This window comes from Homo sapiens, chromosome 2, assembly GCF_000001405.40.
Source record: "Homo sapiens chromosome 2, GRCh38.p14 Primary Assembly".
Classification (NCBI taxonomy): Eukaryota; Metazoa; Chordata; class Mammalia; order Primates; family Hominidae; genus Homo; species Homo sapiens.
In genome coordinates this window covers 119,076,588-119,147,954 of record NC_000002.12, presented here as the reverse complement: position 1 = coordinate 119,147,954, position 71,367 = coordinate 119,076,588, and the positions used below count along the sequence as shown (strand labels likewise).

The following is a 71,367-nucleotide window of genomic DNA, read 5'->3' as shown; positions in this document are numbered from 1 at the left end:
TCAAGGGCATGGAGTCCAGTGGGAGCTGTCTGGTGGCCTGCAGATTGTGAAAGCCAGCTTTGCCACATGTTTCACATAAAACCTGATTACTGGGTGTCCACTGTGTGCCCAGCACCGTGGTGGGGGGAATGGTTGTCACTCTCTTTCAGTCTGGTTGGTAACAAGAATAGTAATTGTCAATGATAACAACAATAGTACTCACTCCTGTTTGTCAGGTACCTACTGAGAGGTGCCTGTGACTTGCATGCCCTCATTTAAAACTCCCTGAAGTCCTGCAAAATGGGTGTTATTCTTCCCATCTCACAGGCGAGGGCCCCGAGACTTGAGAAGTTAACTCAGCTGTGCTCCAGCTCCACAGCTAAGAGGTGGTGGAGGCTGAGTTGCAGCCCAGGTTTGTGTGGCCATAAAGCCCTTCCTTTTTGCACGACAGAGGTGCTGCAGTGTGTCTTGATCCACTCTACGGATACTTGGGGAAGGGCTGACCCGATGGCTGATCTGGGCACAGGGAACCTCTATGTGGAAATGAGAGGTCCTGAGAAGGGCTGGGGTGGTCAGGAGGGCTTCCAGGAGGTGGTGGCCCATCAGTTGGGGTTTGTCATGTAAGTGTGGTCATTAAGCTCCTTAGGGAGCTGGCAATGAGGCTGAGCAGAAAAAACTCACACACTTTGGAAATCCCTTGGTTCCATATTCATTCTCCAAACAATTATTAAGTGCCTACATCTACACTGAACGCAGTGCCGGGCCCTGGGGTACAAAATGTCCTGAGATAAGGCCCAGTCCCACATGAACTCTGTAAAAGACAGGAGCCAGACCAGGGCCCAGGGCAGGGGATATCCCACCCAGAACAGGGAGCCGACATCACTCCAGAGAGCCACTGAGCCCAGGGTAAAGCCAGGAGAGGAGAAACAAAGCGGTGCAGATGCCTCCAGCTCTTTGGAGGGGACCAGGAGGAGGCCATTCTGGCAGGGAGGGAAACACAATCACAGTCCTGGAGGTGAGCTTGCCTCGGGGAAGGGTTTTCTGGAGCCTTTCTCTCTACACGTGTGTTGGGCTGTGTGCATTGGTGTGCATATGGCATGCACATACATGGAGGGAGATGTGACTTATGTGTGTGACAGGAGGGATGTATTGTGGGAGGGATGTTTGTGTGTGGGATGGAGTGTGTGTGTGTGTGTGTGGTGTGCTGTACCTATGGGGACACAACAGTGTCAATTGCAATGGTTGTGTATCTGGCTCAGAACACTCTTGGGGGTGTTTGAGCCCTTCTTGCCTCTCAGTAGAAAGATAGAAGAGCTTTATGCCATTGATTGGTTCCGCTTTTCCCAACTCCCTGCCTCCAACACACATAATAAACTTCATTGCTGACTCTCTTTGAAGTGTGTTTGGAGTTTGTATTTGGGGTGGGGTCACATGGGGATAGGAGGTGTCCAGGGCTGAGTGTTGAATGATGGGGGAGGGAGGGACTGGGGAGAAGAAACATCTCAGGGCAGGAGCTGGAAGTTAGAAGGGTCCCTGAGTTGCCTAAAAGACCCCAAATAATGGTGTTCTGGAATCACAGATGCAGATAACTGCACATGCAGCAGCAACAACTTAACATTGTAATACCACTCGATTCTTTCTGAAGGGCATTGGCAGCCATTCATTCCCTCATTTGTAGTGACATGCCAGCCCCCACACTCACCAGCATGTGGAATTACAGATAGCTCCTGTGCTCCTTCCCAGTGGATTTCTGCAAGGACTGTGGTCACTGGACATACAATTATAACATCCCCATCTCCCCTCAGTAGAGGAGACTGAGGCTAAGACAAATGAAGTGACCAGTCCAGGGTCTCATGGCTGGTTAACAACTCTACTGAGAATAGCCTCCCAGTCAGTCTTCTCTGCTTCTCAGGGCTTCTGATAGTTCAAAGTGAGGGGTCTGAACATGGTAAACATGATGGGAGACAGAGCAAGCATATAGATTCCCACCTCTCTGTCAGGCAGTTAGAGCAGATCACTTTCCAGGGCTGTATCCCAGCCCTGGAAATGCTATCTCCCATAGCATCCTGGATACATTAGCTAGAGCATCTACTCATCCATCCATCTATCCATCTATTCATCTATCTATCCATCCATCTATCTATCCATCCATCCATCCATCCATCCATACATACATACATACATACATACATACACCTACTCATCCATCATCCATGTAGTCAGTGCACAGCTGTATGCTAACCCTATGTAGGTGCTGGGAATGAGATGCTCTCTATCCAAAAAATCTCCCAGTCCGGCGGCAGAGCTTCTAGAAGCCACTGCCCATCCCTTCTTCGCTTTCTCCAAACAGCCACTTTCTAAGAGAGGCAGGCATAGGGCTCTCGCCTGGCTCCCCGTGAGTGAGCTAGCCCAGCAGCTAGCATGACAGCCTCTGACAGGCCCAGGTGACTGGCATCAGAGAACAAGAAGCTCCCTAGTGGTGTGGCAGAAATCCCGAGTCAAGCTCAAGAGCTTTCCTACAAATACATGAGGGGCCTGGCTTCTCTCTCGAGGTGCTTCCTGCAACTCCTGCAGGATGGCAGGTCTGGCACTGCGCATGCCTCATGTCCTCATGCCTTGAGTTGGTGGCACCATGTGCCATGTGTGGTGTTTGCCTGAGCCCTTGCTTGGCCCCTGGCCACAAGTTGCACCCTTTGCTTGGCTGGCCACCCTGTGGGCTGTACCTTGCCTATGTACCCCCATTTTTCGAGGGACACTTCACAGCTTCTGCACTATAGTCATCACCCATGTTGGGAGGTCTGGATGTAGAAGGAGGAACTTGCATCACAGCAGAGGGCCTGTGTCTTACTCTGTTTCTGCTGCTCAGTAACTCATGATGGGGGCTTCTTGCGGAAATGAACAAGCAAGGCCACTGCCCAGCCTGGTGCATGTGAGGAGGCTGGCAGAGAGGAGTAGGTGCTTTCCACGCCGAGCTGCAGGACCGGAGGGCCAGCCGTGGGAGGTTGCCTGTGGGATTTGTGTTTGTGAAGCTGGCTAACTAGTCATTACTGCCAGCTACCTTCTTTCATATCCCTGGACTAATGGGGCTGCCAAGTTAGGGACCCCATGGTCCAAACCCTCAAACAGCAAGTAATTGTTTCCACTGTGTGAGAAGCCAGTGGTTAATGGGGGTTTGCCAGCAGCTGCAGGGGACCAGGGGCTCAGTTAGGGTTTTCCTGATTAACTCTCCCGTGTTCCCATTCCGGGAGGGATGGGGCAAAGGAAGTCCGATTGCCATCAAATCATAGTCATCACTCTTAGCTGCTTGCTTAGTAAACCTCCATGTCTCCCGGCACTTACACAATCACCTCCAAGTCCCAAACCTGGTGGACTGGCCTTTCATGATCTGGCCTTGTTTCTTCCCTGCCCACTGTCTCCCTCCATCCACTTCCGCAGGTAAATGGAGATTCTTTTCTTCCCACAAGGAGGTTCCTTCTAGTCTCTATGCAGAGCCTGGACTAGGGTAAGATGCAGAATTTAAGAGAGTGCAAAAAAACTCTCCAATTAAGAGAAATAATTTTAATGCAATATTTAAAACATCAAGATTATTGTAACCCATGACAGAACAAAATATCAATATTTAATATATTTTTAAAATTTCAGTAGCTTTGGGGGTACAAGTGGATTTTGGTTGCACAGATGAATTGTATAGGAGTGGAGTCTGAGATTTGCATGCACCCATCACCCTAGTAGTATACATTGTACCCCATATGTAGATTTTTTATCCTCTCTCCATCCCTCGCTCCCCCTTCTGAGTCTCCAATGTCAGTTATACGTATGTCTGTATGCCTTTGCGCACCCATAGCTTAGCTCCCACTTATAGGTGAGAACAGGAGGCATTTAGTTTTCCATTCCTGGGTTACTTCAGGGAATATCAATGTTTAAATAACAATGGCATCAGTCAGGATCCTTTAGAGAGGATTCTTTTTCTTTTTCTGATTTTTTTAAACCACTTTATTGAGTTGTGATTCTTCTCATTTTATCACAGACGATCACCAGGTTTTGAGAGAAAAAGGAAGAAAGAGGGACTAGGAAGCACTAAGAATGTGTTCAAGGAATGGAATAATTGACTGTATTAATCTTGATAAGAGTAACTCTCCTGTTACTAAACATCCATTGTGTATTGATCATTTACTCAGTGCCGGGCACCATGTTACAGAGCTTACGCTCATGATCTCATTTTCTCCTGCAGTGGTAGGTGTGATTATGCTTGTCTCATTGATTTGGAATCTGAAGAACAGAAAGGTTGAGTAGTTTGCCCAGAGACACACAGCTCTGCCAGGTGGAGCTGGAATGGAACCTAGGTCTGACTGTAAGGCCCATGCTCCTCCAAGATATTTTATGGCTGCCCCTGAGGGACACTTCTGTTCTTACCTTTCTCCCTATCCCAATAACGATGCAGACTAGAACAATAAGAAACACACACTGGGTTCTTGCTATGTGGCAGGAACTTTTCCAGGTGCTTTATATGTGTTATGTATCTCATTTAATCCTCCCAACCACCACAAAATGATAGAAATTATCCCCATTTTGTATATGAGAAAACTGAGACACGAAAAGGTTAAGTAACTCGGTCAAGGTCCCAGCAATAGTAAGTGGGAGAACGAAGACACCCGGGTTTCAGTTGAGCTTGTGTCCTCTGCGCTGAGCGTGGGATGTTCCAGGCAGTGAGCTGGACCAGGCCTATCCATTGCCCTCGTGCCTGGGGTGGGTGAGACATTACCAATCCCCCCGCCCTGGCCCAGGCCCCGGGGCCTCACACAGTTCCCAGGTGGGAACCCAAGCCAGCGCCTCTCCACTCACTCTTGGACTGGCACTTCAAACAGTGGCCCTTTCCGCCGTGCCCACTGTCAACGTCGTGGAAACCTGCCAGGCGGACAATGAAGGCATTCAGGGGCTGTTATTTATTTATTTCTCAATAAAGAAACTTCATGAATAGATGGATATTTATTCACCTAATTCGCTTTTGCAAATGCAGTGTCCTTCAAAGAATGATTTGTTTGCTGAGTGGGGCTGAGGTGGGAGGTTAAAAATAGCTCCCGGCAGTACCGTATTTCTCAGTAAATCAGTGTTGATAATTTAATAATAAAATTAGTCTTACATCAGGTACCAGATAACGCTCCTTTGACATGCAAATCAAATTAACTTCCTACCTAATGTGGGCCATTTGTGAGGCTGCAAAATCACTAGTCTCCGTTTTTGGGGCATACATTTAGAGCCTTTCTTAGGTGGGTCAATAAAAGTGCCTCCAAAATGCTTATCTCACTAATGTGATCATTTGTAATATTCACTAAGTTCAAAATGTAGGCAACTGGAAGTTCTCTCACTTCAAAGCTGTCACATATAGCAGGTTGGAGAAGACACCAAACACACACCTGTCCAGTTTAGGGAGATGGCTGTAAATCGCTTTGAGTTTGGGGGCAGAAAGGCTGTCTCCTCCAGTATGTCTTTTATTTCTTCTTAATAAAACTTTCATGGCCATCTACAGTGTGCCAGGCCCTGTAGTAAGTTCTGGGGAAGCAGAGATGATTTAGATACTGCGTTTAAGGAGCTCATGCATGGTCTGGTGGAGGGACAGTCGCATCAAGGGGCATCATGGTGTGAAGACAAAGGGACATGCACATACAAGATCTAGGGAAGCATAGCAGAAGAAAGGGCCAACATCATTGTGAAGGAGAGAACACACAATCCAGGAAGGCTTGTTCCCAAAAGTGAAATCTATACTGGGTTTTGTAGGATAAATAGGAGTCCTCTGGGTAATTGAGTAGCAGTTAGGGGCACAGGACAGGGCATTTCAGGCAAAAGAAATGGTATATACAAAGGTGTGGAGGCATAAGACTTAGTACCATGCAGAGAAGTTACATTTTTTTTTTTGTAGCCAAAGACTAGCAAGTGGGAGACTGGAAAGTCCAGTGGGGGCCATATGACCTTGTGTGACCTGTGAGAGAGCTGAGATGTTCATCTGAAGGGATGGGGAACCACCGAAGGGCTGGAAGCAGGGGAGAGGCGAGGCTGGATGTCCTTGCTGAAAGATCTTCAGGACATGGTATGGAGCATCCGTGGAGGAGGGCAGGATGGTTCCCTTCCCCGCTAAGGAATGAGCACCACGTTTCCTACAGGGCAAGTGGGATTCTGTGTGAGTGCTGCAGGACACAGGGGCCAAGAAACAAACAGGAACCAAAACACACTGAGGGGAGGAACTGGGGAGGAGGAGCTGCCCCAGAAAGAGCTGACAGGGAAGTGGGAGCCTCCTACCTGGGCCCACTGGGTGGGAACTTCAGGCCTCACTCACCCATAGGTATTCAACAAGCCCCAGTATATGTTTGACATATGCAGGTTACGAGCCTTTCCCACAGGGACCATGTGATTTTAACCAGCCCTCTGAGATTGGCAGGGTGGGCCCCATAATTCCCATTTTATAGATGAGAAAACAGAGGCTCAGAGAGGTGATGTGAGCTGCTCAAGCCAGCAAATGGCAGAATAGGTTCTCCAAATCAAGTCTTGATTTCTAGTCTAGACTCTTTGGGGGCATAATTCTCATTTCAATGAGTTCAGTACCTATGATGATTCCCATTTTACACACGAGGAATGGGAGACAGAAGGTTAGAGTGACTTGCTCAAGATCATGTAGCTGGCGAAGCCTGAGTTCAATTCCATTGTCCTGAGTCCTACTCGTTCATTCATTCATGGCATTATCTCTGCTGTCCAGCACTACCCACCAGTATAGCCTCTTTTCTCCACTGCTCTGGGGGCACTGGCCTTCCTGATATTTCACAGCTAAGCAAGTGCTCTCCTGCTCAGGGCCTGCTCTTGCTGCTGCTCTCTCTGGAATACTCTTTCCCCAAGTATTGCCACCGCTCCCCGCATACGCTGCTTATTTTACTCAGGTCTCTGCTGACATGGCATCCCCTCAAAGAGGCCTGCTCTCACCTTCTCATCTCTCATAGCACATTCTATTGCTCCATCCCCTTCCCTAGCTTCAGTTTTCTTTACAGCTCTTACTCCTGCACTGCTGTTTCTTCATTTGCTTAATGTCCATCTTCCTCACTTGAGAGTAAGTTCCTGGAGGGCAGGGAGTTTGCATCTACATTTGGCATTTTATTTCCTGCCCACTTGTAGAGGAGACACTTTATAAACGCTTGTGGAGGGAATGCATGTGGAGTGCCCTTAGAGGCATGACACTGTTCTGGGATATAAGAGGAGCTGTAGACACCAGGAGCTGGTTTCCAATATGCTGGAGACTCAGGCTTGTTGGCCCTCCCCCCCATGCCAATATGACAAAAGTCAGATCATCGTATAGTACGTAAGGGCTTTACTCAGAGATTGTGAACACTCTGGAGTGATTTCAATGCCACAGTAGCTGGAAGTAAAGGAAGAGAAATTTATGGAGAATTAACTATGACAGCTTGACTCACACGTGGTATGCTCAGATATGTTTTAGCGTGAATGCATGGCCTAAACAAACGCAGACAGGATTCACAGATTGCACCTAAGAGACCAGAAGATCAACCTTCATTGCAAACACTGTAAAATCGGTTCAAGTGTACAGTTCTGGGTCTCAGTTTAGCCAGCAACAAAGTGGGTGGGAACTTCCCAGTTTGGTTTAGATCAGGAAGCTTGTTTCTGTCATCACTTTGAAAGGAAGTCAAATTGTCTGGAATTTCAATTTCTTTCTTTTTCCTGTATCATTATCTGCACGGAGAGCTCTAGTTCTCTGTTGGAATGAGTGATACTGGAATCCCCCTCCATGCTTCCAGAGTAGCTAAGACCTGGGGCTTGAGGCCCCCTTCTGGCCCCAGAGTCACAGTAGAGGGGCAAATGAGCCAGCCCAGGCACAGGCAGATTTGCAGTCCTGAGAGCTGGCTCCAGTAAATGCAGTTACATGACGGTTGCATTCTATTCTCTAATAAAAGGGCTTTTAAGAAAAATACAGAAATGCTTAGGAGAAAGTTAAGGAGAAAGAAAGGAAGGCGACAGAATTGTTCACACTCCATCAATGCCTCAGAAGAAGAGCCGGTTTCAATGACGCACTCTTCCAGGTATTCGGATGGCGGGTTTGGAGGGGGGATGCCAGCCTCTCCACCATACACACTGCGCCCACCCTCATGCTAGAAACCTCTGTTCCCAGTCCTCTGCGCAGCTCCATTCAGCATTTCAACTGCCACTCCACTGTCAACAAGCTCAAAACAAACGCCTGGATCCCCCTCACCCAGCGATGATAGTCAGTTGGCCATATTGTTCAGTTAAGATATTTATGTATTTTATTTAAATACTTCCATACTGATTAGTGAATTGCCACTGCCCTGAGTCACCCCAAAGCTGCCTTGGCCTCTCCCCCAGGACTCCTGGACCTCCCTGTGCTGCAGCAGCTAAAGGGTTAACCACTGGCACAATCGGGGTCCTTGAGATCCATGCTCCTGCTCTGAGTCTCTTCTGATTGGCCAGTGCAATGGCCTCAGTTTTCTAAGTACGTTGACTATCCCTCTTCTCCTAATTCCTCACTCACACCCACAACCTGCTCCTCCTCTCCAGTGCACATGATGGCATGCCACCCAGGTGCCCAGGGGAACGGCATGATCATGTCCCTCCTTCCTCACTCATGACAGACCCAGTCCCCCACGTCAGCTCCAAGACTCCACAAAGGCAAACACCATGCTTGCTTTTTTACCCGCCCATGGCAGAATCCACAGCCCACAGCCTGGCACTCAGTGGGTGCCTAATAAATGACACACTCTAGTAGGTGAATAATTCTCCCAAAGATGTCCATGTTCTCATTCCTGGAAAACCAGAGCCTGTAAATGTCACTTTATCGGAAAAAAAGGACTTTGTAGGTGTAACTAAGCTAAGAATTTGAGTTGAGGAGATTATCTTGGGCATCCAAGTGGGTACAATACCATCACTAGAATCCTTATAAGAAGGAGGCAGCGGGAGATTTGGCACAGAAGAGAAAGCCATGTGACCATGGAAGCAGAGATGAGAGTGAGGCAGCTACGAGCTGGGACATTCAGAGCAGATGCTCCTGTGAAGAAAGCAGCACTGCCCACACCTGGATTTTAGCTCCATAAAACTCAGTTCAGACTTCTGGCCTCCAGAACTATAAGAATAAATGTCTATTCTTTTAAGCCACCAAGTTAGTGAGCACAGCAATAGAAAATAAGCACACACACACACACACACACACACACACACACACACACACACACACACACCTCATCTCAATCATCCAGTAGGTCCTGGCAGTTCCTGACACTGTGGCTAAGAAAACGGCTCAGGACAGCAGCCCATGGCCTCTGGGTAGTGCAGAACTAGCTGTGTTATTTCCACCCCCTCACTGTCCTTTAAGAGTCACCAAGAACTCCCTATCACCTCCAAGGTGAAGGTCCAAGTCTTTTAGCTGGCACATAGGTCCTTGTGACCTGCCCCTACTGACCCTTCCATCCTTTTTTAAACTTTTTTCTACAAAATTTTTGAGATAGGATCTTGTTTTGTCACCCAGGCTAAAGCGCAGTGGTGTGATTACAGCTCACTGCAGCCTTGAACTCCTGGGCTCAATAGATCCTTTGGCCTCAGCCTGCAAGTAGCTGGGACTACAGGTGCATGCCACCACACCTGGCTAATTTTTGTATTTTTTGTAGAGAGAGGGTTTCGCTATGTTGCCCAGGCTGGCCTTGAACTCCTGGGCTCAAGCAATCCTCTAACCTCGGCCTCCCAAAGTGCTAGGATTATAGGCATGAGCCACTGCACTAGGGCCCTTCCATCCTTTTCCCCATCCCCTGATACTCCCATGTGCCAGTCAGGCCAAACCAATGACATTTCCATTTTCCTGACTTTCATGCCACACCGTAACTCCTCAGTGCTTTTGTCCCAAGCCAGCCACTACTGCTTGGAAAGCCTCACCCTACTCACTTGCTCACCTTCTACTTTTCCTTCAAACTGGCCCCTCTACTTGTCCTTCAAACTTCCCCTCCTCCAGGAAACCCTCCCTGCTAGCCACAGGGCTGGATTCCATTCTAGCTCCCACAGACCCTCAACGTCAGTGCTGATCACACTGCGTCCACTCAGTCTGTGTCTCCCACCTTCTGGAGGCCAGAGCTCCCCAGTGTTGAGGAAGACTGAGGCCTGCGTGGGTGGTGGCGGCCTTCCACCTGCCCTCTCTGGCCACTGTGGCTGACCTGAGCAGCTCTGACCCGAGGAGGAGGAGATGCTTACACCCACGTGGGACTTGTGACTCGTGCTCCATGAGTCGTGGCGAGGTGGCTTCCATCCACGGCAGTGCAGCAGGTATGGAACCTTCAGGTCTGTCCCGCCCTGCTGGGGGTCCCCCTGTGTGGCGGGAAGAGAAAGGCCTGGCTCTCCCAGCTCTGCTTGTCCCCTCTGCCAGGGTGCTGACATTTTAGTTACAAACTGGATAGGACACATTTTTCATTTTGCCTGTTTCTTCCATAATTCCATGGAGATTTTTTTAAAGTATCAGACTTTCCGAAGCTAATATCTATAAGCAAATGGGGGGAGGGGAATGTTCCTTTTATTTTTCTTTATTGGAAATAGCTTTTGTGATTGGTTTTCTGGCTCATAAAAGTCCTGAATGTTTACTGGTGAGTTTGGACACCGTGGGAATGACACTGCTTTGAAGGAGGAAAGGGCACCAGCACAACCTGCTTCTTCCTCTCTCCTTTCTCCAAAGCAGCCCCTCCTTCGGGACCCCCATGCACCCCACAGTGTTTGGCCCCTGCAGCTCCGAGTCTTCAGTGTCCTGGATTACACGGCCCTTCTCGTAGACACCCTCACACCTATCTTGTTCTTTCCATCCCCACAGCCATCGCCCTCTGCCAGGCCTCCAGTTTTCACTCACTCCGATGTCTGCAGTAGCTCCCACTTTCTTTTCTGCTCCTCTAGTTCCCCACTACCGCAACCTGTCTGGCTCACAGCACCTGGCACTACCTTGGCACTGCCCCTCCCTTTCCTCCAAGGGCCCCCCATCTGCTGCCCCACAGAGGCATATCCACCAGCTCTGTCTCTAGGACACCAGCCTCTCCCCGACCTGCCCAGACTGCCTCACCACTCTCCCCGACATTACCCCCTCTCCACCCACCACTCTCCCCGACATTACCCCCTCTCCACCCACCACTCTCCCCGACATTACCCCCTCTCCACCCACCACTCTCCCCGACATTACCCCCTCTCCACCCACCACTCTCCCCGACATTACCCCCTCTCCACCCACCACTCTCCCCGACATTACCCCCTCTCCACCCGTACTGGCTTTCCCTGGGTCTCTCAGGTGGACTCCCTGGGCTTTGTGATACTGAACTTTACTGCCCTGGGGTGACTTCTGGATTTAAGAAGCAGCATTCACCCCACTTCTGGTGACACACAGCTAGAAGTGGAGGTTGCCTCATGATGGGTAAACAGGGGAAGGGCGGGGGGGATGGAGGTAAGAAATCCTGGAAGGAGGAGGGCCTGGGATGTGGGACAGGCCTTGACAGAGAAGGTCGAAGGCTCCCCAATCTCCTGACGATTTGTACAACCTGAGGGGCCATGGGCAGGGACAGAGCTGACCCCAGCAGGCCAGAGACTGATGAGTCACCAGAGAGGAGAGCACAGTCACCACCCGGCTGGCCAGGAAGGAGTGATGCTCTCACTGTCTGTGCCAGGGACAGGAAGTGTCCTGGAGAGGGAGTGGGCCAGAGAGGGCGTGCCCAAGAAGCACCTGCCTGCAGTCTGCCGAATGCTCCGCAGCCAGCCTGCTGGGCTTGTGCAGCCTCATCCTAGCCCAGCTTGGTCATTCAGTCCCCAGTCCTGAGTACCTGCTGTGACCCGAGCCCCTGCTAGGGCTTGTAGGCTACCTACAGGAGATGGAGAAAAGAGCTCACATGTATTCCACTATTCAATGCTCGAAATGACCCCATTATGATCTCCATATTACATGTGAACAAACCAAGGCACAGCAAGGTTGTGATCTGTCTAAAGGCCCAAAGCAAATAACCGCAGAACCGAAGTTCAAGCCCATGCCTTTCTCCCACCCCACAGAAAGGCAAGGGCTGAGGCCTCAGGATGGGATGATGGATCCAGGAACAGGCCCTGGGTGCTCCTGTCATGAAATCCCTGGCGGGGCTGTGTCTGTCACCCTCAAGACAGCCAGTGAGTGTGGCCAGCTCAGGGAGTAGAGCTGACTGCAGGGAACTTACACCTGGGGGCATGGAAGATGCTGATAATTTTATCCAGGATCACAGAGAAACCGCTTTGAGTGAGGGAGAGGGGGTGGGAAGGGCAAGGGGGAGACCTCAGGTTGGGTGTCAGGGGGACTTGAAGCTGCCACTACCTCTGTGAGGCTGGGGAGAAGGGATGGGGGGTGGTGGTCGCTAGCCACGGATCAGCTGCTCAGGGATGAATGGGGGTGAGGGGCACCCCTGCCCCATGAGCTCTGTATAATGAGGAGTTGGACCAGGTGAGCTGGAAGGGTCCACCCACTTCTGACAGCCAAGGTCCCCGGATTGTGAGGCAGCCGCAGTCCCATGGCACAGCAAGGAGATGCATCTGTCAGTTCCTGCTGCCTCCACTGAGCCTGGACAGCCCCCAGCACAGAGTAAGTATTCACAGAGAGAATGAATTAATGAAGGGATTGAATGAGTGAGTGTCCCCTCAGCTGCACGTTCCAGAATCTGGAAAGGAAGTAGGGAGGGGGTGAGAAAAGCCACTGGTCGTCTGTGGAGCCTGTGTGCTTCCTGCCCAGAGGAACACGGCCGATGCCAAGATTTGGGGAGAGAAGGGGAGGAGGAGCTATTTAACCTCTATCTTAATGCTGTAAATCCGGACAGGGAGATTTTAATTACTCAGCTTTGGGTGGTTTTATTTTTCAATTAAAGTCATCAAGTAAGCATTCAGAAATTAGTGCCCTTGTTAGGAGCTGGCAGCACAAGGACTCCTGCCCCAGATGCTGAATGGGAGCTGTCCAGCGACGGCGCGCGGCAGGGAGTGCACTTCAATATGGAGTCAGGCCCTGCAGGCCCCCGCCCTCACCCCGCCCATGGATTGAACTGATGCTCCAAGCCCTGGCAGGAGGCACAGCCAGAGGCTTCTGGGGGTGAGGCGGGTGCTCCCTGAGGCATCTGCCTCCTCTCCTCCACTGCCTGATGCAATAGAGTCCCTCCGGGCTCAGGCTAGGGGGCGTCGGCTCAAACCATGGGAGAGACCAGGAATCATGGAGCCCACAACGGGCTCGTGCACACAGTAGGGGCTGAGCTGGTGTTTGTGAAATTGGGGTGCAGGTGGAGAGGGGGAGTGGAGCTGAGGAGCTGGAATGAGGGCTGTGGTTTGGGCTCCACAGCCCTTGGTCACAGAGAGACCCTGACCCAGGAAATAGTGTTCTGGGAAGGACTCTGGCTGCTTTTACCCAGATCTTCCCAGAGTCTATGCTGGGAGGGAGACTGATGGGGAGAAGGAAACTGGTGTGCCAGTCTTGACCGCTGTTGGTGGCCTTTGGCCATGAGGCAACTGCTTTTCAGCAAATCCTAGCCAGCGAACCAACAGCCCTACCCAGTCCCACAAAGGAGCAGAAAAGAACAACAGGAGAATACAGGAGACCACTGGCTATCTCCAGAGGAAGACATTGATCCTCCTCCTCCTCTTGGAAACTGAGATGTCAGAGAAGTCCCGTGTGTTCTTTCATCAGTGCTATGGACTGAATCATGTTCCTCCCCGAGGTCTTAAGTTCGTAATTCCCCCAATGTGACTGTAGTTGGAGATAAGGGTTATAAAGGGGTAATTAAGTTTCAATGATGTCAGAATGGTGGGGTCATGATCCTATAGGATTAGTGCCCTTATAGGAAAAGAGTGTCATACTGGTTAAGAGTCACTAGTCTCTCTCACACTCTCTCTGCCATGTGAGAACACAGTGAGAAGACTGTCATCTGCACGCCAGGACCCTCGCCAGACCCTGGCCAGAAACAGAATCAGCCGGCACCTCAGTTTGGACTTTCCAGCCTCCAGAGCTGTGGGAAAATAAATGTCTGCTGTGTAAGTCACCCAGTCTGTGGCATTTTGTTATGGTAGCCAGAACTGACTAAGCCAATCAGTGGCATTTTTCACAGTGCCACGAGCTTCCACTTCCTAAGCACCCTTTTTCCTATAGCACTGGGAGGAGGCTGAGCAATGATGTGCACTGGCCGGGCATGCACAGCAGGAAGTGGCAGGGACAGGACCGGAGCCCAGGCAAGTCTTGCCATTTCCAAGGCAGTGCCTGAACAACATGCTGCTGCTGAAGATGCTGCTGATGGTCATGCTGGTGGCAAAATTCCCATGCAACCTGATAGAACAAAATGGAGCTGGCGACTGAATAAGAAGGTAACCAAGGGTCAAGAACAAAACAGGCTCAACAAAGCTTCCAAAGCATTCATGGGAGGCACTTCCCTAGGCGTTCTAAGGGGGATAATCCACCCTTCAGCCGGGACTCACCCAGGCACCACCCAGCTTCCTTGTTCTCTCTCAAGCCCTGGAATCAATGTCTATGATTTGATCCTGGAGGAAGAGGATGCAGACACACAGTGGGGGACCCAAGATGCCGTGCATCCTGAACTCTGCTCTAGCCAGGCTCTGAGGTGGCCTGCAGACCCTCCAGCCAACCAGCCTAGAAAATGCCCTCCCCATGCGGGTTTGTGTCCGCTCAGCCTGGCTGCCTTCCTGTGCACAGGGCGGCCACATGGAGCCTTTCCCATGATTCCACAGACACCCGGCTGAGACAACAGGGCTCATCCGTGTCCCAGAGATGAGCATCTCACTCCGACTGAGGGATGGGCTGTGAGGAGACCAAAGTGAATGGAAATGCGTCCCAGTGGTCCTGGGGTTCATGCCAGTATATGTATAGCACAACGCCATCATTTTTTTTTTCTTGATAGAGTGTCTAAAGAAGTTTACATTAATGCAACATGTCATCTTTTCTGGGAGCCATGTTTGAGATCAGAAGCCTCGGCTGGGCATCCGCTCAACACTATGAGGGTGATTAAGCAAATGTCAGGAACTGAGATGATGATACTAGGCAAGTAGGGGATTTGGATTTGGCTGATGAGGAAGTTTTGGGCCTGGGAGATGGCAGCCCCCTGACTGCTTCCAGGTGGTCTCGTGTTGTGAAGCAAACTCTGAGTGGTCTGGAGGCTGGCCTCTAGTGCTAGGTCTGGAACTTGCTTGCTGTGCAACTTAGACTAAACAGTTGCCCTCTCTGAGCCCAATCTCCTCACCTGAAGGGGAATTAGATATCTCTAAGATATCTTGGAAGATCTGTGTTTCCCTGACTCACTAATATTTAATGTGATTATGCTGTATGGAGTTTTACAGCATACTTTTTCTTAAATTATGTTCTTTGAAGTGGGTATTTGTATTTTCTATACATACTAACCAATTATTAATTGGTCTTTGGGGAAGATATGGGACTTTGTTATTTTTCTTTTAATTATCCTAAGGACAACTACGTTTCATCCACTGGGCAGGCACAGCTCTAGTCTTCCAGGCTGTGTCGTGGACGAGATACTTGATAAGAGTCACTGTGTGGACCAGAATAATCGCTGTGAAGAGAATGGACTTTGGCCTCAGAGAGGGTTTGAATGCAGATCCCACTACTGCATGGCTGTGTGGCTGTGGGCAGGATATTAAACCTTAGAGGGCCTCCACTTCCTGTGTATAAAATGGAACGAATATCAGCTGCCTTGTGGGACTGTTAGAGTAGATGAAATGGCACAGAGGCACCTGTCTCAGTGGGCATGGACAAATGCTGACCAGACAACTGCAGGGCTCTTGCCATTCCTGCTCTTCAGTCTCCTGTTACTCATTCTTTATACGTTCACCTTGTCCTCCCAAATAGAGTCTCAGGTCCTCCTCGCGGGTATGAGTGGTTCCGTGGGCCTCCTGTAAACTCTCATGTTGCCCAGCACACAGGCCTGTGGACAGTAAATGTTGATTTGCCCCTTTTCTTGGTACTGGCACAGTGGGACTCTTGGGATACCTGACTGCCCACGAGCCTCATTCTCGTTCTTCCCAATCCATGAAGTCCCTTCTCCAGGTGCCTCAGCAGTCACCCTGGTATTGACAAACACTATGTATCCTAGCTCTAGAGCATTTATTTTTAAAACATTAAACGACAAATGAGAGTGCTTACTTGTACTTTTCTTTAGTTTTTTTTTTTTCTTTTTTTTTTAAACAGAATCTTGCTCTGTCACCAGGCTGGGTTGCAGTGGCACAATCTTGGCTCACTGCAACCTCCACCTCCCAGGTTCAAGCGATTCCCCTGCCTCAGCCTCCTGAGTAGCTGGGACTAAAGGCATGCACCACCACGCCCAGCTAATTTTTGTATTTTTAGTAGAGACGGGGTTTCACCATGTTGGCCAAGATGGTCTTGATCTCTTGACCTTGTGATCTGCCCACCTTGGTCTCCTAAAGTGCTGGGATTACAGGCGTGAGCCACCGTGCCTGGCCTTTATTTTATTTTGTTTTTTAAATGAGAGTATCGCCTGAGTCAATATGAACAAATTCAAATACAGATGTATACAGAATGAAAGACAAACACCCTTCTTTACCCCTTCCCAGTTCATTCCTAGCCCCAGAGATGACCACAGTTAATAAATACGTCTTTTATTTCCCCAGCTTTTTTCTCTACATATTACAAATGATCTCTATAACATATGGAAACTTATACATGTGAAAGTTTTCTAGAAAGGTAAATGAGAATATTTTCTGAGACCTAGTTTAGTGTTTTACTTAAAATGTTTCTCATGCCAGACATATTGCTTTTTAAAAAACTAATTATATTTTTACATGATCATACAGTCAAGTGGACTTTCTTTGGGGTGCAGTTCTGTGAATTTTAATATGTGTGTAGATTTGTGTGACCACTGTTCCTACCACGGTCAGGACACAGATCAAGGTAAGTCACCTGACCCTGGGCAGTGCAGTGTTTGTAGGTCTCAGCTTCCTCATCTGGGAAATTAGCATTATCCTCAGCACCCTCCTCTACGCATAACACCCTCTTCATTTCTGGGGACTTCTCTGAGCTCAAATACTGTCAACCTGGTGTGAGCCAAACACGCCCTGGCTTGAACTCTGCCTCTGCCACATACAAGCTGAGAGACACGGGCAGGCATCTGAGCCTCCCTGAGCCTCTGAATTTTCTTCTTGAAAATGGACATGGTGCTATGAGCCGTGAAGGGCTGCGTGGGGATCAGACATACCACATGCAAAGTGCTTAGCATAGCAACAGACTCACAGGAGGGGCTCAACACACGGTGGGCACCATTGTGAACTGTGAGCAGAGAGGCTGGTGCACAGCAAATTCACAGGAAATGGTAACACAATTGGATCGAATGGAGATAGCTGGAGTTTGTTCTGGAGTCTGAGTCCCAGGGATGCTGAAGGTCTTTAGGGCAGATGCCCTGGCCAGTGTTTTCCAGAGGGCCCTGCACTTGACCAGGAGAGCAAGACTGAGGATGGCAGGAGCCAAGAGACCTAGATGCAGATATCTTGGTGTTGTTCCTCCTTGATCACCTCTAATACCTTTGTTAGGCAGCATCCCAGGACTCAGCTCTTGAAACATGAGACAGTAAGGACTTTCTGATCACAGCCAACTGTGCCCTCAGGCTCCGGCCTTCAAGCTGTGGGTCGCCTAGCTTTGGGGGCAGCGTGGCAGAAGGAGCAGCCTCTTAAATATTGAATCACCCCTCCCCAGCCCCACTCCTGCCTGATTTGACTAACAGCCCAAGCTTTAAGTTTGTTTAATAACCTCCTGACACTAAACAAACAACCTTGCAAGAGGAGTAATTTGCAAGGCAGAAAGAAAACAAATAAGTCGCAAGGACACCTCACGGCAGCGCAGCGGCCAAGCTGATTACATTCTGGGGGCTAGCTAAGTCCGACATCACCCGAAAGCATATAGATCTTGGCTCTTCTCCACTCTGGGAAGACTTCAAAAGCACAGGCAAGGGAAACTTTGCATTAGGCCTACGGTGATGGAGCATCATTAGAATTCTGGGGGCGTATTAAATGCCATCTAGTTGTTAACACGATGCATTGTTTTCTGCTAAATAATTGATCACGGTGCAGAGATTGTGTTTGTGGAGTTTAACAAAGTGATTAGAGCAGGGAACATTTCCAGGAGGCAAGCTGCATCTGTAACCCGGAGCCCGTTCCGTGCACACCTTCCTGGCGGGGGGCCACAGGGCATTGAGGATTCTCTCCACACTGGAGCTGGAGTGCAGTGCTAGAGCGCTGACACAGCAGGATGAAGCAGGATGAAGGGTGGCAGCGGGCGGTGAGGGTGGCCTGATTCCAGGCTAACAAGGATCTGGTGGTAGCAGAACCCTTGTAATGGCCTATGGGGTTCTAACAGCCTTCTACCCTATGGGGAGCATTGTGGAAGGCAAGTGTCCTGTCCAGGGAGAGAACAAATGCTGTACCCCGCCCATGGTCCCATGCCCAAGTGGCGTCTCCCGGTGCAATGAAAGCAGTCTGGTCCTGAGAAGAGCTTGTCCTGGGACATTCTCATTTTCTTTTCCTTTTCTGTCCCATTTTCTTTTAAAGGTGCTCTCTTTCTTTCCCTCTTCCTATAAGGATGCACTGTTGGATCTAGGATGTGTGTGAAAAGACATGCATCCTGGTCTTGAGGGACAAGCCGCAGTTCAGACCCTGTCAAGTTGGAGGAGGGGAGAGTTCAGATGAGGGCTGTGGGTGTGTTAGGAAGGTGAAGTTGGTGAGATTTCAGTGGGTCACTGAAATAGACAGAAACTGGAAAGTCTGGTACATAATAGTAAGGCACAAGAATATTTCAGGAATAAATGACACAGCCCTAAGCAAGGAGTTCAAGCTTACACATGATTGACTTTTGTGCCCTTGAGCAAAACTCTAAGACTCAGTTTCCCCATCTGAAAAGAACATGCTTCTCTACGTGTGTGTGTGTGTGTGTGCACTCACGTGATCATTTCTTCCTTTCTTTTTTTTTTTTTTTGAGACAGAGTCTTGCGGTGTCACCCATGCTGGAGTGCAGTGGTGCAATCTCGGCTCACTGCAACCTCCACCTGTTGGGTTCAACTGATTCTCCTGCCCCAGGCGCCTCCCCAGTAGCTGAGATTACAGGCGCCCACCACCACGCCCGGCTAATTTTTTTTTTTTGTATTTTTGGTTCAGACGGGGTTTTCCCATGTTGACAAGGCTGGTCTCAAACTCCTGACCTCAGGTGATCCCCCCACCTCGGCCTCCCAAAGTGCTGGGATTATAGGCATGGGCCACTGTGCCCGGCCCTCATGTGATAATTTCTAAGGGTCCCTCTGACCCTGACATTCTGGGCTTCTACATCAGCTATTCTCATCCCTGACTACATTGGAATCTCCTAAGGACCTTTAAAAATACAGGTGCTGGGGCCCAACCCCCAGAGCGCCTGATTCAGTGGGTCTGGGCATCTGTCCTCTGCAGGTCTGTCCCAGTGATTCTGATGTGCAGCCAGGGACAGGAGCTCTTTCCTCGGGAGAGGAGTGGGTGATATTAAAGTCAGCACAGCTCCGGACTGACTTGCCCTGGCCACGTGGGTCAGAGTTTGGGACTCTGGAGAAAGAAGGGAAAGATGAGCAGCCAGAGATAGTTTCCCAGCTGCTACAGAGTGCTGGGCAAGCAAAAAACACTGCTGAGAGCTCTGCCAGCAGCCTCTGGGAAGATGGAGGGTTCTGGGGACGAGGCACAGGATGGGCAGGAGGCAGCCTTCAGTGCTCTGTGCACAGAAAATGCTTCCTTCACAGAGAGTCAGTGTCCAGGCTGTGGAAACAAACATCTCCCTGCTCGCAGCCTGCACCTTTCTCTCTCTGAATGGCACAGGCCACATGCTGAGGCCTTTGCCATGGCCCTGCCAGTCAGGTGTTTGCCCTGGCCCGTTCCCTCCTCTCCCAAGCTGACCAAGATTGCCCAGCTCATGGGTTCCAAATATCCATTGTGCTGCCTTTGTCCTCAGCACACATGTCCAAGGTGGATTAGGTGACCATGAGTGCCCTCCGCAGCAGCTGGAGAGCTCCTTGAGGACCAGGACTGGTCCTCCCACCTTTCTGGTGTCATAAAGTGTCAGGTGCTTTTGTGAGTTCATGCAGACTCACATCTCACTGCACTGCCTCCACCCCTGCCTCGTATCCGAGTCCCTTTCCCACTCTAGACCCATTTCCTCATCTGAAAACTGAGTGGGCCAGGTTCCTATCGACTCTGATGGTAGCAGGTTCTGAGACAAAGAGGACCACTACTAGTTCCATTGTACAGATGGGATCATTGAGGCTGGGAAAGCCTTGACTTGACCAAGGTTGTTCACCCGGTAGGTGGGCAAGTGACCCAAATCCTAGTTCATTTGCTAGAAAACTTGCAATGGGAAACACAAAATACAGTCCAAGATCATGGAGGCCTCTCCAAAGCTCCAGGCTAGGCAGAAAACGAGCTTCTGTGAGAAGACCAGTGCCTGCTTTGAAAGGAGCCTCTGGCCAGGTGCGGTGGCTCAGGCCTGTAATCCCAGCACTTTGGGAGGCTGAGGCGGGTGGATCGCCTGAGGTCAGGAGTTCCAGACCAGCCTGGCCAACATGGTTAAACCCCGTCTCTACAAAAAATACAAAAATTAGATGGGCGTAGTGACAGGTGTCTGTAATCCTAGCTACTGGGGAGGCGAGGCAGGAGAAACGCTTGAATCTGGGAGGCGGAGGTTGCAGTGAGCTGAGATCTTGCCATTGCACTCCAGTTTGGGTGACACAGCAAGACTCCGTCTCAAAAAAAAAAAAAAAAGAAAAGAAAAAAACAAAAGAAAAAAAGAAAGGAGGCTCCTCTTGCTCTCTCTGGAAAAAGAAAAAAAGAAAGGAGCCTCCTCTTGCTCTCTCTGGAAAAAGAAAAAAAGAAAGGAGCCTCCTCTTGCTCTCTCTGGATGAGACCTAACTGACTCAGCGGGACTTTTCCAGGCTCGGTAAGCGGTAGGTCCGGCCTCTGGCTGGGCTGCCTGTTCCCCTGAAGGACCATGGCTTGGGCCACACCTCCAGCCCTAGCTTGCCTGTTGTCATGTGCTGATGGGCCACCCGCTTAGAGTCTGAGGGAGGTCGGTTTTTAGCGAAAGCTCACAGCAAATTGCCTCGGGAACCCCAGGAAGTCTGTCCTGTGGAGGCGTGTGTCGGCCCTGGCCAGCAGGGGGCGTGGCCTGCGACCTGGGTCACAAAGTTGGGATGAGAAGCAGGTGGTGGGGGCTGGGATTGGGGGTGGAGGCAGGGTCAAAGCCCATGCCCAGGGTGCTCACCGTGTGTGCCTCTGACGAATTCCAGCTGCTACCCCAATCCGCTTTTGTAGGTTGGGGCATTTCATAACAACCAAACTCCAGGCCTGCAGAGCCCTGTGGGGTGATTTTGGTAAAATTATCCTCTGAGTCGTTTTGGTTTGAGATGCCGTATTTGGAACTGGGGGAGGGGAGAATGAGACTCCTCCCTTTCCCTCTGCTAAAGCAAAAATTATTCTGACACTTGTTAAAATGCAAGAAAGACTTTATTCGGGACCATTTTGATAAGTGTCAAGACTACTGCAACAGGGGAGAGAAATGGGGCTTAACTCTGAGTACAGCAAGGACAATGAGGATTTCCAGCCCAGCAGCAGTCAGGGGCCAGGGGATGGAAAATCACTAAGAGGAGACATCAAGGGTAGGGGGATTCTCGCCAACCCAACTTAGCAAGTGTGGTCAGATATCAAGGGTGGGTGGGGGAGTTTGATCAGATATTGGGGGTGGTCAAGTATTGAGGCTGGGGGAGTCTCTCCAAATGGACTTAGCAGGATTCTTGCTAAAATTGGATGAGGCAGGCCAAATACAGTGCCCAAGGACAAAGCCTCACTGAAAAGAGTGCTCCATGGGGCCTGGTGAGTCTTTGTCACCCCCATTCTGCCCATAAGAGCTGAAGTGGTCTAACCTGGTCTCCTATATGCCCTCTCATGCTCATATGCTCATTTTAGTTCCTTCCTCAAAGACAATGTGGTCCAGCTCAGCACTCCTCCAACCTGAGGACTGGCTAAAACACAGATTCTTGGGCCTCACCCCCAGAGTTCTGAAACAGAAGGCCTGGAAACCATACTTTGAGAGCCACTGGTCTAGCCTTCTCCTCCCTCAGTTCCCAGCCTAGCTGGAGGTGTTTCCTGGGAGAAAGGGCTTCAACTGTGGTTTCAGACAGACTTAGAATCTTGGCTGCGGTCTGGCTTTGTAGCCAAGGTGAATCTCTTACCCTCTCTGAGCCAAGATTTTTTGAGATGCCGGGAAAGCAATGCCCACCTCACGGGCTCCAGGTGAGATCTGAATGGGATGACAAACGTTGGTAAAGGCTCTGGCTCAGGCACACCCTCCAAAAAGATTCCTTTCCAGGAGGGGAGCCACAGTAAAGGTGAGGAGTACAGAGTCCATCCAGCCCACCCTCATCCTGTGCAAAGAAGGAAAGGGAGGCCGGGAGAGAGGGACCCCAACCCAGGTCCCATTGGAGGGGCTGGCAGAGCTGGGGCCTGGCTGGGCACTTGGAAGCAATGCCCTTCCTGCCTCCAGCCAGGAGACTGGCAGCCATAACCCACAGCTCAGTAGTGACAGCAAAGCTTCTCAGCACCTGAGCAAGCATCACTGTTAAAAGCAGCCCCTCTCTGCCCAACCCCCAGCACGTGTGAAGGCTGTCACTCACCAAAGCTGTTGAACCACCGAGTCACCACCTCACTGAGAGGCCGCCTCCTCCCTCCTCCCTTAGACAACCTCCTGCCTTCATGGGTTCAGCTGGGGCTGGGGGCAGGTGAGATGTGGGTACTGAGCACACTCCCAGCTCCCACAGGTGCATGTGGCTGGGCAGAGACATGCAGCAGGGTGTCCGCCAGCTCCTGCCTCTGCTCACACGCCTTGACCAGCTTCCTCTTACCTATGGCCAATTTTCTACATGTGCTAGATATGAGCTTTCCCCTCTGCCTCCCCATCCTCCCCATTTGGAGGAGCCTCAGTGGGGACATGCTAGCCCACAGAGATTACCCCAGGGCACCTCAGGAGAGGGCCACCAGCCGCTCCTCCATCTTTATTTTCCACAACTCCCCACCTGGCCCTGGCCTCAAGCTGAGCTCTGGTCCCTTAAAGGGGAAACTCATTCCATGTCTCCTGACATCCATTTGCTCATCTGTGAAATGGATGCCCACAGAAGGCTCGCATATCCTCAGAAATCCTGCCCCGAAGCTGCCCACATGAACGTAGACTTGGTTTGGAGTGGAGGACCTTGCTCAGAGAGAAATGAAGTGGCTTATGAAGGGCCATTTTTGTATCCATGGGCTCCTTCCCAGCTTGGCTCCCTTCTGATAGAAGTTAGAATTACCTGGAAAACAGTTCCACCTGGGCTGGGTTGTGGAGCTCCTACAGGCTTTGCTCACACCCCTCTTGGCTCCCCCACTCTGGTGAGCCTCTGCCTACATTGCAGTCTCCTCAGAGGTGTCTTCTGTCCCTGCCGCCCCTGTCCTTCCCACGTGCTTCATCAGAGTCCCTGCATCGACTGTCATCTGTGTACTTGGCTTTCTCTGCTACTTTGGGACCCCTGAGGGCAGGGCTTGTGGCTCAGTCTTTGCTCCCCAGAGCCCAAGCACTGCCATTGGTGGGGACAGAGCAGGCACCCAGTGCACAGGCAGCATTAGTGGCCTGGAGCCACTGGAGAAGGTTTCCTCCACCTTTTCTCCTGTGTTCTCTGATGTCTGTGCATCCGGGGCTTCCCAGCTCCAAGAGGAACTCAGCAGGTGTGCAGACGACACACACCCAATGCAGCAGGAATTCTGTGCTGGGGTTCTCCAGCAGTTCCCCTCTTGCAGCATTTACTAAAGCAGATACAGGTTGAGGGCCCACAGACCCAAAGATCTAACTTTCGGATGCAAGGATTCCTGTTTGAGAAGCAAGCTAAGGTTAAGAGAGGACCTCTAACCCCTCCAGCCAATGTCCATCACTCACCCATTCATTCTTCTTCCCACCTCCAACCCAGGGACACCTCCCTCCATGCACCAGCCACTCATACACAAAGACAATGAGGATTATTGAGCCCCTGGGTGCATGCAGGGGCTTTGGAGAAATGGTGTCCTCCACTGGTCCCCTTTGGGAAGGAAGCCTCAGGGCCCTGTGTCATGCTCTGTCAGTCACTGCCATCTCTATTCCAGGCATGTGGGGCTCCTCCAGCTCTTCCAATCCTCCAAAGACCCTCTAGTGTCTTTAGCTCAAAGGAATCCTTTGATGTCCTAAGTGACAAAGCCAGGCATCACGGTGGCTTCGGAGGCTGCTGCATGGAGATGATAGCTCCCTGAAGACACGCCGGGAGGGGCAGCTGCCCGCCTGCCAGCACTTCTGGCTGTCTGAAGTGCTTCGTTTCAGCTCCACGTGGGTGTCTTTGTTGTCAGAGCCGCTGCTGCCTGGCTTTCTTGGGGAAGCGCGGAGTCCTGGGCCAGCCCAGCCCAGCTGTGTATGTGAGGCAAGGACAGGGTTTGGGTCTTCCCCAGGAAGCGAGCACCCTCCTTCGCTCAAGGCTGCCCCAAGAGGTCCCTGTCACAGGGTCTGAGCCCTCTATCCCACCCAGGCTGCTCAGCCCTCTGATCGCTGGACACCAGGGTGTGGGTGTGGGGTGAATTTTGCCTCCAAGGCCTTTGCACATCCTAGTTCTAATCCCAGCTCTGCCATTCTGTAGCTGGGTGTCTCCGGGCATGTCTCAGTCTCGTCGTCTGTAAAATGGGGATGATGATGTAAAAATAATACCAACTCCACTGGGTTATTGTGCAGGTTGGGGGGAACAACATGAACCTCTTGCAGATCCCCTGGCACCAGCAAATTCTTAATAAGTAGCAGCTCTCATCCTTTTTTGTCTTCTTCATAACCTAGTGGTGCTCCATCCTGGCTACTCAGCCCAGACTCCAGCCCAGACTAATGACAGAGGAGCTCTGAAGGTGGAGTTTGCTTTTGTGCTTTAAAAAATCTCCCCCAGGTGATTGTAAGATGCAGCCAAGGCACAGAACTCCAGATCTAACCAGATCCCACAGCTCCTGACCTGTATTGCGCAATACGGTAGCTACTAGCCCCACGTGACTACTGACATTCAAATTCATTGAAATGACATAAAACTAAAAGTTCATTTTCTCAGACCACACTAACCGCTTTTCGAGGGCTTAGCAGCTGCAGGTGGCTAGTCCTACTGTATTGGACATTTCCATCCTGGCAGGAAGTTCTTTTGGAGAGTGCTGTAAGACCAGAACTGGCCAATGGCAGTAGAATGCAAGCCATACAGGCAACTAGAATTTCTCTAATTACTACGTTTAGTAAGTAAAAGGAAACAGGTGAAATTAATTTTAATATATCTTATTTAATCCTCTAGAGCCAAAGGGGTGTCATTTCAGCATGAAATCGATATGAAGAAAATTAGTGTTTTTTTTTTTTTGACGGAGTTTTTTTTTTCTGAGACAGAGTTTCGCTCTTGTTGCCCAGGCTGGAGTCCAATGGCACGATCTCGGCTCACTGCAACCTCCGCCTCCCGGGTTCAAGCAATTCTCCTGTCTCAGCCTCCTGAGTAGCTGGGATTACAAGCGCATACCACCATGCCCAGCTAATTTTTATATTTTTAGTAGAGACGGGGTTTCGCCATGTTGGTCAGGCTGGTCTCGAACTCCTGACCTCGTGATCGGCCCGCCTCGGCCTCCCAAAGTGCTGAGATTACAGGCATGAGCCACCGCGCCTGGCCTAATTAGTATTTTTGCATCCATCTTTGTTATTTCGTCTTCAAAGTCTGGTGGGACCGGCATCTTTCCCATGTTCAACACATGTGCCCTGCACAAGGTGGGCACTCTGCAGAAAGCCAGCAATGCGTGAAGCTATTTCAAATCAACATCCTCCTCTTGACAGAATAATATGGCCATGCCTGTGTTAGTGCTTTAGGATGGATGAAGTACTGTGATTGGTGTGTCTTCTGATGCCCTCTAGAGCCCTCTGATCAAGTATTCTAATCCTCAGGCTGGCCTAGACCACACGGCTTGTAGGGTACACAGGTAGCGCCAAACCAGGCTTCTCTCTGATGCTGCTGTTGTATTCCCCGGTTAGTGAGTGTCCAGCCCTGGGCAATGCCATTTATGTTGGCCTAATAGACTGAGTGTCCCTTGGGGACAGAAAGCCTGTCCCATATTTCTGTTTTGCCTATCCTGTGCCTGATATTCCCTCTATCAGCTCACCTGTCCATGGGGAAAGCATGGCCTGAGTAACTTGATGGTGCGGGAAAATCTCTCCACCTGGTAATTGTGAGTCCGGAGATTCCCACCATCATCCCATCCTTACTGCCAAGACATCTATGCCACCATTGCCTCAAATAAATGTAGTGTTGCCAGGGAAGGTTTATGCTGCCACCTGCCATCTGGCATGAGTGCCTTAATATATATTGATTTAGTCATATTTGTTCATAGAAAAGCATGGCCAGGAGGGAATGGGTCAGACAGTGGCTCAATTATGATAAGTGAAGGTGGGGCACGAAGCTCCACTTAAGTGAGGAAAGAAGAGCATGGTAGGGGCAGGTGAGGACACCAGGGCTTGTGGGGGACCATGAGGACCCCAGAGGTGGGCCACAGAAAGGACCTCTGAGAGAGAGAGAATGGAGGGGGCAGAATGCCATGTCCACCTGAAGGTGGGCCTCGCCTCAGCCTCCATGCACTGTGGGGTCCTGGTGCATGGTGCCAGCTAGTGAAAGGGGAATATGACAGCTGAGGCTCCAGAAGACATGCAAAGTGGGGTTCTGCTCACTTCATATTGCGGTCTCTTAGGATTTCAGCTTCTGTTAGAAGCCCAGCAGACAGGGCAGCATTAGGAGTTCAGCTTCTGGCCTTGGCGGCTGGCAGGCAGGCAGGCAGGCTAGGCAGGGGGCATCAACTCTTGCCTGGCTGCTGTGAGTGGTGAGACCATTCTCTGAAGTATACAGCTGGCACCACATAGGAGCAGTTCTCCAATACCCTCACACCTTTCCCAGTCTTTCTGCTGACCTGCTCTGACAACCACTTTCCCCAAACTCTTCCTGATCCTCCTAGCCTCTGTGGAATGTATTTCCAATTTCCCTCTTCTCCCAGAGACCCACACCAGACCTCCTTTATGATTTACACTCAGTGCCCCCCTCCCTGCCCATAGCTCTAAGCTGCCACCCTCCCCAGCTCAGAATAGACCTTGGTGCAACCCTCGTGGCTGCCAGCCCCTCTAGCTTGTCTCGAACTCCTCATTGAGTGAGAACACCTGACTCCACGTCTCCTCTCTAATGGCTTTAGCCAGAGTGACACAGGAAGGGAAAGTGATCTATTGCAGGCATCTGACAGCTTTTCAGATCCAGAGACCGCCAGCCCCGGCCCAGCTGTTCTTTCTCATTCATCTGACAAATTCGCGCTGAGCACCAAATCTGGACCGTGTCCTATCTCATGGCCTTGGATCTGACTTGCTGCGCCTGCACGGATTGGTTTTGGAGAATGGGCAGATGAATTAAGATCATCCAAATGGTTTTCTCTTGCACCAAAATGTCCAAATGCCAGGCAGCTCTGTTCATGGACTCAGCGTTTAATGATCCCTCCCGAAAATCATAATCCATCAATCTCTCCTTTCAAGACCATCAATCAATGTTGCAGAATCCACAGCCACGTTCTCATTCCAGGAGTTTTCAGTCACTTCCCTTTTCCTTCGTGCTTGCAGAACAGTGCACTGACACTAGGAAATTGTGTTTTGACATGAAATCATTATGTGTTTTAAAACCTCTCCTTCAATGTTGGTCTTCTCCTGCCTTCTGCTCTCCCCTGACACATTTCCTGCTATGAACTGCAGTGCAAGCCCCGTTCCTTTGTTAAACTCTCAGGCACAGGGAGGGATGCATGGTCTGAAAGGAAGAAACAGGAAAAACAGCCTGCCCATTTCATCCTGGCACTATCACACTATAATTAATTTGTCTCCTCCAATCGAAGCCCTGCTAGTATGTTTCCCTCAGGGATGTTTAAGGGATTGGTGAGGGTGGGAGGGGCTGGACTGGGGCTTGAAGTGCCTGTACAGTGAAGTTGCATCATAATTAGGTGTGTTTAATGTGCAAAGTTAACTATATGTCTCCAGCAATCAGTCAACCAATCAATCAATAAGTACAAAGGGAGATTGGCTATATATAGTATGGCGATTCTGCCCATGGACCTCCCCTCACACCAGCCCAGAGTGAGGGTGAGTTGGGAGGTGTGTGCTGGCTGCTCCCTAGGTCCTGGCTCCTGCACGCCTCCCCAGCGCTAGCATCTCCCTTTGCTGATGCAGATTCTAGGGTTCAGAGACTTATATTCTTTGTACAATGAGCCCCTAAACACATGCTAATTACTGATATGGCACTCAGCCAAAGACGAGTGCTGAAAGAAAAATGGACAGATCAGGCTTCCAGGAAAGTGCTATGTGTCTGTCTGTGTCTTTCCCAAGGTGTTTATTTTCATGGGAAATTGTGGTTCTAAATGATTCTCAATAGCCTTGCCGACTTTAGATCTTAAGTCCCCTAGGATGTGCCTGGGCCACATTTGGGAGACTCAGTGCAGCATAATCACATCCGGCCTGGGGGAAACAAGCTTTACATGGCCTCTAACTAGCAGCGTCTTCTAGAGCAAGTTGCTTGACTTTTCTGAGCCTCAGTTTTCTCATCTGGAAATGGGGGCCATTAACACCAACCTTACAGAGTTTGACAAGAGTGTTGAAGACAAAATATGCTTCTGTGGGATCTAGCAGGTGTGCAGCAAATGATGGGTTTTCTTATCATTATGGATAAATGACTTCTTGCCGAGGAATGCTGAGCTGCCAATGTCACCAGAGGTGCTTCATTTAAAAAAGAATAGAGGCTGTTAAGTTAGTTTTGCCGAACAACAATAACTTACACTGTAAATAATTGATGCTGTGAGCAGACTTCCAGTGCTCACACCCAGGTAAGGTTTAGGAATGACGGCTCCACATTCTAAATCGCCTCATTTTTCCCTTGTTGAATAAATGGAGTCTTTGCTGGCGGTCAGAATGAAAGTCACCCAAGTATGACTTACAAAGAAAGTGCCACTGGGGGAAGGTGGCAGGCTTGCTCCCTTGCTGCTGGGGCTGGGGAGGTACCCCTGCTGCCCCTGTGTGAAGCAGCCATAATTTGCACCCAGCACCCAAAGGCTCCCCTTTCAGAGGCCCTCTCTCTCTTTTTGGCAACCACTGCTCCAGGCAGCTTCGGGCTGCTTCTCAGTTGTACTACGTTTTTACTAAGAATTTCTTCTCTGGTCTGCCCTCCTTTGGAAGTGTCCTCATTTAAAACCCACTTGACTATGATCTTGGCTAGGGCCCCCCACCCCATCCACCATTTCAGGAGTATTTAGGTGTGCATTATGTGGAAGAGAAGCAGTCTTCCTGTGAGCTACCCCACCCTCATTTTGTAGCCAAGCAAGGTGAGGCTCAGGGTTAGGAAGTAAATCTCCAAGGCCTCACAGCCACTTTTACCCTGACTCATCCACGCAGCTGAGACATGCTGGGACCTCAGGCAGGTAAGGATCTAGGACTCAGAAACTGATATGGGACTAGTGAAGGTGGAAGAAACAAAATTCACGTATCTGTGCTTCAAGCGGAGAACGTGGACTGGCTTCTCCATCTTGGGTGCTGATTTTGTGGGGAGGGTCTTATCTAGGGGAGGGGGCAGGACAGCAGCAGGAGCCATGGGTGGGGTGGCAAGTGAAGCTGTTTGGGAGGCCTGTCCATGATCTGGATGTTCAGTAGCAAAGGGGCTGGGGGTGGGGCTGGCCCCAGAGCAGGAGCTGGCTGGAGCAAGGGAGAGTTTTAGGGCTCCCGCAAGGGATGGGATAAACCTTTCCCCTTATTGAACACCTAAGACGTGCCAGGCACTGGTCTAAGGATTTTTCATGTGTTAACTCCACAGGCAGCACAACAGCCCTCGGAGGCATGTGCTGATATTTATAGATGAGTGAGCAAGGTCTCCTGGGGGTGCAGTTGCTTGTCCAAGATCACACACCTAGCAAGGGGAGCATCAGGCCTCCAAAGAGCACCTGGGGCTCTTGATGCCTGGCTCCAGGTCACCAGGAGAGGGAGGATGAGGAAACTGAGGCAGACACTGCCCTGGGAGACAAGGCCGAGATGCAGAGGGGTGGGGCAGGGAGTGAGTGCAGGCAGGAGCTGGCCGAAGCCCAGCATGGCCCAGCTGACCAGGTGAGCGCCCTGCCTCATGCAGGGAGAGGGAGAACCTTGGCCAGGTGAGCTAGAGGGCAGATCCCAGCCCCAGGCTCACTTCATGAGGCCGCAGCTAAGGCTCTGCACCCGGGACTCCTGGTCAGGCCTATAGTGGGGTTCAATTTCAGCAGTGGGCTCTGGGTGGACGCATCCTTTCCCTGTGGGGCCCCATGAATTACATGGCCAGGTGACCCTCCCACTGGCCGACATGAAAGACCAGCCTGCAGGTGCCTGAGGGAGGCCCCTGACACTGTTATAGGAACTTGCCTGCCCCAGCATTTTAGTCAAACTGCCAGTAGGGCCACCTGCTTTCTAGTTCAGTGAGGCCTCCCTGGGAAGGAACTTTAAAAAGATTTCAAATCATAACTATGCTCTCCTCTGCTTAAGTTGACAAATGTTTTCTTCCCCTCCATCACAGCAAGGGCACATACAGAGAAGGATAACATTGAGAAAAGAGGGTTCTGGCTGTCAGGCCAAAAGGGGACAATTAACCCTTACTTAGTCAATTTCTTCCTGCCAGAAGAAGCATCTTTGATAAGCGTGCCCAGGGACAGTTTGCGTTTTCTCCCCTCCAGTGACACCAGGCTCACCGGCACAAGGGGCTGTTTATTTTTCTCTCCAATGTGTCCGTTGTATCCACCCTTTCCTTTTTAGCTCCAAGCATAACCTTGGCTGCCCCCTCGTCCTCCCTGCTGGATTTCTGCAGTGACCTCATAACCGGACTCACCTCTCCACCCTACACTTTCATCCTGTAACCCTCCTTCTCCCAGAGTGACCTTCCTGAAGCTCACTGGAAGACCGTAGTTTGCCTCAGCTGGGCACCTTTCCACCTCTTCTGATGTCAGCAGCAGATCTTCCCCGGGCACTTCGTCTCTCCATTTCTGGGGAACTGTGTCCTAGTTCCATCCTATCCTAGCAACCTGTTCCTCTTGCCATGGGTGCTGGACTCAAGGGGTGGGCTGGTCAGAGCCTTCCCTTGGAATTGTGGCCTTGGGGAGGAGGAAGGCATGGCAAAGGCATCTGCTCTTCTGGGCAGCTATGGCAGTGTCCTGGCCACCTGTTCCAGTGCCATGGTGCTGAGTGACCAACAGCTACAGGTGCTTGTGCCCTAGAACAGTCTTGTGGTATGGATGGATGTTTGCACTACCCCCTCTGTTCTTGGCTTAGCAGCATATAAGTTCCATTCTGAAATCCTGGGAGCTGCTTAATGCATGTTATCGAACTTTTTAATGCTTGACCCAACTAAAAGAGATTCTGTCAACTGCAACCTAGAATCGCTACCAACACAGAAGGCGGCACAGAGAAACCCCATAGTGGCAGATCTCAAGCTTTAAGATGCAGTTGTGTTTGACACCAGATGCACCACCATCTTTCTCAGCTATGTAAGCCAACAAGTTCCCTCACTTCCTCACGTGGTAGAAGAAGATGTGTTTCTGAAACTTGCAAGCAATTGAGTCCCGGATAATGTGAGTGTTTTTGGCATCTCCAGTGACCCTCATGTAGGCTGCTCACTGCCCCCAAACCTCCCATTTCATTTTCACTACTTTCTTTGCTCACACAGCGCCCTGCTGGAAGACGTTCATTCCTTGCTCTTCAGGTTGCAGGGTTTCTGTATTCACAGAAACCCTACGGTTGACACATACAAGTTTATTCATTTATTCCCTTCTCAACATTGAAGACCCACATTTCTTCAGGGCAATATTCTGGATGAGAGAGTACAGCAAGGTAGAAGTGAAGTGGTGGATAATTCTTTCTCTACACATCAGACATCTTTGTAATAAGTGCCTTATGCAAACCTTCTCATTTAATTCTCATAACTCGCAAGGAAGGAGTATTAGTATTGTCATTTTGTGGCCATGGAAACTGAAGTTTTGGGAACTTAACTGACCTTCCCAAAGTCACAGAGGTCTGGAGTGGTAGAAGCAGCTCCTTCCTGTGTTCCTCCCTAGATGGCTACATCCACGAGGCATGGTTCCCATTCTTAAAGGGGCAGCCTTCACTGCTGGGACCTGGAATACACTCCTAGATGGGAACATGGCTACTGTATGCAACTTAGCAAACATCATTGGGTGTCTGCTACATACAAATTGTGGGGTGTTTCTGCAAAAGCAAAGGAATTAAAATAAGATGTAGTCCCTGACCTTAAAGGGCACAGTGTAGAAGCGAAGAAGGGCAGGCATTCAGAGATCTGTTGCTCAGATTGCAGAGAATGAACAGGAGAAAGACAATGACTTTGAACTGGGAGCTCTTGGGCTGGGCCTTGAAGGTCACTCAGTGTCAGGTAAGTGGTGAACACAATCCAAGTTACAGAGCTCAGATGGAGAAGCACAGACAACCATGGGCTGGGAGATCAGGGAAGACAGCCCTTCCCTGAGCCTGCAAGCAGGGTAAAGGATGTGATAATTGTATGTTGCTCCATCTCATCTCTCTAACTGGCATAAAAACTTCTTGATAAGCATTTTTGTACAAAAACTCAGCAGCATTTAGTGAATTCTGTCCATGCACCAAACACTGTGCCCAGTGTTTTATTCCAAGCCTAATTTTCTTTTCCTCTGTAAAATGAGAGTGCTCATAAGAGCTAGATTTTCATGGAGGATTAGTATGGTTTGGAAATCATTTGGCATCTAAGCAGTGCTCACTGGGTGGGTGGGTGGTAGATGCTATGGCTGATCATTATAATGACCCCATACAAAGGCTTTTTTTTTTTGTTTTTTTGAGACCAAGTCTTGCTCTGTCACCCAGGCTGGAGTGCAGTGGCACCATCTCTGCTCACTGCAACCTCCACCTCCTGGATTCAAGAGATTCTCCTGCCTCAGCCTCCTGAGTAGCCAGGATTACAGGTGCGTGCCACCATGCTCAGCTAATTTTTTTTTTTTTGGTATTTTTTAGTAGAGATGGGGTTTCACAGGCTGGTCTCGAACCCCTGACCTCTGGTGATCTGCATGCCTCGGCCTCCCAAAGTTCTGGGATTACAGGCATGAGCCACTGCGCCAGGCCAAAAAGGCATTTTTAACTACAGATGAGAAAGACTGAGGCTCAGCGGCATTATGAGGCTTATTGGGGGTCCCTGGGCTTCTTGCAAACAGAAGAGGGCTATCAGGCCAGAACTGTTCACTCTTCTTCCTGAAAGGGGCTCTCTGGCCTGGTAGTCAGTCTCTGACAGTGGAAGAGTGTCTGGTGACTGGGAATATACCTTGTTGGCCCTTTCCTGGGGAAGGTTCTCAGCCCAGCAGCCTGGCAGTCTAGATGTGGGCCTGGCTGGCTGTGACTTTGTAGAGGTCACTCATCCAGGAACTCAACCCTTGGGTCTGATGTCTGAGGCCAGTGCTCTTGGGGTACAGATGTGGATGGCAGAGGCCCTGGTGTGGGTGACGGGGAGCATCTGGGAGACAGCGGTCCACCATCCCTCTCCTGGACTTGTGTCTGGCCCCCACTAACAGAAGAGCATAGGATGGTTTCCACCTTAAGGTCCTATGAGAGGAGGGGTGACAGTTGCCCAAGGGCGGGCAGCATTCTTCTCAACTCAGAAGGTTCACTTTGACTGGGGCACACATCATGTCACCCTAGGGGACAGGAAGCAAAAGCAACAATAAAAGTTGCACCAGCAGCAGGGGCTACGGGACAGAGCTTTTTTTTTTTTTTTTTTTTTTTGCCTTTTTTATGGGCTTCTCCAAAGGAAGCCAGACCTGGAGGGGAGACAAATGCTGGACACACAGGGAAGCTAAGAGAACTTGTGGGGACAAACTTGAGAACCTTCTGAGGACTTCCAGAAATAATCAGGGAGACTTGAGGGCTAGGTCACGGGTCCTGAACGAGTGGGTAAAAGAAGTGAGGTTCAAGAGAAACCTCATTTCAAAGGCTATGCCTAGCATGGGCTGGGCACACAGTGGGTCCCCAACCGTACTTTCTTGTTAATGCATTCATTAGGGCCACTCTCATTAGTGGGGATGTACATGCTGACTTGTTCTCTGCATCCCAATCAAATGGAAACCTGCGTGGAATGACAATGCAGGCTTCTGAGGAAGCGATGCAGTCGCTGTGGCTCTGAGCCTCCTTGGGGAGCTGGTCTGCCAGCTCTCCTAGCTACCTGGGGCAGAAGTTGTTCTCACTGCTCAGAGCTGGGCTGCTGCTGGCTTTCTTTGCACTGGAAAAGCTCAGCTCCACGTGCTTGCCTAGCCCCCTAACTTCCAGCAAGAATGTTTGGGACCCGAAGGGGAGACCAAGGTGTCTGCAGTGGCCAAGGGCTCTTCTGAGTGAATCTCTTGTTTGATCTCCCGGAACAGAAACTTAGAGCAGATTCTATTCCAGCCCCTCAACATACGTGGTCCTCAAATGGACTGAGGGCGGAGGAGCACAGCAGTGCAAAAGGGATGGTGAGGAGCAGTGGGTGGTGATGGGGGAGGAGGTCCTCTCTCCTCCCTGAGCAGGGCTGCCATTCCATCCACTCAATTCCAGTACATTTGATTCTGAGCCACAAGTGGCTTGTTCCTCTCCAAAGAAGCATTTGAATTTTAAAAGAGGACCCTGGAGAGGAAACACTTAACCCAAAGGAATGAATATTTAATGCCGGCATTTCAGGTTCTGGCGGGGAGAGCTCTTGGGGGGCCTTTCCCGATGTTCCACAGAGTACACCCCCAGCCGCCTACCTCCTCTGCTCAGGATGAGGCCAGCCTGGCAGCAGCTGCTGGGAGAGAATGCAGTTCTGGGCTGGGCTCAGTTTTCCTCTAACTCTGTGTGTCCCCAAGCAGGCTGTGGGGGTACTTGTTGGGCCCCAGCTGGCTTCAGTGTTAAGACTCTCAAAGGGGTGGCTCAAGGGATAAATTGTCCCCTCTTTTTCTTTTTCTTTTTTATAAAAATTGGGCCTGCAAGTCCCTTCAGGTGGGGCCACACTCTCCTGCTCAGCACGCCGCCCCCACTTTCTCTTGTCTTATACAACCCCTGCCTTGTGTGTGTACTTTACCCTCTGCCCTAGGAGTGTTTGATTATGAGACCCCCTGCTTTCACGAGGTTGTCATGGGGACCAGGGGCAGCTAGGAAAGGTTTGGGGGCTGTGAGCTGTGCATGGATGCAGAAATGAATGGGATGACAGCTCCACTCTATTTTCTGTCTGCCAACCTCAAAGCTGGGCTGGGAACCTGACATAGGTAGACTCATGTCATTTGCCCACAGCAAGGAGGACATCCCCATGTAGAAGGGGTGGGGACAGAGGCTCAGAGCAGTTAGGTGACTCGTTAAGTCATTGGCTGGTAGGGGTGGAGCCAGGGTCTGAATGGAACCCTAATGCCCACACTCTTTCCTCTTCACATGTGGCTTCAGCACCTCTCCTGAGATGACGACTCAAGCCTTACTATGGGTCGTCTTACAGTGGGGGCTTCCTGGGTGATGTGGCTGTTTGGGGAGTACCCTCAGATGGGTGGCATTGTCAGATATGAGCTCCTCATGTGATGGAGGAGAAGACAGGGCCTCAGTTTTTCTTAGGCTTTAGTAGGGAATTCTGAATCCAGGGATTTGTGCTCCAAGGGCTTCTATAAAGTGGGGCTGCCATTCAGTGTGCTCCTTGGCCTCTTTCTGGATGGAGGTGTAGAATAGATCAGTTTCCCCTTCAAAGTTTAGCCTGTTAACTTTCTTTAAAATTCAAGAGGGAGAAAATTGTGAAGTACCGTGAGTTCTGAGTTCCTCTCCAAAGAACCAATGTGTCAATATGTTCAGCTTCCCCGTTCTTTGTTCTCCATTTTAAAGTTTAACTTCCTCATTCTTTGTGTCTCCTTGCCCCTAGCCTCAGTAAACAACCCCCTCCTAGCCTCTATCACCTGCTCTGAACTTAGTCATCCTTGGTCACCTGCTCTGTTCTTAGTCATCCTGAGTCACCTGCTCTGTAACCGCCCTTCCTGCCGAACTACTCACCCTGCCACTCTGGCTCATATTCCTGCTCTCTTTAAAATAGCCAGTCAGAATTAGCTTGGAATGTGTGGTCCAATCCTAGCCAATAGGGGAAAGACACAGCAGTAGGGACTAGCTGCGTTAGGGTAAGAAGCCCTTCCCCTCCCTTTTCCGGTGTGCTCTCGCCACTGCTCCATCCGCAAGACACACCCTTCTATAGAAGTAAATTGCCTTGCTGAGAAAACTTTTGCCTAAGTGCTATTTTCACTTGGTGGCACCGAGCACTTACTTCCAACAGAGGGCTTAGAAGACAAATTAGGGATCATCTGTGCCTGTTGCTGTCTACTGGGGTGGCAGGACTCCTTTGCAAATGCCTGGCTGGTTCAAACATTGCAGCAGTGGCTGTGACCACATTAGGACTCCCTGCTTGCAGGACCACCCATTTGGGTATAGGCCCCACAGCTTAGGAAGTTGTCAACAGCTGGTGGCAATGGCAGAGTCAGAGGGCTGTGTCCTTTGAGCCTGTTCCTTCTCTCTTCCTGGCCTTGTCTTCCTGCCCCTCCCTTGGGATTCTGGCTCTGTCCCTGAAGCCCATTCCCCCTGCCTCAGGCCTTGATGCCCACAAATCTATCTACTCCATAAATGGTCTCATCAGACAAAGCCCATGGCCAGCCTGGGCTGGCAGAACCATTGCAGGCTTTTCAGTCAGACCCACGTGAGTTGGAAGCCTGGTTCTCTGGTTTACATCGCGAAATTGGGCAAGGTACTTCATCTCTCTGAGATGCGGTTTCCTTATCTTCAAAAAGGGTATGATGATGCCTCATAGGGTGTTTAGGCAGATTGAGTGTGTATAACAACATATTTTAAATTGTGCTTTACAATGGCCTTGCTTTTTCATGGAGGATTAGCACTCTGTCCTGGATGATTCTATATGAGTACCTAAAAGAGGCTCTTCAACATATTCTTGTTTGCCCGATATTCTTTTGCAAGAATGGACCATGATTTATTTAGCAGTCTTCTTCAGATGGACATTTAAGTTGTTTACAATATGTTGTGATGATAAATAATTCTGGGATAACAGTTTTGTATATTCATCATTTTACCCATATGTATCTGCTTATGTGCAACCTGCTCCTTTCCTTAGGAGTTTCCTCTCCTTGTCTTCTCTACCTGTGCAGGCATCTTACTTACCCTGCAAGGGCAGCTCCAAGGCTGCCTTCCTGTGAAACCCTCCCTGAATTTCCCAGGAGGGTCACGTTGCTCTCCTCCAGAGCCTGGTGGTTCCCTGTTCATATTTCCAGGTAGACTCCTATTCTCACATTTTAATCACTTAATTTGTATGTCTGTTTCTCCTTCTAAATTGTGAACTCCATGACCACAGGACTGTTTTTGACAGCAGAGGCTGCACATGTATCCCCAGTGCCTAGCCCATTGTTTTTCACATAGTAGGAGCTTAACTTTTTTATGCATCATGAATAAATGAAACACAGTCTCTGCCCTCAGGGAACTGATGGTCAATGGAGGAAATAAGTCATGTACACAGATAATTATAATGACAATGCAAGGCAGAAAGCACTATATGCCAGCAGAGGTACAGATTATTCTGTTTGGTGCTTCTGAGCCTTGACTGCAAATGAGAGTCACCTGGGGAGATTTTTAAACACTATGCCTGAGCGCTATCCTCAGAGAGTCTGGTTTATTTGGTCTCACGTGGAGTTCAGCAACTGGTAATTAGAAAGCCCTCAGAGTGATTCTACTGCTAGCCAGGGTCAAGAACCACCCCTGAAATATTGCTCAAGTCAATGACTCTCCTGGGGAACTTGCAAATTCCTCAGGGAACTCCTTTCCTGGGGAAATGCAAATTCTGACTCAGCATGTCTGGGTGGGGCCTAAGGCTTGACATTTTTTTCCCGTTTTTTCCCCCAGCTTTATTGCAGTATGCTTGACAGATAAAAATTGTTCATATTTAAGGTATACAATATCATGTTTTGATATATATACACATTGTCAAATGATGACCATAATCAAGCTAATTAACATATCCATTACCTCACATAGTTATTATTTTTTCTGTGTGTGGCAAGAACATTTAAGATCTACATTTTTTTTTTGAGACAGAGTTTGGCTGTGTCACCAAGGCTGGAGTGCAATGGCACGATCTCGGCTCACTGCAACCTCTGCCTCCCAGGTTCAAGCAATTCTCATGCCTCAGCCACCCGAGTAGCTGGGATTACAGGCCCACACCACAATGCCCAGCTAATTTTTGTATTTTTAGTACAGACGGGATTTCACCACATTGGGCAGGCTAGTCTTGAACTCCTAGCCTCAAGTGATCCACCCACCTTGGCCTCCCAAAGTGTTGGGATTACAGGTGTGAGCCACCGAGCCTGGCCAAGACCTACATTTCTAACAAGAGCCCAGCTAATGCTCTTGCTGCTGGTTGTGAACCATGCTTTGAGTATGCCATGTTCTCAAGCAGCTGTTGCTAACCCTGGTTGTACATTTGTGTTCCAACTTCCGGGCTGATCTCCAGACCAATTAAGTTCAGAATCTCTGGAATTGGAAACCTAGGCATCAGTATTTTTAAAAGCTCCCAAGTAATTCCAATGTGAATGAAGTATGCCCTTCTAGCTGTGTGGAAAGATGGGTGTCTTGGAAGGGATGGCACTTCTGGAAGTGGGACAAGGGCATTTCAGGGGAGGAAACCTGCTTGACTCAGAACCACTAATTGTTCTTCTAGTTCTAATACTCTAAGAAAACCATGATTGTACTGGAGGATGGGAGACCTGGGATCCAGTTCTTGTTCTGATGGGAAGCATCTATATGCCCTTTGGCAGTTCATTCATTCATTCATTCATTCATTCACTTATTTGTTTGCTGTCAAGTATTCTGTGGGGTCTGGGGAGACAGCATTGAAGAAGACAGACCTGATCCCTACTTTCATGGGGCTCCCTGGGTAGTAGTGAATTCACACAATAACAGTAGTAATTATCATAGAGCATGATAAATGGTATGATAGGGAAAGTATAGGACAATGCTCTGGATTCCTCACTGATGAGATGGATAAAGATAATGAGGCTTTCCCTTTCTACTTCACAGGATAAAATGACTGTCACATGGGATAATGAGTTTTGGGAGGCTGTGCAAAATTGTATAAAGGTCTGAAGGAATGTCACACATGGAAGCTCAGAGTGTGTGTCTAATAGGACAGAACTGATCCACCTGACAGGCAGGCATGTCAACAAGACCTCAGCCACCAGCGTTTTTCTGGATTGCTTTGGGTTTTTGTCAGGAGCCCTGATTTTAACCCTAATGCTCTCCATGGCCCCCAACACCCACACAGGCACTTAGTGGAGTGTGGTTTTCAATGGGGTTGGTTTTATATAGAACCTTCATTTATCACAACCCTCAGGATGACACAGCTCTTCTGGAAGAGGTATGCAGAATGATCCTGGAGGAGCAGCAGGGAGAGGTGTGGGCCACCAACCTGCCAGCTGCTGGGGACCTCCAACAACCTTCAGCTCGTATCTGGGCCAGCTGGGGCTGCAGAGCCTGGATTTCCAGCTGACATTGCAGGTGGTCCTTGGCCTCAGCTGCCTGTGTGAGACGGCATGCAGGTGACTGCAAGGCAAGCTTTCATTCCTCTTCATTTTTCAAAGCCTTTAACCTCCCTTGCAGCTAGGATGCTCCACTGACACCACAGAGTAGTATGGGAAACAGGACAAAAAAAATGCATCCTTCCTCAGGGTGGCTTTTGGTTGCTTGGTATTTGTTATTTCCAATTAGGCCCAAGTTAACTGGACCATGGCATATGGGTGTTCACCATGGATGTTTCTTGTCCTTTCTCCACTGCCACTTTCTGAATCCAGGGCCTTACCTCCTCAGCTCTGACTCCTGCAAATAGCTTTCTGACTGTGTAACTGCCCCTGGGATCAGCCCTTTCATTGCCCCCATATGCTGCTGACAGGATGTTTCTAAAGCACAATTTGATCTTGTCACTTTCCAAGTCAGAGCATTTTGGTAATTTCCCACTTCCTACCAAGTCAGGTCCAAACTACTGTCTGCTTCCAAAACTTTCCATCATCCTCCATTGTCCCTAGCCCCTTAAAATTTTAGCCCCAACTAATTGAAAAATGTATCCCTGTTTCAGACTGCCAGTGCCCTCATTTCTCCCCTCTACTTCCCCCACCTTCAAACACACACACACACACACACACACACACACACACACAAGCCCACATCTAGGGGTAAAGCACATTATTGCCCTACCTAGAATGTTTACATTACCATCTTTTTATCTAAATCCTGTTCATTCTTCAAGGCTCACTTTCCTCCCTCCCATAACAAACATCTACTATACTTGCCCTGACCCCTCATGCAGTTTGGTATCACTTGCTCACTCTCTGTGTCACATGTGCTCATTATGTTTTCACAGCAGACGTTGTGTGCCTTGAGTACAGGAACAAGCTAGTCATATGTGCATATGCTGTCAGCATAAAGCTGTGCATAAAGGAGGCTCAATGAGTTAGTTGGTTGAATAATAAATCCCTTTTAACAGACCAATAATATCAGTCAGAGGGGCCAGTGCTGCAAGTGGCATGTAGGGATGACAGAGACCCAGTGAGGGAAAGAGAACACCTATGGAAGTCAAACAACAGCAAGATGAGACAAGCTTCCACTATTAGAATACCATTAAATGGAGAAGAGAAATTAGTTTCGTTCAGTAGGCCCTTAATGAGCATCTACTATATAATCAGCATAAATCCCCTGCCCCAAAGGAACTCAAAGTTTAGCTAAAGTGAGAAACCCATATTCAGCCAAATACAACACACTGTGATGCCGTGATAACATGACCTAGGGCTACAGGAGCATCAAACAGCAAAGAAATAATAAGTGATCTTCCGTTGACCTGCTTTGGTTGTTGATTGGGGTCAAAGAAGTCACTATCAGAAGCAAGTGGCTGCTGTCAGGGAATTAGAAAGTCAGAGGCAGGATGAGGACACAAGAGACAGAACAGTGTTATAGAAAGAGTATGGGCTTTGGAATAAGCAAGACTTGGGTTTAAACTCCAGCTCCATCCATTACTGTAATAGCTGTGTCACCTCAAGTAAACAGCAGTTCCCTCACCTTTACAATGGAGATAACAATACCTATTTTCCAGGCAGTGAAGAAAAGCAAGATAATGCAGGCACTGCACTTAGCACAGTCCTTGGTACACAGTGAGAGCTAATGGATTTGAGCTGCCATTTCCCAATACCAAACCTTTCGGACTCCTGGGCCAGAAGGAGCAGGCTCAGGCCTTCAGCACCACGGACAGCGCCAAAGGGGCAAGTTGGCTGTTCCTTCTAAATCAGAAAAATCATAGGAGATAACAGTTACATAGAATTTCTTTGCCAGAAACGTTATATATATATTAGCTTAGTTAATTCTCACAACAAATCTACAGAGAAAATATTGCTTTTTTCCTCATTTTAACATATGAAGGAACCAAGGCACCGCAGATAATTAATTGTCCAAGGTCACGGAGGTAGTAAATGATGGAGGCAAGATTTGATCTCTGACAGATTGGCTCCATAGCCCATACTCTATTGCCACTAGGCTATGCATTGTCAGGTCTTCAGGATGCCCATGTTCTTTGAGGTGGGACAGGTGGGACTGGCAGGACTGTCCTTTTCGTTTCCTCACAGCTCTTTCTCCAGGGATCCCCTTTACTTTGTTTGGTTCTGAGGGCAGGGCCTCAGCCAAGTAGTATTCTGTTTTTGTTATGGCCACACCCAGCATTTATGTGCCTGGTTCTCTTCTTTCTCCAAAATCCCCCACCCCAGGCCCCTCTCCTCACATATTTCCCTCCCCTCATCTATTCTCCCACCTTTCCCTCACAGTTGGGGGTGAAGGAGGAAAAGAAAAAAGAGTGAATTGAGTAGGAAAGAGAAAGAAAGGCTGAGATTAGAAGAGGTCTCAGGAGAGAGGGAGGAATAGGAGAGTGAGCAAGAGAGAGAGAGAGAGAGAGAGAGAGAGAGAGAGAGACAAGAGCCTGAGAGATGGTCATGTATTCCAGTGACAGTACACCAGGAGTAAAGAGGGGGCAGAAGAAGAGAGATGGGAAGAGAATGAGTGAGGAGTGAGGAGGGAAAAATAAGTTAGAAGGAAGCAGGCATAGAAGATGGAAGGAAAAAAAAAACGAGGCAAGGGGTCAACAGATATGAGTAAATGAGTAAATGGAAAGAGTATATGAGAGGAGAAGAGAATGTGAAAACTGAGAAGAGACATGTGATGATGTGGAGAGAGGCAGGGAGAGAACTGGGAAGGAGGAGCTGTCAAATAAGTCTCAAGTTCTGTTAAGCAGTGAGCTTACAACACATGTCTCCCAGATGGAGCTAGAAAATTGCCCCTTCCTGAAGGAAGGAGAGAGCAAAAGCAATTGCTCTCTCCTTCCTCAGGTCTGGAGGTCCAGCAAATTCAGGGAGAAGGGTGGGAAACTCTGCCAGTCTACTATAGAATCATGAAATCTTGCAAATTTTAAGGATCCCTGAGTTTTCCTTTCTTTGGTCAGACACACTCTTGTCCACTCAGCCATGCCCACTCTTTTGCACCCTTTTTCCACCACATGGGCAGAAAAGAGTAGGCATGGCTGAGTGGAGAAGAACAATCAGGAGGGATTGCTGCCCTCCTGAAAAGAGCTGCTATCTGCCATCACCCTCTGAGCCTTGCCTATAATTGTGAAATGAAAAGCATTGTCCTTTTACGGAAATGTCAGGAAGCTAGTGAGATGGCATTGCTATAAAGAGCTACCTAAGACTGGGTAATTTATAAAGAAAAGAGGTTTAATTGACTCACAGTTCCACAGACTGTCAGAAAGCATGACTGGGGAGGCCTCAGGGAACTTACACTCATGGTGAAAAGTGAAGGGGAAACAGGCACATCTTACATGGCCACAGAAGGAGGAAGAGAGTAAAGGGGGAGCTACACACTTAAACGACCAGATCTCCTGAGAACTCACTCACTATCACAAGAATAACAAGGGGGAAATCCTCCCCCATGATTCAATCAGCTCCCACCAGACTCCTCCCCCAATATTTGGGATTACAATTTGACATGACATTTGGGTAGAGACACAAATCCAAACCGTATCAGATGGATTTTTGCAGACCCTGTTTGGTCATCTGATAACTTGAAGGCCTGCCCTCTGGAGGAAGGACAGGGGAAGCATTGATACTTCTTTATCTAAAGTTTGTCCCTGTGAGTCTGAGGTGAGGAGGGTGCATGGTATCACCCAAGTCCTCACTTCTTTTAAACTAGCTGCAACTAATTCTACTATCAAGAACCAGAGAGCATTTATGGAACATTTATGCGTGCTTGACATGGTGCCAAGTGCCTTTTCACAATGTCTTGTGTAATCCTCATAAAGACCCTGAGAAGTAGGCATCATTAATCCCCAACTTTGCAAATATAAAGCTGGGGCTGGGGGAGGTTAAATAACTTATGCAAGACCACGCAGCTAGTGAGTGGTAGAGCAAGGAACCCATTTATTCAGTCTCTAAGGCCTGTGTTCTTTCCATAATGAGGTAAAATCATGTCATAATATTGTCTTCAGAAGTGAGGACACCTTTTACCATAAAATTGGGAAGCTTGAATGTGAAGTGGCTGAGACCATGAAAGCCTTGCTTATAAGACATGTCTCATTGTCTCAAAGGAGGCAGAAATATCCCTGTGTCAACCCTTATGGGGAGTTAGTCCTAAGAAAAAGAAATGTATTGTTAATTTCTGTGCCCAGAAGAGGAGCCCATTTGTATTCCAATCACGCAGGGAAGAACTTTTTTCTAATTTCCACAAAGGCCCCAAACAATGTTTTAACTGTAGCCTTGTAGCCCTGTTCTTTCTCTTTTCCTTTTCATTTTCAAATGTATTTCCCAGACTTCTACTTCCAGAAATAGTTCTAGCTGTTTAAGTATCTGGTTTTGGATTTACCTTCCCACAAAATGCAACGTCCAATGTCAAGCATTGGACAACAGGAAGCATAGGATTTTGATTCTTGAGAGAAGGAAAACACAAAAGATGTGTCCCATGACTTGCCCTGACTTTCTGCCTAGGATCCTTTTTCTAACCTTGTTACAGTGAAATGAAGCCCATGAAAAGAGTAAAAGCAGTGGTTTCATTGAACTGAGGAGGCAGAAATTAAAGTTTGGGGTCACGAAAGTATCTGAAATTTGAAAGGCAGGGTACCAGAGGGGAGGGACCTTCTAAGGGCAAAGTCTACATGAGGGTTTCTCTCAGGTTCTTGGCTGAGGTCTGTGCTGCATATATACAGGTTGGGATGCTGTACCATAGCCTAGGAAGTGGCTGCTGAAGGGTTGAAAGCTTAATGGAGGTTCATGAGGTTATGCAATGCTGAGAGATCTTGAAACTCCATTTTAACCAAAGTGAAGACACCTCACTGAGAATATTGGGTTATATCTTAGGAATAAGGACCATGCCCTAGAGTAAGAACTATATCCTAGACTAAAGTGGAAATCAAAATAAACTCATCCTGAAAAGCATAATAACAAGCCTGACAATATCCAGAGGATCCACTAGTAATTTAACTGTCTGTTAGAACCTAAAACAGAAGACAACATAATCCAAAATGCCCTACAAAATAGCATTAACAATGCCCAGCATACAATAAAAAATTACTAAACATACAAAGAGGCAGAATAATATGACTCATATTAAAAGAAAAAGCAATCAATAGAAACATACCTTCAGTTGACACAAATTTTGGAATTAGCAAACAGCACTTTAAAATAGCTATCATCAATTTAGTCAAGTATTGAAGAGAAAATATGAATAGAATAAGCAAACAGATTGGGGAATATCAACAGAGCTTTTTTAATACTCAAGTGAAAAGTCTATAACTATAAAGTAAAATATCTGAAATAAAATATTCATTGAAGATTAGATATTGCAGATAGAAAAGGGTCAGTGAACTTGAAGACAAATGAATATAAATTAGCCTAGTTGATGAAGAGAGAAAAAAGATTAAAAAAAGAAACTTGGGCTTCAAAGAGAATAAAATACCTAGGAATCCAACTTACAGGGGACGTGAAGGACCTCTTCAAGGAGAACTACAAACCACTGCTCAATGAAATAAAAGAGGATACAAACAAATGGAAGAACATTCCATGCTCATCCATAGGAAGAATCAATATTGTGAAAATGGCTATACTGCCCAAGGTAATTTATAGATTCAATGCCATCCCCATCAAGCTACCAATGACTTTCTTCACAGAATTGGTAAGTTAGAAGGAAGCAGGCATTGACTTCCAATGACTTTCTTCGCAGAATTGGAGATTCTTGTGATGTCATACAAATTTTAGAATGAACTTTTATATTTCTGCACACAACGTCATTGGGATTTTGATAAAGATTGCTTAGAATCTGTAGATGGCTTTGGGTAGTATTGTCATTTTAACAATTTTAAGCCTTTCAATCCATTAACATGTGATGCCTTTTTATTGAACTATTCTTTAATTCCTTTTAGCATGCTTTGTAGTTTTCAGTGTACAAGACATTTGCCTCATTGGTAAGTTAATGCATTGGTATTTTATTCTTTTTGATGCAATTGTAAATGTAACTATTTTCTTGACTTCCTTTTTGGATTGTTCTTCATTAGCGTATAAGAATGAAACTAATTTTTGCATGCTGATTATTGTATCCTGCTACTTTGCTAAATGTATTAGCTCTAACAGTTATGTGTGTGTGTCTGTGTGCATGTGTGTGTGTGGAGTCCCAGCTAATATGGCTAGAACTTCCAGTACTATGTTGAATAGAAGTGGTGAAAGTAGGCATCTTTGTCTTGTGATCTTAGGGAAAAAGCTTTCAGCCTTTCACTATTTAGTATAATGCTATCTCAGTTTTTCATATATGACTTATTATGTTGAGGTGGTTATATTCTATTACTAGTCTGTTTAGTGTTTTTTTTATACTTTAAGTTCTAGGGTACATGTGCACAATGTGCAGTTTTGTTACGTATGTATACATGTGCCATGTTGGTGTGCTGCACCTGTTAATTCGTCATTTACATTAGGTATATCTCCTAATGCTATCCCTCCCTCCTCCCCCAACCCCACTACAGGCCCTGGTGTGTGATGTTCCCCACCCTGTGTCCAAGTGTTCTCATTGTTCAATTCCCACCTATGAGTGAGAACATGCACTGTTTGGTTTTCTGTCCTTGCCATAGTTTGCTGAGAATGATGGTTTCCAGATTCATCCATGTCCCTGCAAAGGACATGAACTCATCCTTTTTTATGGCTGCATAGTAGTCCATGGTGTATATGTGTCACATTTTCTGAATCCAGTCTATCATTGATGGACATTTGGGTTGGCTCCAAGTCTTTGATATTGTGAATAATGCTGCAATAAACATACGTGTGCATGTGTCTTTATAGCAGCATGATTTATAATCCTTTGGGTATATACCCAGTAATGGGATGGCTGGGTTAAATGGTATTTCTAGTTCTAGATCCTTGAGGAATTGCCACACTGTCTTCCACAATGGTTGAACTAGTTTACAGTCCCACCAACAGTGTAAAAGTGTTCCTATTTCTCCACATCCTCTCCAGCACCTGTTGTTTCCTGACTTTTTAATGATTGCCATTCTAACTGGTGTGAGATGGTATCTCATTGTGGTTTTGAATTGCATTTCTCTGATGGCCAGTGATGATGAGCATTTTTTCATGTGTCTGTTGGCTGCATAAATGTCTTCTTTTAAGAAGTGTCTTTTCATATCCTTTACCCACTTTTTGATGGGTTTGTTTGTTTTTTTTCTTGTAAATTTGTTTAAGTTCTTTGTAGATTCTGGATATTAGCCCTTTGCCAGATGGGTAGATTGTAAAAATTTTCTCCCATTCTGTAGGTTGCCAGTTCACTCTGATGGTAGTTTCTTTTGCTGTGCAGAAGCTCTTTAGTTTAATTAGATCCCATTTGTCAATTTTGGCTTCTGTTGCCTTTGCTTTTGGTGTTTTAGTCATGAAGTCCTTGCCCATGCCTATGTCCTGAATGGTATTGCCTAGGTTTCCTTCTAGGGTTTTTATGGTTTAGGTCTAACATTTAAGTCTTTAATCCATCTTGAATTAATTTTTGTGTAAGGTGTAAGGAAGGGATCCAGTTTCAGCTTTCTACATATGGCTAGCCAGTTTTCCCAGCACCATTTATTAAATAGGGAATCCTTTCCCCATTTCTTGTTTTCATTAGATTTGTCAAAGATCAGATGGTTGTAGATGATTTCCGAGGGCTCTATTCTGTTCCATTGGTCTATATCTCTGTTTTGCTACCAGTACCATACTGTTTTGGTTACTGTAGCCTTGTAGTATAGTTTGAAGTCAGGTAGTGTGATGCCTCCAGCTTTGTTCTTTTGGCTTAGGATTGTCTTGGCAATGTGGGCTCTTTTTTCGTACCATATGAACTTTAAAGTAGTTTTTTCCAATTCTGTGAAGAAAGTCATTGGTAGCTTGATGGGGATGGCATTGAATCTATAAATTACCTTGGGCAGTATAGCCATTTTCACAATGTTGATTCTTCCTATCAATGAGCATGGAATGTTCTTCCATTTGTTTGTATCCTCTTTTATTTCATTGAGCAGTGGTTTGCATTTCTCCTTGAAGAGATCCTTCACATCCCTTGTAAATTGGATTCCTAGGTATTTTTTTATCTCTTTGAAGCAATTGTGTATGGGAGTTCACTCATGATTTGGCTCTCTATTTGTCTTTGATTGGTGTATAGGAATGCTTGTGATTTTTGCATATTGATTTTGTATCCTGAGACTTTGCTGAAGTTGCTTATCAGCTTAAGGAGATTTGGGGCTCAGACAATGGGGTTTTTTAAATATACAATCATGTCATCTGCAAAGAGACAATTTGACTTCCTCTCTTCCTATTTGAATACCCTTTATTTCTTTCTCTTGCCTGATCGCCCTGGCCAGAACGTCCAACACTATGTTGAATAGGAGTGGTGAGAGAGGGCATCCCTGTCTTGTGCCAGTTTCCAAAAGGAATGCTTCCAGTTTTTGCTCATTCAGTATGATATTGGCTGTGGGTTTGTCATAAATAGCTCTTATTATTTTGAGATACATTCCATCAATACCTAGTTTATTGAGAGTTTTTAGCATGAAGGGCTGTTGAATTTTGCTGAAGGCCTTTTCTGCATCTATTGAGATAATCATGTGGTTTTTGTCATTGGTTCTGTTTATATGATGAATTATGTGTATTGATTTGCATATGTTGAACCAGCCTTGCTTCCCAGGGATGAAGCCAACTTGATCATGGTGGATAAGCTTTTTGATGTGCTGCTGGATTCGGTTTGCCAGTATTTTATTGAGGATTTTTGCATCAATGTTCGTCAGGGATATTGGTCTAAAATTCTCTTTTTTTGTTGTGTCTCTGCCAGGCTTTGTTATCAGGATGATGATGGCCTCATAAAATGAGTTAGGGAGGATTCCCTCTTTTTCTATTGATTGGAATAGTTTCAGAAGGAAAGGTACCAGTTCCTCTTTGTACCTCTGGTAGAATTCGGCTGTGAATCTGTCTGTTCCTAGACTTTTTTTTGGTTGGTAGGCTATTAATTATTGCCTGAATTTCAGAGCCTGTCATTGGTCTATTCAGGGATTCAGCTTCTTCCTGGTTTAGTCTTGGGAGGGTGTATGTGTCCAGGAATTTATCCATTTCTTCTAGATTTTCTAGTTTATTTGTGTAGAGGTGTTTATAGTATTCTCTGATGGTAGTTTGTATTTCTGTGGGATCGGTGGTGATACCCCCTTTATCATTTTTTATTGCATCTATTTGATTCTTCTCTCTTTTCTTCTTTATTACTCTTGCTAGCAGTCTATCAATTTTGTTAATCTTTTCCAAAAACCAGCTCCTGGATTCATTGATTTTTTAAGGGTGTTTTGTGTCTCTATTTCCTTCAGTTCTGCTCTGATCTTAGTTATTTCTTGCCTTCTGCTAACTTTTGAATGTGTTTGCTCTTGCTTCTTTAGTTCTTTTAATTGTGATGTTAGTGTGTCGATTTTAGATCTTTCCTGCTTTCTCTTGTGGGCATTTAGTGCTATAAATTTCCCTCTACACACTGCTTTGAATGTGTCCCAGAGATTCTGGTATGTTGTGTCTTTGTTCTTATTGGTTTCAAAGAACATCTTTATTTCTGCCTTCATTTTGTTATGTACCTGGTAGTCATTCAGGAGCAGGTTGTTCAGTTTCCATGTAGTTGAGCGGTTTTGAGTGAGTTTCTTAATCCTGAGTTCTAGTTTGACTGCACTGTTGTCTGAGAGACAGTTTGTTATAATATCTCTTCTTTTACATTTGCTGAGGAGTGCTTTACTTCCAACTACGTGGTCGATTTTGGAATAAGTGTGATGTGGTGCTTAGAAGAATGTATATTCTGTTGATTTGGGGTGGAGAGTTCTGTAGATGTCTATTAGGTCTGCTTGGTGCAGAGCTGAGTTCAATTCCTGGAAATCCTTGTTAACTTTCTGTCTCATTGATCTGTCTGATGTTGACAGTGGGGTGTTAAAGTCTCCCATTATTATTGTGTGGGAGTCGAAGTCTCTTTGTAGGTCTCTAAGGGCTTGCTTTATGTATCTGGGTGCTCCTGTCTTGGGTGCATATATATTTAGGATAGTTAACTCTTCTTGTTGAATTGATCCCTTTACCATTTGTAATGGCCTTCTTTGTCTCTTTTGATCTTTTTTGGTTTAAAATCTGTTTTATCAGAGACTAGGATTTCAACTCCTGCTTTTTTTTGTTTTCCATTTGCTTGGCAGATCTTCTTCCATCCCTTTATTTTGAGCCTATGTGTGTCTCTGCATGTGAGATGTGTCTCCTGAATATAGCACACTGATGGGTCTTGACTCTATCCAATTTGCCAGTCTGTGTCCTTTAATTGGAGAATTTAGCCCATTTACATTTAAGGTTAATATTGTTATGTGTGAATTTGATCCTGACATTATGATGTTAGCTGGTTGTTTTGCTCATTAGTTGATGCAGTTTCTTCCTAGTCTCGATGGTCTTTACAATTTGGCATGTTTTTGCATTGACTGGTACCTGTCGTTCCTTTCCACTTTTAGTGCTTCCTTCAGGAGCTCTTGTAAAGCAGGCCTGGTGGTGACAAAATCTCTCAGCATTTGTTTGCCTATAAAGGATTTTATTTCTCCTTCACTTATGAAGCTTAGTTTGGCTGGATATGAAATTCTGGGTTGAAAATTCTTTTCTTTAAGAATGCTGAATATTGGCCCCCACTCTCTTCTGGCTTATAGAGTTTCTGTCAAGAGATCTGCTGTTAGTCTGATGGGCTTCCCTTTCTGGGTAACTCGACCTTTCTCTCTTGCTGTCCTTAACACTTTTTCCTTCATTTCAACTTTGGTGAATCTGACAATTATGTGTCTTGGAGTTGCTCTTCTCGAGAAGTATCTTTGTGGCATTCTCTGTATTTCCTGAATTTGAATGTTGGCCTGCCTCGCTAGGTTGGGGAAGTTCTCCCGGATAATATCCTGCAGAGTGTTTTGCAACTTGGTTCCATTCTCCCCGTCACTTTCAGGTACACCAGTCAGACGTAGATTTGGTCTTTTCACATAGTCCCATATCTCTTGGAGGCTTTGTTTGTTTCTTTTTACTCTTTTTTCTCTAAACTTCTCTTCTCACTTCATTTCATTCATTTGGTCTTCATTCACTGATACCCTTTCTTCCACTTGATCAAATCGGCTACTGAAGCTTGTGCATGCGTCACGTAGTTCTTGTGCCATGGTTTTCAGTTCCATCAGGTCATTTAAGGTCTTCTCTACACTATTTATTCTAGTTAGCCATTCGCCTAATCTTTTTTCAAGGTTTTTAGCTTCTTTGTGATGGGGTTCGAACATCCTCCTTTGGCTTGGATAAGTTTGTTATTACTGATCTTCTGAAGCCTTTTTCTCTCAACTCGTCAAAACCATTCTCTGTCCAGCTTTGTTCCATTGCTGGTGAGAAGCTGCGTTCCTTTGGAGGAGAAGAGGCGCTCTGATTTTTAGAATTTTCAGCTTTGCTGCTCAGGTTTCTCCCCATCTTTGTGGTTTTATCTACCTTTGGTCTTTGATGATGGTGACGTACAGATGGGGTTTTGGTGTGTATGTCCTTTCTGTTTGTTAGTTTTCATTCTAACAGTCAGGAGCCTCAGCTGCAGGTCTGCTGGAGTTTGCTGGAGGTCCACTACAGACCCTATTTGCCTGGATATCACCAGCGGAGGCTGCAGAACAGCAAATATTGCTGCTCGATCCTTCCTCTGGAAGCTTCATCTCAGAGGGGCACCCGGCTATATGAGGTGTCAGTTGGCCTCTACGAGGAGGTGCCTCCCAGTTAGGCTACTTGGAGGTCAGGGACCCACTTGAGGAGGCAGTCTGTCCGTTCTCAGATCTCAAACTCCGTGCTGGGAGAACCACTACTCTCTTCAAAGCTGTCAGTCAGGGACATTTAAGTCTGCAGAAGTTTCTGCTGCCTTTTTTTCAGCTATGCCCTGCCTCCAGAGTTGGAGTCTACAGAGGCAGGCAGGCCTCCTTGAGCTGTGTTGGGCTCCAACCAGTCCGAACTTCCAGGCCGCTTTGTTTACTTACTCAAGCCTCGGCAATGGCAGGTGCCCCTCCCCCAGCCTTGCTGCTGCCTTGCAGTTCAATCTCAGACTGCTGTGCTGGCAGTGAGTGAGGCTCCATGGGCTTGCGACCCTCCGAGCCAGGCATGGGACATAATCTCCTGGTGTGCCATTTGCTAAGACTGTTGGAAAAGCACAGTATTAGGGTGGGAGTGTCTCGATTTTCCAGGTACCCTCTGTCATGGCTTCCCTTGGCTAGGAAAGGGAATTCCCCAACCCCTTGTGCTTCCGGCGTGAGGTGCTCTGTGGGCTGCACCCACCGTCTGACAAGCCCCAGTGAGGTGAACCCGGTACCTCAGTTGGAAATGCAGAATCACCCATCTTCTGTGTCGCTCACACTGGGAGCTGTAGACTGGAGCTCTTCCTATTCGGCCATCTTGGAACCTCCCCCTGTTCAGTGTTTTTTGCTGTTGTTGTTGTTTTTTTTTTTTTTGGACAGGGTCTCACTGTGTTTAGGCTGGAGTGCAATGTTGTGATCGCAGCTCACTACATTCTTGACCTTCCAGGCTCAATCGATCCTCCCACCTCAACATCCTGAGTAGCTGAGACTAAAGGCACATGCTACCATGTATTGCTATTTCTTTCTTTCTTTTCTTTTTATTTTTGGTAGAGATAAATTTTGCCATGTTGCCCAGGCTGGTCTCAAACTCTCAGGCTCAAATGATCCACTCGCCTTGGCCTCCCAAAGTGTTGGTATTACCGGTGTGAGCCACTGATCCAGGATAGTGGGTTTTTTTTTGTTTTTTTTCAAATCATGAAATGATATTGAATTTTGTCAAATGCTTTTTCTACAGCAATTAAAATAATCATGTGTTTTCTTTTTCTTCATTCTGTTCATGTAATGTATTGCATTGATTGATTTTTATGTATCGAATCATCCTTGCATTCCAGGAATAAATTCCACTGGTCATGGTATATAATCCTTTCAATACACTGCTGCTGAATTTGTTTTCCTAGAATTTTGCTGAGATTTTTGCATCAGTGTTAACTAGGGATATTGGTGTGTAGCTTTCTTGTAGTGTCTTTGGGTGTGGGTTTTTATATTGAAGAAAAATATTCTTCAAAAATAAAAATGAAATAAATAAAAGCCAAGATAGTTCATTACCAAAAAACATTCTTTAAGTGAAATATTAAATTTAGGTTAAAGGAAAATAGTATCAAATAAAAACTAAGGTCTATGGAAAGTAACCAAACATTGGAAATGGCAAATGTGAGTGAATATAAATGCTTATTGTTTCATTTTAAAAAATTTATTTAAGCAATTTCAAAGCAAAAATAATAACATTGTATTGTGGGATTAACATTGTATTGTGGGATTTACATGACAATAGTGGAACAAAGGATAGGGAGTGTATTATATATCTTTAAGATTTATACATTTTGCCTGAAGTGGTGCTCAGTAGACTGTGATGACTTAAAGATGTACATTGTAATCTACAGAAACTACTAAAAAAATGTAGAGAGGAATAGCTAAAGAGCTAGCATGAAAAATAAAATACAATTCTAAAAAATATTTGACTAACATAAAAGAAGGCAGAAAAATAGTAGAGAAACCAAAAATAAAGCTAAAGCAAAGAAAACAAATAGGGAGATGGTAGACTTAAACCCAACTGTATCAGCAATGGCATTACATATAAATAGTTTTACCTGCAAGAAAAAGGCAGAGATTTTTAGACCAGAAAAAATAAATAAAACCAACTATATTACATCTACAAAAACTTCTACATTTTCTTTTTTTAAATAAGAAAATATTTTTTGTAGAGAAGGGGTCTCACTATATTGCCCAGGCTGGTCTCGAACTCTATGTCTCAAATGATTCTCCCTTCTCAGCCTCCCAAAATGTTGGGATTACAGGCATAAGCCACTGGGCCCAGCATACCCTTTTATATTTAAAAACGCATCTTTAAGTATAAAGACACAGATGTGTTGAAAGCAAAACAATGCAAAAATATCTAACACAAATGGTAAACATAATAAAGCTGGTGTGTGGCTATTTTAATATCAAAATAAATTACAGGATAAGAACTGTTAAGGAATGTTAGACAGAGATAAAGAGTTTTCAAAAAATTTTTTAAAAGGCTAATTCAGCAGTCAATTACTGTGTTTGCATCTAATAAGAGAGCTTCAACATATATAAAGCACAAACTGATGGAAATAAAAGGAGAAATATTTAAAGCAACAATCATATTAGAAAATTTTAACAGCCTCCTTAGTGATTGATAGAACAATTAGACAAAAGAAATCAGCCATGATATAGAAGACTTGAACAACGCTAGCTACCAACTTGCCCTAATTGACATTTATAGAGCACTTCCTCCAACAACGGCAGAGCACACATTCTTCTCATGTGTATAGAGAACATTGACCAAGGTAGACCTTAATACTGACTGTGAAGTAAGTATTATAAAATTTTACAAAAATATTTTTCCTATTGCAAATAAATTCCAAAAAATTGGCACAAGATGGAACAGTATTTCTGAATAGCCCTATATCTATGAAATAAATTGAATTTGTCTTCAAAGGCCTTCCCCAGAAGAAAACTCCAGGCCTAGTTAAATTCATAGGCCAGTTCAATCAAACACCAGGCCTAGTTAAATTCATAGGCCAGTTCAATCAAACACCTAAGAAACAGTACCAATCTTACACAAACTTTTTCAGAAAATAGAGGAATAGTCTTCCCTGCTTAATTCATTGTATGAGGTCAGCATTACCCTGTATTAGCAAAACCAGACAAAGATATTAGAAGAAATCAGCATTACACATGAACTTATATGCAAAAATCCTCAAGAAAATTTTAGCAAGTTGAATTTACCAATATGCAAAAAGTTAGTAATACCATGAGCAAGTAGAATGGAAACACAAGAATACAAAAATCATTTAGCATTCAAAAATCCATCACGATAATTATACTAACAGGATAAAGAGAAAAAAAAGAACTATTTCCATAGATGTAAACAAATATTTGATGAAATTCAACATCCATTCAGGTTAAAACTTTTCAATAAACTAGGAATAGAATGGAACTTCCTCATCTGATGAGGAGTTTCTCAAAAATCCTGCAGCTAATACCATTCTCAATGGAGACAAACTGTATATATTCACACCAAAACTGGGAACAAGTAAAGTATGCCCACTCTGATCATATATATTCAGTATTTTACTGAAGGTCATAGCCAGTGCAATAAGGCAAGAAATTGAATTAAAAAGTAGAGTGATTGAAAAGGAAGAAGTAAATCTGCCTTTATTAGTAGACAACATGATTGTCTACGCAGAAAATCATGAGTTTACCAAAAAAACCCTATGAGAACTAATAAGCAATTTTAATACACTTTTCAAGATATAAAGTCAATATACATAAAAAGTTTTTTTGTCTATTGACTATGTCTAGGAAAAATTTGAAATTGAACTTTGAAAAAGTACCATTTAAAATAGCATAAAATATTAGGAATAAATTTAACAAAATACACGTGAGCCTGCATACTAAATACTATAAAATATCATGAAAAATTAAAGAAGATCTAAAGTAAATAAAAAGGCTAGGCGCAGTGGCTTATGCCTGTAATCCCAGCACTTTGGGAGGCCAAGGCAGGAGGATCACTTCAGGTCAGGAGTTCGAGGCCAGCCTGGCCAACATGGTGAAACCCCGTTTCTACTAAAAATACAAAAATTAGCTGGGCATGATGGTGTCCACCTGTAATCCCAGCTACTCTGGAGGCTGAGGCAGGAGAATTGCTTGAACCTGGGAAGCAGAGGTTGCAGTGAGCCGAGATCATGCCACTGTGCTCCCGCCTGTGTGACAGAGTGAGACTTCGTCTCAAAAAAAATTTAATAAATACAATTTAAAAATAAAGTAAATAAAAAGATATTCTGGTATTCATGGATCAGAAGAATCAACGTTATTAAGATGTCAGTTCTCCTCAAACTGATGTATAAATTCAAAGCTATCCAATCAAATTGTCAGAAAATTTTCTTGTAGAAGTTGACAGATTGATTCAAAAATTTAAAAGGAAATGTAAAGAACCAACTATAGTGAAAATAATCTTGAAAAAAAAACTGGAAGGCTTATATTAATTGATCTCAAGACTTACTGTAAAACTATATTATTGAGACAATATACTCTTGGCATTGGGCTATACTAAGACCAGGAAAATCAATGAAAGAAAAGAGAATCAGACCCATGTATATATGACCAGTTGATTTTCTAGAAAGGCACTGACGCAAATCAGTGGGTGGAAAAGAAAGTCTTTTGGGCAAAAAGTGCTAGGGTTGAGGGACAAATATAAAATATAGAAAAAAATCCCTGACCCTCTCTACTTCACACATAACACAAAAAGTAAGTTGAGGTGGATCACAGACCAAAACAAAAGCTAAGTAAAAAGTTTCTAAGCAAAAAAAACATTTTTGAAAAATTTTTGACACCTGGAGGTAGGCAGAGATTTCTTAGAGAGGACACAAGAAGCTCTATCCATAGAAGAAAAAGTTGATACATTAGATTTCATCAAAATTAATAATTTCTGCTGAGCAAAAGACACTATTAAGAAGATGTAGAACACATTACAGGCTGGGAGAACAATCTATATACCTGACACATGTCTTGAATCTAGAATATGGAAATAATTCTTATACATCAACAGTAAAAACACAAACACTCCAATAAAAATGAAAAATATTTTGATAGCCACTTCACTAAAGCATAGGACTTAAAGGGATTATTCCCCTCCCCTCCCCTCTCCTCTCCTTTCCTTTCCTTTCTCCTAAGCCTATGCTCTTAAATAATTCATTTGAATTTTGAGACTCTGAGGACCTTTGAGCAAAATCTGCTACCCATCATTCCACCCACCTCTCACCCACTCACCCATCCACCTACCCCTTCATCCATATCCAATCAACTTTCAGCAAGGCCCCTGAGCAGCTCACAGTCTGAAACAGCGGCAGAGGGATCAGCAAGTAGACTCCCGTGTGATGCCTGCTAGGACAAAGGAAGGCCCGGGGGGCTGTGAAGGCACAGAGGAGAAGCCCCACCTAGTTAGTTATTGCTGGGAGGCTTTCAGAACAGGACGGAAGGGCACTGCACTTGAGATGATCTCCTTCTGCCACAACGTTCCTTGGGTCTCCGTCGCTTCTGGACTGGGCACAGCGATGTCTCCAGAGGAGAGAACGGTTATATACTTTCTGGTTGGGAAAGGGTGAGGAGGTGGACCAGGAAGGACAAACCTCAGCTGCTGCCCTTTCCTTTTGTCTTCCTTCCCTCATTCACTCATCCTGGACCGGCCACTGTGCCTCCACAAGAGGATACTGCCGTTCCACTGAGCTTTGAGGGGAAGAACCTAGAAAAACAATCCCTCAGGAACAATCCATTGGTCTGGCCACGTCTCCTGCCTGCTCAGTTTTCAGCCAGCCTGTGTGGGATGTACAGAGAGAAAGCTGGGTCAGGGCCAAACCTCAGAGACCCTCTGTCCCAGCACAGGAACTGCACCTGTGTTCCTGAAGCAATTCAGGAGGAGCAGTGTCAGAGGAGAATTGATGAAAACTAACAGGGAAGAAGGGAGGTGAAGGAAGGCAGATGTAGTCTGAAGGGGCTTCCTGAAGGAATGGGGCTTGAAAACAAGATTTGGGAAGCATATAGATATGATGAGGATCCTGGAGGGCATTATGTTAACAGTAACAAATGATTACTAGTTTGAGAAGCACTTATGATTTTTCCCTATTGGCCAAGGTCAGTGTTTACATGGATGATCGCATTATCATTTTAGGGGGGGAGAAGAATCAATCTAAACAAAGGCATTTTCTCTCTGGAGCTGCCCTGGGTAGTCCCCACATGGCCCCCCACCTCATGCATGTAGGCATGCAGACATGCATGTGTGCACACGAAATGCAGCTTGAGATTCCCTGGGATAGAGCTCAGGAGCCAAGTTTCATGCAGTCCCTTAGTTCTCATCTTGTTCATCGATATAAATTAGTGAGCACATTGGTCTGTCAGGCAGCATCCATTTATTTGAATTTACTCAGGGAAGAGCACAGCATGGTGGGGAGTGCCTGCCTGCCACCCCTCTGCCTAGCCTACAGAGAGCTGTGCATGTATGCCCCTTGAACTCCCCATCAATCAAATGACGGCTTTTACATGGTGTCTGCTGGGGCCTGGCACTGTGCTCCCAAAAGAGCCGGAAGGTCTGATCCACGGCTCATAACCTTATTGGGAAGGTGATGGCCATAAAGATGGACCAACTGAACAGGAGACACAGATCAGAAGAGCATGCTGATGTGATACAAGACTAAATGTATGGCGTGGGCCTTGTGTTCCCCAGACTGTGTGCTGAGAGTCTAGGTTTCTGTATAGGAGACGCAGGGCCACTGTGGGAGATGTGGTGGGACGGCACAACAGGGGGTGCTCTGACCTCTTTTCTGCTTTAACCAGCTCCACTGACACCTGTTTCAGGGATAATACACTTCCGGTAAGATTTCATTCATGTTCTATTTCCCATCAAGAATGCTGCTGCTTGGGAGGCCAAGGTGGGCAGATCACAAATTCAGGAGATCGAGACCATCCTGGCTAAAACGGTGAAACCCCGTCTCTACTAAAAATACAAAAAAATTAGCCGGGCGTGGTGGCGGGTGCCTGTAGTACCAGCTACCTGGGAGGCTGAGGCAGGAGAATGGCGTGAACCTGGGAGGCAGAGCTTGCAGTGAGCCGAGATCCTGCCACTGCACTCCAGCCTAGGCGACAGAGTGAGACTCCATCTCAAAAACAAAACAAAAAAAAAAAAGAAAAAAAAATGCCGCTGCACTCTCAACCCCCTAATAAAAGTCTTAGTTTTCTACAGATGGGGCTTTCCATTGTGACAGTCCTTGAGAGGCAGTGGGGAAAATTGAGGCTTTGGGGAAAGTTTGCAGAAGGTGACCAAGGAAACAGGGCCTGGACCAAGGGCCAGCCTTGATCGAGACAGGAATCGCCCTGCTCTGGGATGTGAGGGTCCCTCAGTCAGAGATCTCCTCTTGCCTAGATAGAGCCCCGTTCCCTGCTACCCCCAGGAGGGCAGTCGGAAGCACCTGCTGCCTTCCTTACTCCTTGTCACTTGTCAACTTCAGAGCAATCAGTCTGCTACTTAACACTTAACAGGCAAAGCACTCCAGCACTGCATCCGATTTGTCTTTGTTAGTGCTAACAGCAGAAGGGTGTGCAGGTCTCATTGTGTCGGCCTCCCTGCGGATGCTGCACCTGGGGCTCACTGTGCAATCATCTAGGCCTGCTACAGTCACCCAGTGAGGCACTCGGCAGAGTCTCACCCAGCACAGTGAGTCTGCTTCGCAGAGCCTGCCGGAAATGGCCACTGTGGGAGGGAGCATTTGTCAGGGGGGCCCTGCAACTGAACTGAGGAGGAGACCCCAGGCAGAAACCCACCTTGTAGTCTGTCTCCCCTGTGAATTCTCATGGGCACATGCATAGTGTACTGAGTTCATTTCATCAACACTGGACAAGCTAAGTGCTCAGGATACAGTGGGGATAGTAGATCACAACCCTACCCTCAAAAGGCTCACAGTCTAGGAGACAGGGGGCTGACAGGTCTACAGGTAGTAGCCAGCAATATTGTAAATGCTAGCATGGAGGTGGGTTCACAGTCTGTTGCAGAGGAGATCTCATCCAACCCAGCCAGGTGAGGTCAGGAAAGGCCTCTGGGACTCAGATGTGTGGAGTAGCACAGTTGCCAAAGGGCAGGAGGGGAGCACCGAGCTGGAGAAGTGGCCAAAGGGATGTGGAAGAGAGTGAGCTGGAAGATCACGGGTGGGTCGGCCTTGCTGGAATATTTTTGAACTATTGTGTTTCTATCATTTAGCTGCCATTTATCCACACTATCCACTTCTATTGTTCTCTCTTCATAGATCTTCCTATACTTTCTTTGCCATCTATCCAACTACCTACCTGTGATTTATCTACCATCCATCCATCCATCCATGCATCCATCCATCCATCCATCCATCCATGCATCCATCCATCTGTCCCTCTGTCCCTCCATCCACCCATGCATCCATCTCTAGAAGTCTTCAGGTCGTGCCCCAAAACAGATCTGTCTCCAAAGAACTCTCTCAGCTCAGTGCCTGAATTTTACAATTAGAGATGTATTCTTGCTGTAAATGCTAATAATCTCTCAGCATTTCTAACAAGCACACAGCCCAGCGAGCGGCAAAAGAAGTCAGCAATGCGCAGCCTGTGCAGTTCTTATCAAATCACATGTCTTTGGTAGGTGGCCCCTGGGACGCAAGGATAAGCATGGAAAGGTCTGAGAGAAGCAGTGGGACCAATTCCAGAGGGCCAGGCCCACTTCTGAGGATTTGCTGTTGATGTATCCATGTCCTTGGGGCCAGCCTTCCCTGACTGTAAACCCCAGGGAGGCTGGTGTGGGGTGTCTCCATCTCGTTCATCTGTCACAGTGATGGTACATGTTATGGGCCCACTAAATTCTTTTAAATGAATGAATGCCCTTGGAACTTTTGGACAAGGGAAAAGTCATTGGAGGGGTTTGCACTAACTCCCTGTAGAAGCATCTGGAAATGGGGCAAACAGAGCTGGCCCCTCACCCTTAATGCAAGAGTAGCTCATGCAAATTGTGGAGTCACGGGTGAGGCCAGTCCTGTGTGCCAGAGGTCATCCAAACCCCAGCACCCACAGGGATCTTCCTAGATACCCTACTATCCCCAAACTAAGAACATCCCTTCTCCAGCCTTTCAGACGATGTCTTTCCAGCACTGGTGTCTCTTTGATGAATGGGGAATGACATTGCTGGTGCCACTGATGTGACTACACCTACGCCCACCCCCGACATGGTAGCCATCATCTCAATAAAACTCAGTAACACCAACCTTCTGAAACAAATGGGACAAGTCATGGCCTCTTTTTACTCCTTTTTCCTTGGTCTATAACTTCATTTGCTTTTTAGTGTCATGAGGGCAGTGGCATAGGATTATGAAGCCTGGAGCCTTACACCCAGAGATTTTGATTTAATTGGCTGAGGGATAGCCAGAAAGCTTCAAAGAAGTTTCCATGTGACTCTGCTGTGCAGTTGAAATTGAGAGCCACGGATAGTCCAACACCTAATTTCACTCCCCTGCCCCCACAATCTGCTGCTACAAACAAAGCTTCAGGCACAGGTGACATTTGGCTGGAATTGCTGTTCCTCTGTCTTTATTTCTTGACTACCTAGATCCAGAAACTGCTTGATTTTCACATCTGTTATCTTATTTGATCTGCAGAAATGAGCTGGATGGAGATATATTTTGTTGGTAGAATGGGCCTAACCTCATAAGACCTTGTTGTTTTAGGATCATCTTTTAGGATAATCCCCTTTCTGCTTCCCTTGGCCTTGGTAAGGATTCAGAAAGCAGGGAGGCTCAGAAAACATGTACCCTAAGCATTGCCCCCAGCCCCTCCACTGACAGCTCAAATTGGGCGACTGAAGCCACTGTCGAACTTCAAGGTATCTTTGTACCGAGCTCATCAAAAAGCAAACACTCAGGCACTTGAATAAGATAAGCAATTTGTGGCTTTGTAAAAAGTCAATGCAATTCAATTTAGACCTCTTAAGGAGTGCCGCTGCCTCTCACATGTATTGTTTCCTTGTATAACCTGCTCCACCGAAGGGACTGCAGATTCGTCTTCTGTTTGCGAAGTGGGATGAAGTCCCTGGAACAAGTGACCTTCAAGAGCTGCACAAAACTTATAAATGAAGCTGTCGCCAAGAAACCTCATTCTTGCCTCAGCTCACAGCTTTCTTCCTTTATATAGATTTGATTTTCCAAATGGCAGATTATAAAACTAGCTATTTTTTTCATCCTAAACACAAATGCTTTAATTTCTTGTCTTTTTTTTTTTTTAAACAAGAGTGATGTTTTTAAAATGCAATCTCCACTCTAATCTTTACCACTTTTGAAAGGCTCCATTTTTTTTTTTCTCTTTTAACCCACGAAGTTATCTTTGGTGCCGGGGGCAGTACCCCTGGAATGTTCCTTTGTCCTCTCAGCTGTCTCAGGCCGGAGGTGGATGTTTTTTCTTGCTATTTGTTATTCTTTTTGTCATAGAACAGATTGCTCTTGGCTTCTCTTTATTTGCTCCTTTGTTGGTTTATTTAGAAAATAGGGCCAGTGTAGTCCTACCATGTCAGACAAATCCAGGGAAAATGAGAATAATAATTTTAAAATTACTGTTAGTGATCATCTACAATATGCCAGATACTGCACTTGGTGTTTTACATGTGCTTTTAAGTTTAATCCTTGCGGGCCAGGTGCAGTGACTCATGCCTATAATCCCAGCACTTGGGGAGGCCGAGGTGGGCGGATCATCTGAGGTCAGGAGTTCAAGACCAGCCTGACAAACATGGAGAAACCTTATCTCTACTAAAAATAAAACATTAGCCAGGCATGGTGGCGCATGCTTGTAATCTCAGCTACTCGGGGGGTTGAGGCAGGAGAATCACTTGATCCTGGGAGGTAGAGTTTGCGGTGAGCTGAGATCAGGCCATTGCACTCCAGCCTGGGCAATAAGAGCAAAAACTCTGTCTCAAAATAATAATAATAATAACAATAATAATAATAATAATCCTTGCAACAGCACTGTGAGATAAGTATTGCCAGCTTCATCTAATTGATGAGGCTCAGAGACAGGTTATGCAACTTCCTGAGGTCACACAGCTCCTAGATGCCAAAGCTAGAAGTCAAAAGCATGTCTGGCTAAATCCTCAGCAAGATCTCCAGTACTTCACAGATGTTGCTTCCTGCTTAGTTCCTCATGCCTGGAATGCAAGAGCTTCTTAGGTAGCACCTTCTCATATAGCTTCTCCTGGCCCATATCCCTGGGCATCCAAAGCCACTTGCTTGAAGAACTCCAGAGACCAAAGGGTGGCAGTTTTGGAAGTTTTCTCTTTGATTTCATTGTCACGTCTATATTAATGTTAGGCTTCTGCATGATCATTAGTGTTGCAACTTAACTCTGCTTGAGATGTTTTCACCCACATTAGAAGCATCCTTGCCTCTCTTGGATCACCTTTGTGGAAAACCCCATCCATTGCCTTAGGACAACCATGGGGCTTGAAGTTGTACCCAAATACATGGGCGCAGCACCTGGGGACAGGATATTGTTGTGGTCCTGCATTTCTTCCTCTCCACCTTTGGCCCAAGCATCCCAGAATGGGCCCCAAAGTGAACATGGACAGGCACTTCGTCCTGCCAGAGTCAGAAAGATCCCCCATCCCTACCACACATTGCCACCATCATCAGAAATTCAAAGACAAAGGCACCAGGCATCGGGAGGTGTCTAATACGCTTAGGATAGAATACCAGCAAGAGGGGGAAACACAGAAAATGCTGAATTGTGAAGTTTGGTCTAAAAATCTCTCCCAGCTATTTGGACCAAATCCAGACCTAGCGGCCTCTGAGTGAGCTGAGTAATTGCAGCTCAGTCTTCCTCCATATTCTCATCACGGGTGTCCCTGTGCACCGCCTTCTCAGGGGGCTGATGCACCTTCCATCTTCTTAATACTTCCAGCTTTTTCACCTACTCTACACAAATACTGTTTATTATGCAGTACCAGGTTGCCATTGTTTTGTTTTCATTGCATTTATTTTTGTAGTTACTGTCCATTTCAGGAAAATAATGTTTGTTTTCCATGGGGGATAGTGATATAAAGTTTTATTTTAAAAAAATGTATTTAAGCAAGAACAGACAGTTCGTGTAAAAATATGAAGATATGATTATACAGATGCTATGAGGAGATGAAAACAATAGTGCACGTGGTATAGAAATAGGAGATATTGCCCTGTGTAATTTTGAGGGATGAAATAGAGGAGAGAGGAAACAATTTGAATTAAAATGCTGCACTGCAACAGACTAAGGAGGTGGCAGTGGGTGCCGGTTGGGCATGCCTGGGTCAGATGAGCAGTTAAGTGATAGGAAAGAACCTTGGAAACAAACTCTCTCCAAGAGCTGGGCTGGCTTATACGTGGCTCCAACCCAGCCCTGGTCACAGACGTGGGAAACTTTTTTTTTTTGTTTTTTGAGATGGAGTCTTGCTCTGTTGCCCAGGCTGGAGTGCCGTGGTATGATCTCAGCTCACTGCAACCTCCGCCTCCCAGGTTCAAGCGATTCTCTCTGCCTCAGCCTCCTGAGTACCTGGGATTACAGGCATGTGCCACCACACCTGGCTACTTTTTGTATTTTTAGTAGAGACAGGGTTTCCCCATGTTGGCCAGGCTGGTCTCAAACTCCTGACCTGAGGTGATCCACCTGCCTTGGCCTCCCAAAGTGCTGGGATTATAGACATGAGCCACTGTGCCTGGCCAGATGTGGGAAACTTTAATGTACGAGGTCCCTGAGAACTTTGGAACCAGGTCGGCTGGTGGCCATGTGGACAACTCCTCCTCGTGACAGTCATCGACCGTAGTCCCTCACCTGATGGGCCCTGTGTAGGCATTGTAGGGGGCTCTAGGAAGCTCAAGTAATCTTTGTCCAGTTACCTTTCAGGGCCTGTGGCTGAGCTGAGGCAGAGCCTCTGATGACTGTCACACTCGGCACAGGCCCTTGGGAGGAAGGAGGGCCAGGCAGGGCTGGGGGTGTCACATGTTCCACATGATGGACTTGAAGGAGAAATTTCAGGATGAAAAATTAAATGAATGCCACAAGAGCATCGAGGCAGAGGCAGGGTACAACCAGAGGGACACACAGAGGCTGTGCTCATCACTGAGTGGCAGGGGTGGGGGTCCATAATCACGCCTCAATTTTTGAGTGATTAAAATACTGGCCATGCTAGGAAAGTCAGTCTGACTGGCATTGATGGAAGAAAAGGGTTGTTTGATGGAATCGACTTTTAAGTTCATCAAAACAAAGAGATAGAGAGAGAGCAGCTGCTTTCTCTACAGGCCAAATAAGAAGGGAAGAAGCAGTTGCAGGAAGCGGGTGAGAGGAGCCACAAAGCAGAACAGCTGGAGATGAGAGAACCCCGTGGGCTGTGAGCATTGGGAGGGGCCTTGTTCAGTCCCTGGGTTAATTCTCTTCCCAATGCCTATCCCTTGTCCCAGCTAACAGAATTCTCATACAGGCAATGGAGCATGGTTGGCCTAAGCCAGTCAGGACAATTCTGTTTCCGTTTTCCCAGATGCTCCTCTAGCTGGGGTTGGGGACGTGAGACTTAATCATGGCCAATGAAGAACAAAGCATGTCTCCTGGAGGACTCTACGAGAGTTTTACTGTCCTAATAGAAAGTTCAGATGAGCCTGGTGCTGTCTTCGAATCCGTGTCCTGCCTTGAGCACATTGGATGTTCTAGAGCTGCAGCAGACGTTGTGTGATCCTGGGTGCAAGCCAACACGCCCATGGTGGCAGAGCAGGAAAGTAGAAAGAGGTTGGAATCTTTGATGATGTCACTGGGCCACTGCACCAAGACCAAAGCAGTCTAACTCTGGATTTCTTGTTATGAGAGATAATTAATATATTTATTGCTTAAGCCACTGCTTGTTAGTGTTTTATTACTTGCAGCTGAAAATCCTCCTGGTGGATACATGCTTGATTTTACAGAGGATCCTTAGGCCAGGCAAGGGGCCAGGACCCACCCAAGATCACATAGTTGATTATAAGTTCCCTCAACGGACTTCAGACTGTTTCTTGAACTCTCCAACCCTGGCTGCAACCAACTAGGTTAGGCCCATGCCTCTAGGCTCTTCTCAATCTCAGTGCTCCCCCTAGTTGATTCTGCCTTTGGTGCTTGATAAATCTTACTCAAACATAATTTTCTTTACCTTGGTTTCCTCATCTCTTTCCCTTATCATAGCCCACAGTGGGGGCAGATTTAAATTCCAGGTCCTCTCCCTGACATCACTGTCCTGTAACCCTGACTGAGGTGTAGGTCTCCATACTGCACTACCCCCCAACCATGACCACCTGGTTTGGACGCTTTTGTTCTTCTACCTTGACTCTTCCCTGCTTCTGCCCTGTTGATTGCTGCTCATTCTATGAGGCCCACCTCCTCCATGAGGCCCACTCTGACTGCCCGGGGTTCTAACTTGGAATCTTATATGTTCATGAATGGATTCTTTTAATACTAGCACTTTACCTTATACTATCTTTTGAATATTTTACTAGTACTTTCTTGGGAGAGAAAGTATCTGTATTCTGCATCTTTGGGCTACTTCACAGTTTCATGGCATATAGTAGGTAATTGAAAAATACTTAGAAATTATAAATTTGTATAACATGACAAGGTAACCCACACAATGGGAGAAAGTATTTGCAAATCATATAACTGATAGGGGCTTGTATCCAGAATATACAAAGCACTCTTGTAACTCAATAATAGAAAGATAAATAACCCAATTTAGAAATGACCAGAGGATCTGAGTAGATATTTCTCCAAAGAAGATATACAAATAGCCAATAAGCACATGAAAATATGTTCAATGTCATTTGCCATCAGGAAAATGCAAATCAAAACCACAGTGAGGATGGCTATAATAAAAATACAAATAATAACAAGTGTTGGTGAGAATGTGGAAAAATTGGAATTCTTGTATACTGCTGCTGGGAATAGAAGATGGTGCAGCTGCACTGGAAAACAGTCTGGCAGCTCCTCACAGAGTCAAGAATAGAGTCACCATCTGATCCAGTAATTCCACTCCTATGTATAGACCCAAGAGAAATAAAAACTTGCACCCACAGAAAAAAAATTGTACTTAAATGTTAATAGTGGTATTATTCATAATAGCCAAAAAATGAAAACAGCCCAAATATCCATTGACAGCTGGATGAATAAATAAATGTGGTATATCCACACAATGAAATGTAATTCAGCAATGAGAGGTACTGACACATTCTACAACATAAATAAACCTTGAAAACCTTATGCTAAGTGAAAGATGCCAATTTCAAAAGTCCACATATCATATCCACTGATACATACCCATTGACATTAAATGCTTAAAAAAGACAAATCTGTAGAGACAGAAAAGTAGATTAGTGGTTGCCCAAGGCTGGGAGGTTTGGGAAGTGGGTGATGGAAGTGGCTCCTAATGGCAGGGTTTCTTTTTGAGGAATGAAAACATTCTAAAATTGATTGTTACAGAATTCTGTGAACATACTAAAAAAAAAAAAAAACCATTGAATTACATACTTTAAATGAATACATTATATCACATATGAACTATATCTCAATAAGGCTGTTAAAAATGTATTGTGGGTGAATTGTTTGATCATTAAGCATTCTTTCAAAATATATTTATAATAGTTGCATAATATTTCATCATGTGAGTAAACCAGAATCTATTTAGTCAAAACTTTATTTCTGGGCATTTACAGTGTTTTCCTCCAGTGGTCAGGATAGAGAAAACTATCCTTAACAATAAATGTTATTATTTATTAATAATAAATTAATATTATTAATAATAATCAATGCCATGTGCATTGTTATACAAATTTACAAATCTGTTCCTTAGGACAGATTCCTAAAGGATTTAAGATTCTTCTTACAAGTTACCAACTTATCCCAGAAATAGCCAATCAGATTGCCCAATTAATCATACCTTCTTCACATGGAATATTATTAAATATACAAAAAGCCAGACCAATGGGGGAAAATGGTAGATTATTTAACTGATTTTTTAAAAATTCAGTAGTGAGGTTAATCATTTTTCCAAACACACACTGGTTAAATTTTTCTATTTTTTCCTCTGTGATTTGACTCTTCCCTTTGCCCGTTTTTTTGTTGTTGTTGTTAATTTATACAAGGATATTATATATTCAAACTGTGTTACATTATGCACTGTTGTTCTCAATTTTTCCACTTGCCTTTTAATTTTCTTTTGGCATTTTTTGTTTTAAAGCACAGAGGTTCTTAATTTTATGCAGTCAAATCTATTGATTTTGTTTTGTGGTTTCTTCCTTTCTTTAATCTTTAGAAAGTCCTCTCAATCTTCATATTTTCTTCCAGCTTTATGGTTTTGTATTTATAATTAATCTTTTATTCATCAACAATTTGTGTAGGTTTATGATGTTAAATTAAGATATGATTCCCCTCCCCAATTGCTATCAAACTATCCCAACATCTTTGACTGGATTCTCATTTTTTTACCTCTGTTAATTCATAACAATACCTTTATTATATAGCAAATGTATATGTATGTTTTTGGTCTCTACATTTGGGAAAATTTAAAAGTACAGACCCCGGTTGGAGGGGTTTACTAGTTTTTTTGCTGTGCAGCTCTTAATCTATTGTACTTTTAAAATAGCTTTATAATGTATTTTAATACATGATGTAAATTCATCAACATTTTACTCTTTTATCAGATTTGCTTGGCTATCCTCAGCCTTTTAATTTTCTCAATGAAGTTTAGCAGTTTTCAAGCTCCCTTGACCCCCACCACCTTACCTACCAACTCTCTAAAGTATCCTTTTGTGACTTTAAGGAAACTGTTTCATATATGATCTAAGTTAATGTGGAAAGATGTGGTATTTTTAAAACATCTAGAATAAGACATCTTTTGGGGTGATTTAGCAGCCTACACATTTCTTCTCTGATAACTGCCTTTCTCTATAGGAATGAGTCCCCACAATCATGTTATAATATGTGTCCCTCACCCTCCCTCATCACAGCCCAATGGAGCAGGTGTGCACACCTGACCCAAGCTGGGCCAATAATAAAATATATAATATTTCCTGGGAATTTAAATTTGGAACTCTGGCACCCCTGGGGTTGTTGTCCCTGAATCTGGGAAGTGATGTGGTTCTGGGTGGCCATGCTCTGCCAGGGCCTGGAGAGAGAGAAAGCTGATCTGCAGGAAGAGAGAGGAACAGTCAGCTGCACAGAACAAAAGCTGCCCTTCAGAGAAGACGCATTCAGCACCCTTGCTATGAGCCTCTCAGTCCCTGTTGCTACTGCTCCCCAAATTCCTTGAGATTTTTCTGCTTTCTTCTTGTAAAATTACCTTCTTTGCCAAAAGTAATTTGAGTTGTTGAGTTGTAGTTAAGCAACTACAGATCACAGACCAACACAATAGTTGGTCGTTTTGGAATCAGGACTTAATGGTAGAGATTTTTTGCAGGAGCCATGCTTCATGCTAAGCACGCTAACAAGGGCCGATGCATATTGCATCCTCAAAGTCCTGCAAAGTGGTTACTCTCTTGCCTCAGGGTAAGGTGGCTAACAAGGCTTCCAGAACCATCCTGAGTCACACAGACAGAATTCTCTCATTACCAAAATGAAGCCAAGCTCTCCATGTATTTCTGAGGAGGCTGGTAGAACACTTTTTCAGTCCCCTAGTCCTTGGCCAAGGATGCTGTTTTTCTCTATCTCCCAGGAAACCTTCTAGAACCTGTTACACTAAAGAACCACGATGATCTTCCAGTGGTTCATAAACAACTAGAGAGGGAAACTTTGATCACTGGAGACCTGTGGTTGCTCTTGAGTAACGCACCCTGATGCAACACACTGATCTGTTTCCATTGTGGAGAGGATTACAACCTAGAGTTCCAAGGGAATGTAATTGATTAGTGGTTCTTGAAATTCTGCAGGTCATTAATCCTTTTGAGAAGGTGAAAAAATCTATGGACACTGGCATAAAAAATCAATGGATGAGTATGAGTGAGTATACATGAGGATGCACAAACACATATTTGCATATAATTTTGGGAGGGCAGTTCATAAACTCCCTGAAGCCAAAGTACACTAACCCAAAGTTAAGGACTCCTTCCACAGGTAAAGTTGGATTTCATCTGATCAGGCCAAATTTGTAATTTCATTTTTGAAGGCAGGATCTGGATGGATGCTGAGCTGGTGGAAAAACCATTCTCAAAGAGATTTGATTTACAAATGACTGTTACTCTGGAGGGAAGTCTAAATGGGAAACATGAGGCCCTGCTCTTGGCCTTGTTCTATACAACATATGCCTCATTTTATTTTATTCTTTTATTTATTTATTTATTCACCATCAAGGCCATAAAATTGAATTGAATTGAATTTTAAGAGATAATAGCAAGTTACAGTTACAGAAATAATAGAGAAGACTAATGGACAGAGAACTGTCTATGCTAAGATTTTTAACTCATTAATCTCCAAAATTTTTTTCCTGTATATTAACTGTAATTCATAAGGAATAAAGATTTCCTAAACTTTTTAAAAGTGAAAAGTTAAATAAAATGTTGCATACATATATTTATTTATAAATGTTATTTTATTTTAGATTGAGAGAAAACAGGTGCATGTTTGTTACATGAGTATGCTGTGTACTGGTGGGGACTGGGCTTCTAGTATATCCATTAACCCAAATAGTGAACACTAGACTTGATAGGTAATTTTTTAACCCTTGCCTTCCCTTCCATCTTCCCCCTCTGTGAAGTCCCCAGTGTCTATTCTTTACAACATATGTTTTGTTTTAAATCAGTGATTTAATATAAGGCTGAAATCAACACAAAATGTATAGGGATAGCTAATACTCTGTATGAAAAAAATCAAGATTCAAAAATATCTCAGCCGATTGGACAATGGAAAACTAAGACCAGGTAAAAGTTACAGCAAAGGGCAAATGTAACAGAACATATTCAGGTTATAAGCCCGTTGTCCACGTATGAATTGGAAGAATCTTACATTTCTGAAAAAAATGGCAGAAGCTGTGGTGACTGTGGTCTCCATGCTGTTCGGAGATGAGAATGCCCCAAAACTCTGGGGACCTCGGGAGGTATAAATGGTTGGTGCATGTCTGGATTACCCCAGGAGGGAACACAGCCTTGGCACACTGGGCAAGCATCTGAGGGACTGTCCTTAGGTCTAGGAGCTGCACTTGGCCATGTGAGTTGAGGAAAAGGATTATGTCCAGAGAAAGGAAGCTTGGAGATCCAGGGACCATGGATTCATGTGATATGTGATACTCATGGATTCATATTCATGCAGCTTGAAAGAATCAAAACCCTTTACCCTGGAGAAGATATGTTTTGCCTGGAGGTGGGAGTGGGGCCTGATGGTGACTCTCAAATGTCTAAATAGCTTCATATGGAGGAATGACTAGACCTACTCGGGGTGCAGAGCCCTTTCTAAAATGAGTGTTGCTCACTGACAGCACAGTCTGTCAGAGAAGGGCGTCCTAATCCCGGGAAACACTTAAAGAGAGGCTTCCTGTTCACATGTGGGAGACATGCACCACTGCCCTGAGTGGAGACTGAACTTGATCCGAGAAGTAACCCTAGCTGATTGGCAGTGGCTGTCTAGGGCGTGGTGATGAGAAAGCATGGGAAGGCCACTTCCGGGGTCAGCAAATCACTGAAGAATGCCTGTGAGAGCAGGCGTAAGGAGTGATGATGCTCAGGCTGTGTGCTGGCCAACCCTTCGCCAAGGCTTCTTATTGCCTGAAGACTCTGTAATTCGCCCTTCTGTACTACAGCAAACTTCTTCTGGCACCTGTCTGTGCATCCACATACAATCTGGGTGCATCTCACATAGGTATGTATTAAGTGTGTGTGTTTGCTCGTGTGTGCCTGTGTGTCTCTTCTTCTGGGTGACTGGGTCAGCTGTGAATGTGGGGATGGAGCCCCGACTGAGCTCT

General features: G+C 46.2%; 5 annotated features.

Moving 5' to 3' along the window:
- Positions 12,608 to 13,108: an enhancer, noted in NCBI's record as "H3K4me1 hESC enhancer chr2:119892423-119892923 (GRCh37/hg19 assembly coordinates)". NCBI's record gives its function as "activates a minimal SCP1, AML or CMV promoter by ChIP-STARR-seq in primed H9 embryonic stem cells {active_cell/tissue: H9 hESC(primed)}" and the evidence as "EXISTENCE:reporter gene assay evidence [ECO:0000049][PMID:30033119]".
- Positions 13,109 to 13,609: an enhancer, noted in NCBI's record as "H3K4me1 hESC enhancer chr2:119891922-119892422 (GRCh37/hg19 assembly coordinates)". NCBI's record gives its function as "activates a minimal SCP1, AML or CMV promoter by ChIP-STARR-seq in primed H9 embryonic stem cells {active_cell/tissue: H9 hESC(primed)}" and the evidence as "EXISTENCE:reporter gene assay evidence [ECO:0000049][PMID:30033119]".
- Positions 34,339 to 35,004: an enhancer, noted in NCBI's record as "H3K4me1 hESC enhancer chr2:119870527-119871192 (GRCh37/hg19 assembly coordinates)". NCBI's record gives its function as "activates a minimal SCP1, AML or CMV promoter by ChIP-STARR-seq in primed H9 embryonic stem cells {active_cell/tissue: H9 hESC(primed)}" and the evidence as "EXISTENCE:reporter gene assay evidence [ECO:0000049][PMID:30033119]".
- Positions 35,587 to 36,786: an enhancer, noted in NCBI's record as "P300/CBP strongly-dependent group 1 enhancer chr2:119868745-119869944 (GRCh37/hg19 assembly coordinates)". NCBI's record gives its function as "activates an origin of replication core promoter dependent on BRD2, BRD4, P300/CBP, MED14 and CDK7 cofactors, with strong dependence on P300/CBP, by STARR-seq in HCT116 cells {active_cell/tissue: HCT116}" and the evidence as "EXISTENCE:reporter gene assay evidence [ECO:0000049][PMID:35650434]".
- Positions 62,102 to 62,268: a silencer, noted in NCBI's record as "fragment chr2:119843263-119843429 (GRCh37/hg19 assembly coordinates)". NCBI's record gives its function as "represses an EF-1alpha promoter that drives an FKBP-Casp9 reporter gene in an ReSE screen in HepG2 liver carcinoma cells {active_cell/tissue: HepG2}" and the evidence as "EXISTENCE:reporter gene assay evidence [ECO:0000049][PMID:32094911]".